General features: G+C 45.3%; 2 protein-coding genes across 2 annotated transcripts; one reads left to right on the plus strand and one right to left on the minus strand.

Annotated features, from left to right (window-relative positions):
• The first annotated feature begins 41,753 nt into the window (after positions 1 to 41,753).
• On the plus strand, positions 41,754 to 43,364 carry Comtd1 (catechol-O-methyltransferase domain containing 1). Its single transcript, XM_027387504.1, has 7 exons — positions 41,754 to 41,847; positions 41,945 to 42,072; positions 42,294 to 42,399; positions 42,489 to 42,607; positions 42,682 to 42,736; positions 42,872 to 43,005; positions 43,155 to 43,364. The coding sequence occupies exons 1-7, from the start codon at positions 41,754 to 41,756 to the stop codon at positions 43,305 to 43,307; spliced, it is 789 nt and encodes a 262-aa protein (XP_027243305.1). The 3' UTR covers positions 43,308 to 43,364.
• Positions 43,365 to 45,278: 1,914 nt separating this feature from the next.
• Positions 45,279 to 58,431, minus strand: Vdac2 (voltage dependent anion channel 2). The gene is made up of 10 exons (XM_027387503.2): positions 58,278 to 58,431; positions 58,035 to 58,093; positions 56,985 to 57,053; positions 55,943 to 55,992; positions 52,417 to 52,569; positions 52,267 to 52,319; positions 51,648 to 51,875; positions 49,648 to 49,798; positions 47,157 to 47,214; positions 45,279 to 45,823 (listed from the first exon to the last, which is right to left on the minus strand). Exons 2-10 carry the CDS (start codon positions 58,066 to 58,068, stop codon positions 45,732 to 45,734), a joined length of 888 nt encoding a protein of 295 aa, XP_027243304.1. The 5' UTR covers positions 58,069 to 58,093; positions 58,278 to 58,431; the 3' UTR covers positions 45,279 to 45,731.
• Between the last annotated feature and the right edge of the window lie 2,517 nt (positions 58,432 to 60,948).

Below are 60,948 nucleotides of genomic sequence, written 5' to 3' on the forward strand. Positions count from 1 at the left end.
TCTCAGTAGTCAAGGGCTCAGGGTGAAATGTGTCCCCAACTTGGACAACTAGAGTCCCTTTCCTGGGAACTTTTAACCAGGCTCAAGGATAGATCTGAGTGATAGATGGATGTGAAGACAAGATTTGGCATCTGAACCCTTTGTAATTGAGGAGACTAGGCAAATTGAAGTTGACACAGACCAGCCCAAGGAGGGTTATGAGTTGTGTAGGAGGCCTCTCATCCTCTCTCTGCCAAGTTGTTCAATCTTCTCTCAGAGGTCCAAAAAGTACCACCAAGTCTGAATCCTGGTAAGTTGGAGGAGGAGAGTGGGCAATAACAGTGGGGGACTGAAAAGGCAAGTGGAATTAAGACCAAGGAAGAAGGGGGTGATTTGGAGGAAAGGGAAAAAAAACAGAAAGAGTCCCAAGAGAGAAGAAAGGATAATGCAGCAAAAATGATAGATGAATCTGTCCTCCAAGATTGGCAGAGCCTACACTCAGTAGGCCTCAGTAGGCCTTGAACTCACAGAGATCTCTGTGAGTTCAAGGACAGCCTGGTCTACAAAGCAAGTTCCAGGACAGGCTCCAAAGCTACACAGAGAAACAGTGTCTCGAAAAGCCAAACCAAAAATAAGAAAAAAAGAAAAGAAAAACAGCACTTCTAACCACATACAGGTGGGGAGATGGAGGTAGGGAGTCCCATGGGCCTGTTCTGCATCCTTCTAGCAATCTGCTTAAAGAACCCAGGGTCTTCAGCAGGAACCTCCGTATTAGGGGACATAAGATGCCATCATTAACACCTTGCCATGAGGTTAAGGAACATGAGAAGGATTGCAATAGCTGCTGGGGGCATCACAAGTTAGAAAGCACTGCTACCCTGAACTGTCAAGCTGTGGGGCCTCAGAAGTGTCTCCTTACAAAAATGTCAGGTGGACCTGCCTGTACCCTGGCCCCCTGTGCAGGACTCTGGCAGATGGAGAGAGGCTGTGAGACACCACTACAGACAATACAGAAAGGGAATGACAGCGATCTTGGCCAAGGATTGATTGGGCATTCCCTATGAGACAACCAGTGTCCAGCGTCTGATGAGACTTGAGACAACATGAAGGAAACAGTCTAATCCATCTTGGTCACCATTGTTACCATACCTAGAATGGCATGTCACGGGCATGTAGAGCCAAGTACTGTTTCCAGGTTGACTACTGAGTGTAGGCTCTGATATTACCTAAACATTGGGATTTCTTCCCAGGCGTTGGTGGCACACAACTTTAATCCCAGCACTTGGGAGACAGAGGCAGGCAGATCTGTGTGAGTTCGAGGCCAGCCTGGTCTCCAGAGCGAGTGCCAGGATAGGCCCCAAAGCTACACAAAGAAACCCTGTCTCGAAAAATCAAAAAAAAAAAAAAATTGGGATTTCTAACTGTATTCTGTTTTTAAAAACAGCCATATGTCACCCTGGATAATAATGATTATAATTTTTAAGTTCATATGAGTAGAAAAACAGACCTGCCCCTTGGTTACCATGACCATGGAAACTCCTGGTGTAGCCTATAACCCAGACATTATATCTGCTTGGTAGCAAACAACCAAACTGAAGGCAAAGGACTCAAACAAAAGTCCTTTTCAGTATCAGCTTTACATACCCTATCCTTTGAAAGAACAGACATGGCCAAGCCCAGCCCCAAGTCCTCATTCACCCCTGCCATCCCCACCCAGCAGGCCAGGAACCACAGAGGAATGTTCTGGAGCTGGGTAGAGGTTCTGTTCCACTCTTTCTGTCCCCTCCTCACTGTCACTTTACATAGCCCCCTTCCCCACTCCCTGCACAGTCCTCTTCCTTCCCATGCCCGGCTCTACAAACACAGTGATTCCTGCAGCATGAGAAATAGCTCTACAGAATAAAGATGTCTGCCCTCTGATGAGCACATTGGCAGAGGGATGTCAGAGATCCCTGGGCTAGGGTTGGACAGTCTTTCAAAAAAGTTGTTTCTCTCCCCACTCCTGTCCTCCTTCCCTTCTCCCTGTCCCCCCAGCTCCCTGGCCCCCCTCTTTGCTTACTTATTGGAGGAGTAATAAATATCAGGCCGACAGGCCCTTCTCACAGTTACAAAGCTACCTGTAAGGGAGCTCAATAATTAGCAGTCTTGAAGATGATATATGACTTCCATTACCCTTTGGGACTGGAGACTAAACGAGGACAGAGCTAATTGCCGTGCAAAGCAGTTTGGCATGAATGAGGAAAATGCAGACCCTGTCTCCTGCCAAAAAAAAAAAAAAAAAAAAAAAAAAGCCCTATTGCTGTTCTGATCTCCAGTCTGGTTTCTGCCGCAGGAGTTCACTCAGTGTCCATAAATCATGGGCTGCTTACAGCTGAAGCTGCCCGGAGTCGTCAGAGACTGTTCGCTGAGTGACAGATCCCAGCCGACCGAATTAGAGCTTCAACTCGCCCCTTTCTTCTCCTGCTCCTCCTCCTTGTCACACTGACCAGAAAATTAAACCCAGACTCCTCCAAACCCAGGATAGGTTGGGGGCTGTGAACTAGTGTTGTTTTCCTATTTTCCATGTCCCGCTGCCTACTCCCCACACACAGCTCTCCTCTCAAACATGTTCTGGTCCCCAAAGCCAGAGGACTAAGGGGCCTGCTGGCCCTGCTCCGGAATGCTCCAGGCTGGGCGTTTGTCCTTGGCTTGTCATGGAGACAAATGTGGTCTCCCCTCTGGCCTACATCTCTCCTTCTCCCCCACCATCCTAGCAGGAACCTCTTTGCTTCTCTTAAAGGGAAAGAACATGTGTTTCTGCAGTTGACAGATGCAGGAGTCACCTGGGCAGGCCCCTAGGATAGAAGATACCTCAGGGAAGGCTTTCTTGTCCCTGAGGCACTCCTCAAGGAGCCCTGATTCTGAGGGTCCAGGGTAGGATCCAAAATGCACATGCAAAGCACCAGCCTGTCCCTATCTGTCATGTAGTGTGGAGTACCAGTGAAGGTCCCTCCCAGCAGGTGACATCACCTTCACACTCAGAGCTAGCTAGTGGCTTTTCTAATAATTAATTCTTAGTATTGCCAAATTATACTTGACACTTCATTTAAATCTCAAGCTTTCACAATGCCAACTGCCTTCTGGCAGGGAGGGTACCAGGAGCATCAAAAATCCTGCAACCTGACAGCTAGACCTAGAGGAGTATGTGGTGGGTTGTCAACTTAACAGGATCTCGAATCACCTAGGAGACATGCCTGTGGGTGTGCCTGTGAGGAATTGTCTAGATTAAATCCATGGAGGGTTATGTAGGTGGCATTATTCTGTCAGGCCCTCCTGAAAGGCATGAAAAGGAGATATCTGAGCACACCCATCCCAGATGTGGGTACAATGTGACCAGCTGCCTCAAGCACCTGCTGCTGTGGCTTTCCCACCAAGATGGCCTATACAGGCAAAGCCAAGATAAACCCTTCCTCCAGTATATGCTCCTTTGTTTGTTTGCTTGGTTGGTTGGTTGGTTTGCTTTGGTTTTTCAAGACAGGTTCTCTCTGTGTAACAGCCCTGGCTGTTCCTGGAACTTGCTTTGTAGACCAGGCTGGCCTCAAACTCACTGAGATCCACCTGCCTCTGCCTCCCGAGTGCTGGGATTAAAGGCGTGCACCACGAATGCCCAGCCTCCTTGCATGCTTCTTGTTGGGTATTTGCTTACAACAAGAAAAGGAACTAATACAGGAATGACAGTTCCATGGGACTCCCCCAGAGAGGAATGGGAGCGGACTCTTATTACCAGCTACTTTCCATGCAACAGTGCATTTATCCCACTGCCTTCCCTCAGCCCCATGAGTAGCAGTCACCACTGCCTCCATTTGGGCAATCAAGGAAACAGAGGCCTTTAAGTCGCCCAAAGTCATGATGTCAGGGACAAAAGCCAAGTTGGATGTCTGCTCTAATAAGCTCCTAAATTCTTTACACATGCCCCTGAGAATAAAATGCAACTCTGCACCTTGACCTACAAGTAGGTGACCTGTTATCCCAACATTATTATTAATGCCCTTCCACTCTCAAGTGTTGCTAGTCTAAGTGACAAACACAAGTATTTGGCACCACATGTCCCTAGCCTCCGCCCCTCTAGCTGGGGTGAGCAGGTCCTGGAAGGGACCAAGTTCTTGTCCACTCACCTTAATTCTTACCCTCAGAATTAAGTTACCTCAACTGGAAACACACAGTCCTGTTTCTTCCCTCACCTAATTGTCATTCAGCTCTCAGGACTTACTGAAATGCTGTGTTTTCCTTCACCTACCCTCCACGAACCTTCATTCTATCACACCAACCCTGTGATTTATTTTTCCAGAATCACCACTTATGATAACATGCTTATCTGCCTAATATCTGTTTCCCCCATTAGACTATGAAGGCACCATGAAGGCCGCAGCCACTGTATCTGCAGGCCTGCCTTGGAGCTGTGACCAAAGTATGTGATAAATGAATGAATGAATCGATAACATTTCTCACAAATGCATGGATCAATGCACATGTAATCTGGGATTCCAAAGGCCCCACCATCATCACTAAGGAGAGAGAATTCCATTCTGGAACAAGCTGAGCTTCCCCACAGCATCACAGACCACTGAATTTTCCATCAGAGGGTCCCAGAAGTCAGGTCAGGAAAGGGCATGTTGGGATGAGGGACATGACACAGTAAAGCCTTCTTTAGCCTGATTCTCATCATCACAGATGGGAGATAGCTGTTCAAGAGAGTGGATCCTCATCAACAGACACAAGCCTGCCGGCATCCTGACCTTGGACTGAGAGAGATAAAATTTCTATTATTGGTCTATTGGTATTTTGTTACAACAACCTGAGTGGACTAAGACACAGCCTGCCCAGGCATTGTGAGATGCTTCGCTCCTGTTACAGAGGCATCCCTGTGTACCACTGTCCACCCTTGGATAGGCAATGGCTTCAGACTAGGCTAGGCACTCTGGAGAGGGTCTGAACAATGTCTGCATTTGCCCTCTCCCTTGCATGAGTGAAGGGTGCCATAGTGAGGAAATAGGTACAGGCAGACTCTCCTGGCTGTGGTGCCCCCACCCCCCCCAAGACCTTGGGAACACCCACTTTTAGAACACTAGGCAGCCAGGCATGGTAGCACATACCTTTAATCCCAGGCAGAGGCAGACCAATCTCTGAGTTCAAGACCAGCCTAGTCTACAAAGTGAGTTCCAGGACAGCCAGGGTTGTTATATAGAAAAATCCTGTCTCAAAAAAACCAAAAATTGACTGATCTAAACCCCAGGAACATGGGTTTCAGTGAGGAGAACTCGGAAATCTATGGGAATGAGACCTCCTGTAGTAGATCAGTGCTTATCCCTAGCATAGGTGTGGACTTTGGGAGCCCATTCCACATACAGGGATACTCCTTGGGCCAAGACACATGGGGGTGGGCCTAGGCCCTATCCCAAAGGATATGATAGACTTTAATGACCCCCTATGGAAGGCCTCGCCCTCCCTGAGGAGCAGAAAGGGTATGTGATAGGTAGGGTTTTAGTTGGGGAGGGGGTGGTACGGGAAGAGGGAAGGGAGAAGGAACTGGGGATTGACATGTAAAACAATCTTGTTTCTAATTCAAATAAAAATTCTGCAAAAAAACAAAAATTAATTAATTAAATTTAAGAAAAACACTAGGCTATATTCCTCTGAAACCTGGTTTATGTCTATCATCCTCTCATGCTAAGGGAGACAACATGGAAGCAGGGGCCAGAGAAGGGTCCTGGAGCTTATGTCTTAGAGTGATTGATTTCCAAGGAAGACGAAGAGGAGCCCAGGCTCCAGATCAGTTCAACAAAGTCAACAATAAGATTCTCTGTCCCTACTCTGTCTTCCCAAAGAACCATAGGAGGCAAACGTCCACTTGGCTCCTCCTCAGCCTGCAGGCTAGGCATGATAGACTTGGGTGTGGGCATAGACTCTGAAAGCAGCTTGTAACTTCATCTGAACAGCAGTAGATGGCAGCTATAGACAGCTCTCCAGACTCCAGAGGAATACATCCAGACAGATGGACAGATGGACTGGTAGATAGATACATAGACGTACAGAAAGATACACAGAGAGAGAAACACTAGAAGGTGACAAATGCACAAGATACACATTTTCTCATATCAGATGCTTCATCCAGCCAGTCCCATTCATGAAAGACCGCCGTCTTCTCCAGGTCTGCTAACTGAAAAGCCAGGTCACACCTCAGCAGTAGTGACTTGCCTAATTGCTAACCTCTCCTTGCAACATTGCTATGGCTGAAAGCAAAAAGCAAAGGAGACAGCCTTCTCCTTACACAAGGTAGAACTGGATTTGCTGCCCACCTGAAACAGCAAAGAATGCAAGTGACATCCATGAGATGACTGTCAAGATGCCGAACCTCAGCCTGGCGGTAGTGGTGCACGCCTTTAATCCCAGCATTCGGGAGGCAGAGGCAGGCAGATCTCTGTGAGTTCAAAGCCAGCCTGGTCTCCAGAGCGAGTGCCAGGATAGGCTCCAAAGCCACACAGAGAAACCCTGTCTCGAAAAAAAAAAAAAGAAAAGAAAAGAAAAGAAAAAGAAAAAGAAAAGGAAGGGCTAAAAACAAATGATTGTCTCCATAGAAAAAGAAAACATACTTGGAGAAATCCAATGCCTCGTCCCTGATGAAAGCCCTTAACAAACTATAAATAAGGAGAAATGTCTTGCTACAGGGCCTGAAACATCACACTCAATAGTGAAAGGCTGAGAGTTTTTCCTTAAGAAGAGGAATGAGATGAGGACATCCTCTCTTGTCACCTTTATTTATATTTATACTGGAGGCGCTAGCTAATCCAGTAAGATGAGACAAGGATGTCTCTTCCTTTTTTATTTATTTGTTTGTTTTCAAGATAGGGTTTCTCTGTATATCCTGGCTGTCCTGGAACTTGCTCTGTAAAGCAGGCTGGCCTCAAACTCAGAGATCAACCTGCCTCTGCCTCCCAAGTGCTAGGGACTAAAGGAGTATGCCGCCACCACCTGACAAGACAAGGAATTTTAAGGTATCTAGTTTGGAAAGGAAAAAGCAAATTGTCTTAGTTTGCACAGACCACAATCATCTATGATAAATTTTTAAATATATGAACAGAACAAGGGAGAATCCTGGGACACCATCTGCCTTAATCAGTGTTCTATTGTTGTGAAGAGACACCATGGCCATGGCAACTCCTATAAAAGAAAGCATTTAGTTGGGGCTTGCTGACAGTTCGAGAGGTTTAGTCCATTATCATCATGGCAGGGAGCATGGCAGCATGCTGGCAGACATGGTAGCTAGGAGTCCCACATCTAGATCCACAGGCAGCAGGAAGAGAGTAGAGACACTGGGCCTGGCTTGGGGCTTTTAAAACCCCATATATCTTCCCCAGTGATACACTTCCTCTGACAAGACCACACCCCTAATCCCTCTCAAATTGTGCCACTCCCTGATGACCAAGCATTCGAATGTATGAGCCTATGGGAGCCATTCTTATTCAAACCACTATAGCATCAAAATACCTAACCTTCATGTTATGGATACAGAAGGAGAAAAATAGTTTAGCAAAGGCATAGAGAATATTTGCAATAAAATCATAGCAGGAAAATTTCCCAAACCTAGAAAAGGGATGTCTGTCCAGCTACAAGAGGCCTACACAACAAACAGACAGGACTAGAAAAGAACCCCCCCAAAAAAACATAATTTAGTTATAACATTTAAAACACAGACTAGGTATGGAGAGAGGACTCAGCGGTTAAGAGCACTGATTGCTCTTTCAGCGGACCTGGTTTCAATTCCAAGCACCCACATGGTGGCTCACAACCATCTGCAACTGTCTGTAACTCCAGCTCCAGAGAATCCAACACTCTCTTCTGACCTCCTCAGGCAAAACAACCAAATATATAAAATAAATTACAAATAAACTTAAGGAAAATGAAACAAAAACACAGAATAAAAGAAGGTTATCAAAAGCTGCAAAAGGGAAAGGTCCAGTCATAAGAGCAGGCCCATCAGAATAACTTCTAATTCCCTAGGGGCCTAGAAAGATATATAATCTAAATTCTGAAGAACAAAAGTATCAAACTAGACTGTAACACCCAGAAAAATCTATCTAGAATTGAAGGCAAAATAAACACTACCCATGAGATAAAGTTAAAATAACAAAGACAAAACTAATCAAACAACAACAAAAACAGGTTGGACCCAGGTACGACCACCAACCCAGCTCTCCAGAGGACACTGGAAGGTATACATCAGCCTGAAGAGGATAAATATATCCAAGAGGTCACAGGAAACCAACAAATCCAGAACAGTTCATCAAAGCAGACAAAAAAAATATCCCACAAGGGGCTGAAGTACTTTTTGCTTTTGCAGGGGACCCAGGTTCAGCTCCCAGTACCCACATGGTGAGCTTGTATCTACAGAACATTGAAACCCAAACACTAAAAAATACACATTCTTTTTTTTAAACTAGTTGATTTAAATTTATTTTATGTGCATTCGTGTGAAGGTGTTAGATCTCCTGGAACTGGAGTTACAGACAGTTGTGAGCTGCCATGTGGGTGCTGGGAATTGAACCTGGGTCCTCTTAACCGCTGAGCTATCTCTTCAGCTCCCAAGAATATACATTCTTAGCAGCAGCCCATGGAACATTCTTAAAAACTGACCACATATTAGAACATACAGCAAATCTCAATAAACATAGGGAAATAGAAATAACATCCTGCATCCTACTTGACTACAAGGAAATAAAGCTAAGAATACCAACAGCAATCGAAACTACATAAGGTAGACAAACTCATGGAGTTGGTTTCACGTGAAGAGACATAGAACGCTGGCAGTATGACGGGGAAGTGAGAATTATGGAATAAGGAAGAATTCACTGGGGTGAGAGATGGAGGAAGTGTGGGGAAGGATAATCAACACTAAAGACCTTTGGAAAGCTATATTGAAGTCTATTATTGAAGAGTGTCCTAAAATATATACATATATGTGATGGATATTCTTGGTTGTCAGTTTAATTATCTGGAATTAACTAAAATGCAAAAGTGTAGGGGCACACCTAAGGGATTTTTTCCTTAATTTGAAATGGGAAGATGTACTTCTTTTATGAATCTTAAGAGTGGAAAACACACCTTTAACCCAGATCTTTTGGGCTGGGAAACCCTCCTCCAATCTGGGCCATGCCTTCTACTGGAAGCCTATATAAGGATATAGAATAAGGAAGCTTTTGCTCTTTGCCTGTCTGCTCTCGCCTCACTAGCAAATCCATTCCTTCACTGGCATTAGAGCCTACTTCTTCAGGATTCTCATGTACACTGAAGAGGAGCTGAGACATCCAGCCTCATAAACTAAGCAACTATTGGATTCTTGGACCTTCTGTTTATAGGCAGCCATTATTGGGTTAGCTGGACCACAGCCTGTAAGTCACTCTAATAAATACCCTTTTACATATACAGAGAAGATTCATTCTATAAGTTCTGTTACTCTAGAGAATCCTGACTAATATAATATACATATATAAAAAGAGTTTAAGTGGAATTACCTTCTAATGGGGAAACAATGCCTCTCTCAGTCACCATAAACTATCAAATAAAAATCCCAGAGTCAGCTGGGTGGTGATGGTGCACACCTTTATTCCCAGCACTCAGGAGGCAGAGGCAGGCAGATCTCAGTGAGTTCAAGGTCAGCCTGGTCTGCAAAGTGAGTTCCAGGACAGCCCAGAGTTGCTACACAGAGAAACCCTGTTTCAAAAAAACAAAACAAACAAACAAAAAAAAAATCCCAGCGCCAGATACAGGAATTGTGGGCCAATGGGATCTCACACCCTCCCCTACCACCACAAAACAAAACAAAAATTACAGGCTGTTGTCATTGCTCTTGGTTACCCCGCCCCCCGCAGAACTTGATGATAACCTGTCACTGAAGACACCACACAGCTGGATCATCATACATGGGGAAATCAAACAGGTAGCTGACCTGGAAGATTTGTCCCTATTGACTAGCTTTCATAGTGCTGGAAGGTTTTACACATGCTACTGGGGAGAAAAGCAATCAAGAGTCTCACCTGGCTGTGAACCCTGAAAGCTACAGTAACAACTGGCCTGATAGGATATGTCCATTGATGCAATAGCGGCATGAATGCTCTGGGGGTAACCTACTTTCTGACTGGATGTAAAGCCTGCCCCCCAAGACAGAACCCATACCTCATACTGTTAACTAAGCTAAAGACCCATGAATGACTGGGTATTAGGCTCTAGGGAAGAACATGATACTATTATTCTGCTAAATGGACTGTTATAAACTGCCTCCAGGATCTCAACTTTATATCTACAAATGCAGTGCGTCTATCAACTCTCATCAGAGAAGCTTTTTTTTTTTTTTTTTGCAGTAGATGGCAATTAATACATAGACCCTCAACTGGTCAACCTGCAGAAAATAAGAGATAGTAGAAAGCTCATATCGAAATTGGGACATGTATATCACATACCGTTCTTCCCAAAACTTAGGTATAAACACAGAAGACAGTGCAGACTTCAACAGTGAAACAGTATTTGTTGAACATGACAGTGTCACTGTACACATAAACTCGTAGCAGCTGTGACTGCATACACAAGACCCTGCAAGACTAAGCCAGTCTAATCCCAGCATGGATGGAGGGGCTCACAAAGTCCCATTCCTGGCTGAGGAGCTATGGCAATTGATTGCTACTTTAGGAGGGAGAATCCATTTTCTTCAGGGTTACAGACCCTAAAAGGTTATCCGTGTTCTAGGAGATGGCACTGCTCACAAGTATATATGGGCAGTACTCAGTAACTCACTGGTTTTTGTTTTTTAAGCACTTGAAGTTGGAGGGGAAAGTGCTGTGGGATAGGGGAGGAATTAGAAAGGAATTAGGGGATAGGTTTGACGGACACATTATTTGGTTCTTTTATATAAATTTTATTTAAATTAAGAACAATCTTATTTTACATACCAATCCCAGTTCCCTCTCCCTCCACAGTGTTTAGCTGTGGATCTCTGTTTCTGCTTCCATCAGCTACTGGGTGAAGGCTCTAGGATGGCATTTAAGGTAGTCATAAATCTCATTATCAGGGAAGGGCATTTAGGGTAGTCATCAATCTCATTATCAGAGAAGGGCATTTAAGGTAGCCTCTCCATTATTGCTTAGATTCTTAGTTGGGGTCATCCTTGTGGATCACTGAACATTTCCCTAGTGCCAGATTTCTCTTTAAACCTATAATGGCTCCCTCTATTATGGTATCTCTTTTCTTGCTCTCCTCTATTCTTCCCCGACTCAATCTTCCTGTGTTAACGCCACATGTGCACTTTATGCCAGCCGCCTGCCTGAGTTAGGGCCCAAATTAATACACAGAAACTTGTATTAGGTTCAAATGCTGCTTGGCCAATGATTAGGATTCTCATCTGTTAACTCAGTCTTAATTATCATAAATCTATATATTTTATAAGACTTATCTTATCGGACACCTTCCATTGGTGACCCTCCTTACCGGTGGATTACATTGTGCCGCTGGAGGAAGAGCAGAGGGGAAAAGGGACACTTCCTGTTTCTCCTTGCTTAAATATGAGTATCCTTGCTATGTCACTTCCTGCCTGGATCACCACTTCTCTACTACATTTCCCAGAATCCTCTTTGACTCCTAGTCCTGTCTAACTTGCTGCCTCATTGGCCAAACAGAACTTTATTCAACAATCAATAAGATAACATACAAAGAAGTACATTCCCCATCATTCCTGCTCTTCATGTCCTCCTCTCCCCTTCTCTTCTCCCCTTCTCTTTCTCCTAATTCCCTCTCCCCTCCCCCCATGCTCCTAAATAGCTCAGGAGATCTTTTCCCTATCCGCTTCTCTGGGGGACCATGTATGTCTCTCTTAGGGTCCTCCTTGTTTCCTAGCTTCTCTGGCAGTGTGGATTGTAGGCTGATAATCCTTTGCTCTATGTCTAAAATCCATATATGAGTGAGTACATACCATGTTTTTCTTTCTGTGACTGGGTTACCTCACTCAGGATGGTTTCTTCTAGTTCCATCAATTTGCCTGCGAATTTCAAGATTCCATTATTTTTTCCTCCTGAGTAGTACTCCATTGTATAACTGTATCACATTTTCTTTATCCATTTTTTCAGTTGAGGGGCATCTAGGTTGTTTCCAGATTCTGGCTATTACAAATAATGCTGCTATGAACATAGTTGAACAGATGTCTTTGTTGTATGAATGTGCATCCTTTGGGTATATGCCTAGGAGTGGAATTGCTGAATCTTGAAGTAGACTGATTCCCATTTTCCTGAGAAACTGCCATACTGATTTCCAAAGTGTCTGTACAAGTTTGCACTCCCACCAGCAATGGAGGAGTGTTCCCCTTTCTCCACATCCTCTCCAGCATAAACTGTGTTCAACACATGTTATAGACAAAGCCTGATAGTATGAGTTTTTAATGCCAGCCCTCAGGAGTCAGAAGCAGGTGGATCTCTATGAATTTGAAGCCAACCTGTTCTACATAGTGAGTTCTAGTCAAAATTACATAATGAGACCTTGTCTCAAAACCCAACAACAATAAAACTCTATTATAGCCATATATGAAATTTTCAATCAATGAAAAGAGAGGAGAGATATCTACATAAATGGAGAGTTGCTGTTTGTTCATAGGCCAGGCTGCTAGGGTATCAGTGCTAATGGGTAGATAACATCAAAAATTCTAGGCTTTTTTTCTTTTCCTGGAAAGGGGTTTGAACCCAGGACTTCACAAATATAAGCACATTAAACGGGCTTTTTTATTAAAGTAGACTAAAATTTCTAAAACTAACACTAAAGATTTCAATCAGACAAAACACCTAAAAGGAAAAAATTTGAGTTCTAACACTACCTTCCAAAACTTTACACTTACATAAAACAATGAAACAAAAAAGGGGGTGGGGTCTCATTGGGTAGAGGTGCTTGTCACCAAGCCTGATGACCTAAACCAAAAAACCCAGACCCACATTGTAGAAGGAGAGAACTGACTCGTGCAAAATGTCTTCTGACCTCCACACATGTGCTGTAGCACACTGCACCACACACACACACACTCACCCTCAACACACATATATATACATACATGCCTACAAACAAATAGAACAAATATGGTGAAGGGGACTTTAGACTGTTATCAAAAGCTATCCAGATTGTTTGGCATTGCCATTAAGATAAACAGAGCCATGAAGCAGAAATAATTTTTAACAAATATGCAAAGGCAGTTCAGTATAGAAAGGAAGCTTATCAACAAAAGATGTTACTAGACCAGACCAAAAGCACAGAGAGATGTGTAGGCTGACGGTCTGCTGACCAAAAGAGCCATCTTGGAAAGGGCCATAAGTTCTACAGTTTAAGTAAAAAAAGAAAACAGTTTTATTTAAACTTAAAACAATTATGGCTGGGTAGTGGAGGTACATGTCTTTAATCCCAGCACTTGGGAAGCAGACGCAAGGGTTTTTGAGCCTGTCCTGGAACTCATCCTGTAGACCAGGCTGTCCTCAAACTCACAGAGATCTACCTGTCTCTGCCTCCTGAGTGCTGGGATTAAAGACATGTGCCACCACCACCCAGCCACATCAACACCTTAGTGAGAAGCCGTATGCACTGCTTCTGTTTACTTCAGTAGAAAAAAAGGTTGATTTTTCCTCTCTCGATTTTTTTTCTTGTGATAAAATACATAGAACATAACATTTACTGTCATAATTACTTTTTAAAATCTTTATATGTGCATGTGTGATTTGATAGAAACAATCAAATAAATCTTGGTATTATACAAAGGCACAAAGAAAGAAAAAGTAGCTTGGCAAGGCAATTCTTATGGGAAAAAAAAAAGGGGGGGTGTACTAGAGCTCACGCCAGGCTAGCAAACACAGATGTCTTTTATCCCTGACATAGGGGATGCTGCATCTGAGTCCATTGGTAGGAGTTCAACTTCACAACCTGATGCAATTGGCTAAAGGGTAAGGAATATGAGTCCTTGTCCAGTTAACCTTTGATAGAAGAAACTGCTTCTCAGAGTATGAGGGGTGTGTGTGTGTGTGTGTGTGTGTACATGGGCACTACACACATATTCCCAAATCTGTGGTCTGTCATACACATATATGCATAATTTATCTATTTCTTTTTTTCTTTTTTGAGACATGGTTTCTCTGTGTAGCCCTGGCTGTCCTAGAACTTATTCTGGGATTAAAGGTGTGTGATATCACTAGCCAGCTAAGAACTTATTTTTTTTTGACAGAAAAAACAACTTTATTCCATAATAGGTTATTAAGTACAGTATACTAATCCTCTTTTATCTGTAGTTTTACTTTTCACAGTTTCATTTACCCACAGTCAAATATGAATTCAAAATAGTAAAAAAAAAAAATTATAAGTTGGTGGCCCATGCCTTTAATCCCAGCACTCGGGAGGCAGAGGCAGGTGGATTTCTGTGAGTTAGAGGCTAGTCTGGTCTACAGAGAGAGTTCCAGGACAACCTCCAAAGCTACAGAGAAACCGTGTCTCAAAAATCAAAAAAAAAAAAAAAAGTAAACAATAGAGTTTAAGTTTTGCACTGTCCTGCTGTGTTGTGCCCAAGGCTGTCATAGCTAGCAGTAGTTGTCAACTTTACAGATCTATGTAGAGGAAGCCTCAGTTGAGGAATTGCCACCATGACTGGCCTATGGACAGGTCTCTGGGGCATGTGTTAGCTGCTAACTGATGTAGGAGGCTGCAGCCCACAATGGGTGGTGCCATCCCTAGCAGGTGGGCCTGGCTGTATAAGAAAGGTAGTTTAGCAAACCAGAGGGAACAAGTCAGTAGGTAGCATTCCTCCACGGTTTCTGCTTCAAGCTCCTGTCTTAGCTGCTATTGATGGTCAACTGTAGCTGCAATCCAGATAAACTCTTTCCTCCCTAAGCTGGTTTTGGTCAATGTTTTATCATAGTAACAGCAAGCTAGAACAAGGACAAGCATTCTGGCCAGTGTATTCACATTGCATGCTACAGTAACCATTAATTGTTTATTAGCTGTCTCAGTTATAAGATTGACTGTCAGGGTATCACAGGCCTGTGTTCAATTAGCCCTTAGTTAATATAGTAATTACTGTTCTGTTATTACTAGTGTTACTTTCTTTCTTAAGATTTATTTATTATGTATAGTGTTCTGTCTGTGTGGATGCCTGCAGGCCAGAAGAGGACACCGGATCTCATTATGGATGGTTATGAGCCATCATGTGGTTGGTGGGAATTGAACCCAGGATCTCTGGAAGATCAGCTAGTGTTCTTAACCACTGAACCATCTCTCTAGCCTGTTTGTTTGTTTTTAAGGCAAAATTGTAGACCAGGCTATCTTTGAATTATAAATTCCCATGCCTCAATGCTACGATCTTAACTGTATGCCACAATGCCTAAAAAACTAGGATTTAATTTTTTTGTGTATGTGTTTGGTTGGTTGGTTGGTTGGTAGGTTGGTTGGTTGGTTGGTTCGTTGGTTCGTTGGTTGGTTGGTTGGTTGTAGATAGGGTCTTGCTATGTAGCACTGGCTAGCTTCAAACTCATGATCCTCCTGCCTCAGCTTCTAAAGTGCTGGGGTAACAGAAATGTGCCACTATATCCAAGGTACCATTGTGTCTTTGTCTGACACAAACACATACTCCATTGTCTTCATGTCACAGATCTGACACTAAGGAGCTGGCATCTTGGTTCTTTCTTGTGAGAGACTCTGCATCTTTGGTGCCTTCTTCAAGGCATGAACCATCTCCTCACTGGATCCCTGCACAGTAGAATAATGGATGACCATCTTCCCACCTGGGAGATCCATTGCTCTGCTTGAGTTACCCACATGTAACATCTGGAGAAGTGGTGTGATGGAGTAAGAATATTCCAGGGCTGGGAGGATGGGTGATGATTGTAGTGGTTTGAATAAAATTGGTCCCTATAGGATGATAGATTTGAATGTCAGGCAGTGGCACTACTTGAGAGAAATTAGGAGGTATGGTCTTGTTGGAGGAAATGTAATCCTGGGAGAGGGATTTGGGGTTTCAAAAATCCAAGCCAGGCCCAGTGTCTCTTCTCTCTTCATGCTGCCTGTGAATTTAGATGTGGAACTCTCAGCTACCGAGTCTGCCAGCGTGCTGCCATGCTCCCTGCCATGAAGGTAATGGACCAAACCTCTGAAACTTTAAGCCAGCCCCAGTCAAATGTTTTCCTTTGTAAGAGTCGCCTGGTCATGGTGTCTCCTCAAGGCAATAGAACACCAACAAAAGCAATGATCTTTCAAACCAGACCGAGCATGAGCAAAGGCCCTAGACCTGAAGCTGTAAGTGTGAGAACCAACGGAGCCCTTGGCCAAGTGACTTGACTTCTCTGAGCCTCAGTGTCCAAAGCAGTAAAACCAGAGTTAATAAATGGAAATAAATTAGAGGCATAATGGCCTTCAAAATTATTCTCCTTACTGGACTCTGGCCAATCTTGATTGTTCCAACTTTGTTCCTACCTTTACCTTGGAGTCTTTGCATTTACTACCCCATGTTTCTGAAAACTCCCCTAAACATCTAAAGCTCAGATGGTACCCTCACAGAGAGGTTTCCCTTTACCAGCCACCTCCCCAGCCCTCCCTGCCTTTTACCCCACTTTTATTTTTTCCAAACCCTAAAACTGCCTACCACAGTAGAGGGCAATAAGTTTGTTGACTGCCTGTCATTGAACTGATAGAAATGACATTTTGGGGGACTGGAGAGATGGCTCAGCAGTTAAGATCACTAGTTCCTCTTCCAGAAGACCCAGGTTCAATTCCCAGCACCCATGTGTCAGCTCACAACTGTCTGTACTACAAAATCTGACATGTTCACATAGACATACATGCAGGCAAAACATCAATGCACATAAAATAAATAAATGAATTTTTAAAAAATAGAAACATGACATTTTGGTGGGTCAGAGACCACACCTGTTATTGTGTCCCTGGTCCTAGGACAGCACCTGGCATGTAGCATTCTGCAAGCATTTGACTGGAGAAGCAGCGGCTGGTGGTATGATCTAGCCTTCCCTGGAGCTCAGCAAGATCAGGTGTTGATATTTCTGCCTTGAAGGAGGCAAGAGGCCCAGGAAGGGATGGGGTTAGTGTCCTAGAAAATGTAGGGCTTCAATGGTTGGCACTTAGAGGGTGTCCATGGCCTGTTCTAAAACACAACAGCCCAGGCTGTGACAGAGACCAAAAGCAGACATGGGCACCTTAGAGGACTCCCTGCCTGAGGATCCTGTGGACCTGGATCAGGATAGGTAGATGCAGCAACCACACCCAGAGGGACCCCTCCCCGACAGGGTTTGATAAGAGACTGACTGTCCCCAAGGGATGAGAGCCCAGAACAGGGTTCCCTCACCTGCAGACCAGGTAGGCAATGAAGCAAGATCCTAGCCAGAGACTACAGGGGACACAGTCACAGGTGTATACCCTAAGCCATCGCACCAGGGGTCTGGCTAACTCCAATCAACTCTAGGTATATGACCTCAGAAAGTCATTTAACAGTTCTGTGCCTCAATTTCCCCATTTGTTGGGGGAAAAGGCTGGTGTGCACTTCCTGAGCTGGTAGGTTGTGTCTTGCCACCTCCCAGCTCTCTGCTGGAATCATGTTGGGGGTAAGTGTGAGGGTGTTACCTCATTTGGTCCCCCATATCTTTCCATCATGACAAGTTTCTATTCCGACTTTGGAGAGGAGGAAAGCAAGGGTCAGAGAGGGTAGTGGTGAGCCCAAAGCCACAAAGCTAAGAAGGATCCAGACAAAAACAGACCCACATCTGCCCATTGTAAAACCCAGTTTTTACCCCTGATGTAGAGAACACAACTCTAAGCCAGACTGGAAAAGATTCCCAAGTAATGAGACTTTTTTTTTTCCTCTTCCCCTAAACTTCAGATCTCAGGGCATGTGATGAATACAGTAAATGGAAGGGCCCAAGGTACCAGATAGAGACTGCAACAGTATACCCCCAAGCTCTCAGCCAAGCACACCAGCAGTGTGGGCCCCCACACCTCCTCTCCAGCCCAGGCAAACTGGGGTCACCCCACAGCAAAAGTTCAGCCAGGTTAGGTCCAGTTCCCACAGCCTCAGTGTGACCCTCTGTCACCTCCCCACTCACGTCTGGGTAGAGAGACCCCTGATGCCCCTGCCCACCCAGGGTCTGCCAGGCTAAGCTGCCACTGGCATGAAACACTCAAAATAAGACAGCCCTCACTCACATGTGACCCACACCTATAAATCAGGGAGGGTGAGGGTGGAGACATTCATAAATCCATATCAAACAGCCCCCAAATTATGACAGATGACACAGCAGTCATAAAATTGCCCAAGCAAAACTCACCAAGCCATTAATTTCATGGCCATAGAAAATAAACAGACACATTTTTCCTCGGCCCTAATAAATTTTTAAAAACTCAAAAGAATGGTCCATCTGCTTCGAATAATTTTTAATTTCCTATTCTGTCTCATTCCCATTAGCTATTCCACAGAGTATTTGCTAAATTCTTTCATTTACCTCCGCCCATCTGTATTCAATTACCTGACTCCCAAATAGACAGAGTTTTTGTTTCTCCTCTGCACGGGACAAAATGCCCTCACCTGTCCCCTAAAGCAAATGTTATGTGTGTTTTATTATCTGCTAGACTGTATGAGTCATTCTAAACTCGATTGCCCGCTACAGAAAGGCCTGGAGAGCATGTGATTTTGATGTTTTCTGGCTTGGGTGGTGAACACCTGCCCGGCTCTCAGAGAGAATCTATTAACGTGGTAGAATGCTGTAACAGATGTTTGTGAGTGAGCGAGGGGCCGTGCAGGCCTGTGACCGGGCCTGGTGTCAGGCATGCTGTGGAAATGCTCAGAGATCAGAGGCCAGCAGCACCTCAAGGGGCCAGGCTGTCAGAAATGCTGTTTTCTGGCCAGGCTTCTCCTCCTTGCTGCAGGAGGTTCCCACTACCTCCCTAGGCTCTCAGCAGCCAGGAGAGTTGTAAGGACCTTTCAAGGTCACTTTGGACTAGCAGAAAAGAAACCAGAGAGGACATGTGTTTTGGTCAAAGTCACACAGCACCCTGGAAAAGAAGAACATCCCGAAAGGCTGCAGGTGAATTAGGAACCAGAGCTGACCTGTGTGCACAGCCCTCAGCTTGCCCCCCCCCATCAAGGAAAACCACATCATACTGTGTTTTCAGTCTCCAACCATTCTTCCCTGCAGGTGCTGGGCCATGACTCAGAACAGAGGTGAGGGCTCCAGCCTTGCCTTGGGGTGACCTGCCTTCAGTGCAGTCACCCTGGCCCTTGCAGTGCTCCTTTTACAAGGCTTCCAGAGTGGTAGAGTCCACCCACCTGCAGGTTAGATGCCCCCTTCCCCTCAACACATCCAACTGCCACCGAGTTACTAACTTCTCACTCTGTGCGCCTGCTCAGACACTTCCTCCTGGAGACAACCAGGATAGACTCTCAGGATAGACCAGGAGTGTAGGGCCTTGAGACATTTTTGGTTGGAAGGTTGTGACTGGCATCCTGCAGAGCCCAGGTCAGCACCCCAAAAATCAAGAGATGAATTTCAGCAGTGGGAAGGATGAGAAGTCCTGTCATACCCTCTTCCAGAAGTCTCCAAAGGGTGAAGTGCTAGCCGCTTGTAACCTCCCCTGCTCACCACACACATCTCCACTGCTTCGCTCTCCCTGACTCAAGACCCATTGCCCTTGCCAGCATTACTCCGGCATTGCCCCCAATAAATCCTGCTTTCACTAAAATCCTGGTGTCACATCTGCTTCCTGGGTCCCCAGCCTAAGATCACCTATTACTAGGGTCACATAAGAACTTTAGAAGGGTCTTGCAGGTATGTCCACCATTTCAATGTGCCAATACGATGTCCTCTACAGAGTTCAAGTTTGAGAATCATGCAACTGAGTTCAAAACAGAAAAGAAACTCCCATAATAAGTTTTATCTAAGCTTACGACTTTATCTAAGCTCGAACCACCTATGTAGCTATCCTGGGCTTTATGCATTCTCATACAACCCACGGGAGACCCGGTGAGCATGTCCAAAACCCTTGGGGGTTTATTTCAGCATCTAGACTCTTACCATACATTCAGTCTCAGTGACAACTACACCGATGAACTCATGCAGTCACACCAGATCAGAATGAGCAGTCACCGTGGACCAGCTGGCTGAAGGTGTACTCACGCCTCAAAGGCTGGAGAGCTGATCCAGTGTGGCTCCATCAGAACATGGATTCTTTGTAGCAGTTGGCAAACTGGTTGTAAAATTCACAGGCATATGCTGAGGGCCCAGTTCAGCCAAACTTATCTTTTTTTTTTCTTTTTTATTTAAATTAGAATCAAGCTTGTTTTACATGTCAATCCCAGTACCCTCTCCCTTCCCTCCTCCCCTGCCCCCCACTGACCCCCTATCCCTGTCTGCTCCCAAGGGAGGGTGAGGCCTTCCATGGGGGAATCTTAAAAGTCTGTCATGTCATTTGGAGCAGGACTTAAGCCCTCCCCCATGTGTCTAGGCTGAGAGAGTATCCCTCCACAGGGAATGGGCTGTCAAAGTCCATTCATACACTAGGGATAAATACTGATCCACTACCAGAGGCCCCATAGATTGTCCATGCCTCTTAACAGACACCCACATTCAGGGGGTCTAGATCAGTCCTATGCTGGTTTCCCAGCTATCAGTCTGGGGTTCATGAGCTCCCCCTTGTTCTGTGGGTTTCTCCAGCCTGGTCTTGACCCTTTTGCTCATCACTCCTCCCTCTCTGCAACTAGATTCCAGGAGTTCAGCTCTGTGTTTTGCTGTGGTTGTCTGCTTCTGCTTCCATCAGCTACTGGATGAAGACTCCAGGATGGTATTTAAGGTATCAGGGAAGGGCATTTATATCAGGGAAGGGCATTTAAGGTAGCCTCTCGACTATTGCTTAGATTGTTGTTTGGGGTCAATCTTGTAGATTGCTGGACATTTCCCTAGTGCCTCTATTATGGTATCTCTTTTCTTGCTCTCCTCTATTCTTCCCCCAACTCAATCTTCCTGTTCCTTCATGTCCTCCTCTCCCCTTCTCTTCTCCCCTTCTCTTTCTCCTAGCTCCTTCTTCCCTCCCCCCATTCTCCCAATTAGCTCAGGAGATCTTTTCCCTTCCCCCTTCTCTGGGGGACCATGTATGTCTCTCTTAGGGTCCTTCTTGTCTCCTAGCTTCTCTGGAGGTGTGGATTGTTGGCTGGTAATCCTTTGCTCTATGTCTAAAATCCATATATGAGTAAGTATGTACCATGTTTGTCTTTTTGTGACTGGGTTACCTCACTCAGGATGGTTTCTTCTAGTTCCATCAATTTGCCTGCGAATCTCAAGATTCTTTTTTCTGCTGAGTAGTACTCCATTGTGTAGATGTACCACATTTTCTTTATCCATTCTTCAGTTGAGGGGCATCTAGGTTGCTTCCAGGTTCTGGCTATTACAAATAATGCTGCTATAAACATAGTTGAACAGATGTCCTTGTATGAATGAGCATCTTTTGGGTATATGCCTAAGAGTGGAAATGCTGGATCTTGTGGTAGACTGATTCCCATTTTCCTGAAGAACTGCCATATTGATTGCCAAAGTGGCTGTACAAGTTTGCACTCCCACCAGCAATGGAGGAGTGTTCCCCTGTTCCACATCCTCTCCAGCATAAACTAGTCATTGGTGTTTTTTATTTTAGCCATTCTGACAGGAGTAAGATGGTATCTCAGAGTTGTTTTGATTTGCATTTCCCTGGTGGCTAATATTGAAGAGCTAGGCAGAGAGTAGACAGCCTTGTCTTGTTCCTTATTTTAGAAGAATCACATTGAGTTTCTCTCCATTTAGTTTGATGTTGGCTGTTGGTTTACTGTATATTGCTTTTATTATGTTTAGGTATGTTCCTGTTAATCCGATCTTTCCAAGACCTTTATCATGAAGGGATGTTGGATTTTGTCAAAGGCTTTTTTTCAGCATCTAGTGATATGATCATGTGGGTTTTTTTCCTCAGTCTGTTTATGTGGTGGATTATACTGATGGATTTTCGTATGTTGAACCATCTTTGCATCCCTGGGATGAAGCCTACTTGATCATGGTGGATGATTTCTCTGATGTGTTCTTGGATTCAATTTTCCAGTATTTTATTGAGTATTTTTGCATCAATGTTCATGAGGGATATTGGTCTGTAGTTCTCTTCTTAGTTGTGTCTTTGCGTGGCTTGGGTACAAAGGTAATTGTAGCCTCGTAAAAAGAGTTTGGCAATGACCCTTATGATTCTATTGTGTGGAACACTTTGAAGAAAGTGGTATTAGTTATTCTTTCAATTTCTGGTAGAATTCTGCTGTGAAACCCATCTGGCCCTGGACTTTTTTTGGTTGGGAGATTTTTGATGACTGCTTCAATTTCATTTGGGGTTATAGGTCTATTTAAATTTTTATCTGTTCTTTGATTTAATTTTGGTAAGTGATGTCTATCCAGAAAATTCTCCATTTCCTTTAAATTTTTGAATTTTGTGGAGTACAGGTTTTCAAAGTATGACCTGATAATTCTCTGGATTTCCTCAGTGTCCGTTGTTATGTCCCCCTTTTCATTTATGATTTTGTAAATTTGCATGTTTTCTCTCTGCCTTTTGATTAGTTTGGATAAAGGTTTGTCTATCTTGTTGATTTTCTTGAAGAACCAACTCATTGTCACATTGATTTTTTCTATTGTTTTCCTAGTTTCTACTTTATTGCCTTCAGCCATCAATTTGATTATTTCCTGGCATTTATTCCTTTGCTTCTTTTTGTTCTTAGAGCTTTCAGTTGTGCTGTTAATTCTCTAATGTGACTATTCTCCAGTTTCTTCATGTGGGCACTTAGTGCTATGAACTTTCCTCTTAGCACTGCTTTCAAAGTGTCCCATAAGTTTGGGTATGCTGTGTCTTCATTCTCATTGAATTCTAGGAAGTCTTTAATTTCTTTTTTTATTTCTTCCTTGACCCGGGAGTGGTACAATTGTGCATTGTTCAATTTCCATGAGTTTGTAGAGTTTCTGCAATTTGTGCTGTTGATGAATTCTAACTTTAAATCGTGGTGGTTATCACAATTTTTTTTTTCCTATTGAGGTCTGCTATGTTGCTGAGTATGTGGTCGATTTTACAGAAGGTTCCATGTGGCCCTGAAAAGAAGGTATATTCCTTTGTGTTTGGATTGAATGTTCTATAGATATCTATTAAACCCAATTGGGTCATAACTTCTGTTAGTTCCTTTGTTAAGTTTCTGTCTGGTGTTCCTGTCTAGTGGTGAGAGTGAGGTGTTGAAGTCTCCCACTATAAGGTTGTGAGGTTTTATGTGTGATTTGAGCTTTAGTAACGTTTCTTTTACAATTGTGGATGCCTTAGTATTTGGGGCATAGACGTTCAGAATTGAGACATCATCTTGATGGATTTCTCCTGTGATGAGTATGAAATTACCTTCTTCATCTCTTTTGATTGATTTTAGTTTAAAGTCCAACTTGTTAGATATTATGATTGCTACACTTGCTTCTTTCTTGGGTCTATTTGATTGAAAAATTTTTTCCCAACCCTTAACTCGGAAGTACCATCTGTCTTTGAAGTTGATGTTTCTTGTATGCAGCAGAAGGATGGATTCTGTCTTCCTATCCATTCTATTGGCCTGTATCTTTTTATAGGCAAGCTAAGAACACTAATATTGATGGATATTAATGACCATTGATTGTTAATTCTTGTTTTAGATTTGGTGGTGGTGGTGGTATTTTGTGTGGATTTCTCCCCCTTTTTTCTTTTGGCTGGTGGTAAAGTGGGATTATCTATTGTCTATATTTTTGTGGGTGTAATTAACTTCCTTAAGTTGGAGTTTTCCTAGCAGAACTTTCTGTAGGGCTGGATTAGGGGATATGTATTGTTTAAATCTGGCTTTGTCATGGAATATCTTGTTTTCTCCATCTATAGTGATTGAAAGCTTTGCTGGGTATAGTAGTCTGGGCAGGCAACCGTGGTCTCTTAGGGTTTGTAGAATATCTATCCAGGACCTTCTGGCTTTCAGAATTTCCATGGAGAAGTCAGATGTAATTCTGATGGGTTTGCCTTTAAATGTTGCTTGGCCTTTTTCCTTTGCTGCTCTTAATATTCCTTCTTTATTCTGTATGTTTGGGGTTTTGATTATTATATAGCAAGGGGACTTTTGTGGTCCATTCTATTTGTTGTTCTGTAAGCTTCTTGTACTTTCATTGGCATGTATTTCTTTAGGTTGGGAAAGTTTTCTTCTATGATTTTATTGACTATGTTTTCTGCACCTCTGAGGTGGGTTTCTTCACTCTCTTCTATACCTATTATTCTTGGGTTTGGTCTTTTCAGTGTCCCATATTTCCTGGATATTTTGTATTAGGGTTTTGTTGAGCTTAAGATTTTCTTTGGTCGATGAATCTTTCTCCTAGTGTATCTTCAACACCTGAGATTCTGTCTTCCATCTCTTGTATTCTGTTGGTTATGCTTGCATGTGTAGTTCCTGATCATTTACCTAGCTTTTCTATTTCCAGCTTTCCCTCAGACTGTGTTTTTTTTGTTGTTTTTGTTTTTTCTCAGTGTGGTGGTTTGAGTAAGAATGCCCCCCATTGCCAAGCAGTGGCAGCGCATGCCTTTAGTCCCTGCACTTGGGAGGCAGAGACAGGCAGAAGCAGGCAGTTCTATGCGAGTTCAAGGCCAGCCCAGTCTACACAGACAGTGCCAGGACAGGCTCCAAGGCTACACAGAGAAACCTTATCTTGAAAAATGGGGGGGGAAATGGCATCCCCCATAGGCCCATATATTTCAATGTTTAGTCATCAGGAAATGGCAATATTTGAGAAGAATTAGGAAGTGTGGCCTTGTTGGAAAAAGTGTGTCACTGGGGGTGGGCTTTCAGGTTTCAAAAGCCCACACCGTTTCAAGTCCCAGCCAGTGGACTATGATATAGCTTTCAGCTGCTGCCCCAGTGCCATGTGTGCCACCATGTCCCCAGCCATAATGATAATCGACCAAACCTCTGAAACTGTAAGCCACCCCAATTAAATGCTTTCTCTTATAAGAGTTGCCTTGGAGCTGGGCGGTGGTGGCACACACCTTTAATTCCAGCACTCGGGAGGCAGAGGCAGGAGGATCTCTGTGAGTTCGAGACCAGCCTGGTCTATAAGAGCTAGTTCCAGGACATCCTCCAAAGCCACAGAGAAACCCTGTCTCGGAAAAAAAAAAAGAGTTGCCTTGGTCATGGTGTCTCTTCACAGCCATAGAAGAGCAACTACTAAGATATACAGTGACAAGAAAACCTACCATATCTGATGAGGAAAGTTACATATTTTGAGACTACAGCACAAGGAGTCAGTGAGTGAATTATTTTATCCTGCAGCTAGCAAAACCCTAGAGCTGGAGCTGCCCCTGCCTGAGGAAGCTCACATCACCCCACTGTGTGCTCTGGTTGCCAGGCTTGGAACACAGGCTGCTAATGTTTGCTCTGCTGAGTCTGTGTCTTTCTGTACCCTCGTTCCCTTCTACGCCCCAATCTGTCCCATTCAGAATGGGAATGTCTAGTCCACCATCACACATTGGAAGTCTCTAGGTCTGTTTTGGTTGCTGCTGTTTGTTTTTCAGCGCTCACAGCTAAGAGCATGCTTTGAGTCTTGCAGGAGACTTTGAACTTGGGCTTTTGAACAGTATATCAAAAATATTAGGGTTGCAGCAATTCTTGGAGATGGGATGAATGCATTTTTGCATTTTGAGATGAGCATGGGCCTTGTGAGGACTTTAAAGAGATGTGTCTGGGTGTCAACATGATGAGGGGCAGATTTGTTAATCTTGTCCACTTGATTGTATTGAGAAACACCTAAAAGATGGATACACTTTTGGGTGTATCCATGACGATGTTTCCAGGGAGGAACGAGATTGGAATACCCACACTGAATGCTGATGGTTCCATCTCATTGAAAAAGAGGGGAAAAGAGAGAGCGATTTATGCAAGCATTCTCTCAGGTATTTGTCACAACAACAAAAACAATAATAATAACCCAGGACTGGAGAGATGACTCAGTAATGAAGAGCACTTGATGCTCCTCCAGAATCAATTCCCAGCACCCGCATCAGGCAGCTCACAACTGCCTGGAACCCTAGCTAAGGGAATCCAGTACCTCTGGCCTCCACAGCACCTGCACTCACAGGCACAGACTCACATGCAGATGCTCATGCCTGTACATAATTCCAATAATAATAACTCTAAAAACATATGGGAGTCTATATCATTTGAAGTTGCATTATTAGGTAGATAGGACTTCACCTCTAATTTTCTCTTCTCAAATTTAAATTTCATTATTTTCACACTCTGTCTCTAATGACACATCTTTGCCTTAAAATCTATTTTGCCTGATATCAACATAAGAAGAGTAGTTTTCTTTCAATTAGTACACCCCTGATTCTTTTTCACTGTTGGACTTCCTTCTCATCTGTCTTCCACTTGAGATGAGTCTCATGAATAGTAGGCTAATCTTTTTTATTTTTCTTTTAAAGAAATGCATACTTTTTAGATTTTTTAAAATTTATTTATTATATATACAGCATTCTGCTTCCATGCATATCTGCACACCAGAAAGGGGCACCAGATCTCATAACAGATGGTTGTGAGCCACCATGTGGTTGCTGGGAATTGAACTCAGGACCTCTGGAAGAGCAGTCAGTGCTCTTAATCTCTGAGCCATCTCTCCAGCCATAGGCTAATCTTTTTTAAAGATTATTTTGTATGTATATATAGATATGAGTGCGGGTACATGCAGGGGCCAGAAGAGGGAGCTAGATCCCCTGGAGCTGGAGGTGCAAGTGGCTGTGAGCCACCCAGTGTGGGTGCTAGGAACTGAACTTGGGTCCTCTGTAATGGCAGTACTCACTCTTAACTGAGTGAGTTAAATCCAGTCTGGTAGTTTATGCTTTTTTCATTAATTTTTTAGTGAACAAACTAATGGATTCCCTTGTGTCATTTGCAGACATAATCACTGTTATCACACCTCCTGACCCCTCCACCAACCTCTCCTGTCTGCACTGGTTCCCCCTTCCTCCCCACAAATAGCCCCATTATGCTTTCATAAGTATATATTAAAACCTAGGTATTCTGTTTTTATTTCTGTGAAGCCAATTTTATTTCTAGAGATCACAAATCCATTTGTCTTTATTCCTAAGATTTGATCTTGGATGTTTGGGGAGTTGCATTATTGGGGGGGAAGGGATTGCTCTATTTTTTAAGGATTTTTGTTCTTGTATCCTTTTGAATTGATTGAAATTGGGGTTTGAGCTTGGTATTGGCACAAAAATAGACAGGTAGACCAATGGAATAGAGTTGAAAACTCTGATATTAACCCACATACCTACAAACACCTGATTTTTGACAAACAATCCAAATATATACACTGGAACAAAGAGAACATCTTCAACAAATAGTGCTGGCATAACTGGATGCAAACATGTAGAAGATTACAGATAGACCCACGCCTTTCGCCCTGCACAAAACTTAAGTCAAAATGTATCAAAGACCTCAACATAAACCCAGCACACTGAACCTATTAGAAGATAAAGTGGGAAATACCCTTGAATTAATCAGTACAGGAGACTGCTTCCTGAACATAACACCAGTAGCACAGACACTGAGATCAACAATTAATAAATGGGACCTTCTGAAACTGAGAAGCTTCTGTAAGGCAAAGGTCACAGTCAGCAAGACAAAATGACAGCCCACAGACTGGGAAAAGATATTCACCAACCCCACATCTGACAGAGGGCTGATCTCCAAAATATACAAAGAACTCAAGAAGCTATTCTCCAAAACACCAAACAATCCAATTAAAAAATGGGGTACAGAACTAAATAGACAATTCTCAATAGAGGAATCTAAAATGGCTGAAAGACACATAAGAAAGTGTTCAACATCCTTAGCCATCAGGGAAATGCAAATCAAAACAACTCTGAGATACCATCTTACTCCTGTCAGAATGGCTAAAATCAAAAACACCAATGACAGTTTATGTTGGAGAGGATGTGGAGAAAGGGGAACACTTCTCCACTGCTGGTGGGAATGCCAACTTGTACAACCACTTTGGAAATCAGTATGGCGACTCCTCAAGAAAATGGGAATGAGTCTACCACAAGATCCAGCAATTCCACTCCTAGGCATATACCCAAAAGAAGCACATTCATACAACAAGGACATCTGTTCAACCATGTTCATAGCAGCATTATTTGTAATAGCCAGAAACTGGAAGCAGCCTAGATGCCCCTCAACCAAAGAATGGATAGAGAAAATGTGGTACATTTACACAATGGAGTACTACTCAGCAGAAAAAAACAATGGAATCTTGAAATTTGCAGGAAAATGGATGGAACTCGAAGAAACCATTCTGAGCAAGGTAACCCAATCACAAAAAGACAAACATGATATGTACTCACTCATTTGTGGATTTTAGACATAGAGTAAGGGATTACCATCCTACAATCCACACTGCCAGAGAAACTAGTAAGCAAGAAGACCCTAAAAGACACAAACTTTGTCCCCTGGAGAAGGGGAAAGGGTCACTATCCCCTGAGCAAATTGAGAACATGGAAAGAGGGGGGAGGAAGCTACAAAAGTGAGAAGGGAAGAAAAGGAAGGATACAGAGGTCATGAGGAAGCAGAAATTTTGAGTCAGGTGTAGATTAGAAGAAAGGACATATGATAGGTAGGATTTTAGTTGGGGGGATGGTAGAGGAGGAAGGTAGGGAGAAGGGAACTGGGATCGTCATGTAATTCAATCTTGTTTGTAATTCAAATATATAAAAAAAATAAAAAACAAAACAAAAAGAACATCCACACTGTTCCCATAATGTCTTTACTAATTGACACTCACCAACAGTGTGGGAGAGTCTCTCGTTCTCAGCATCCTGCCAGCATCTCTCATTTCTCATCTTTTTTATGAGTCACTATGATCAAGGTGATCTCTTGTGGATTTAATTGTCATCCCCTTTGTGATAGGTGATGGGGAGCACCTTTATTATTTGTTCATGATTTGTGTATCTTCTGAGGAATGTGTCTCAGATCATTTGTCCCATTCCCCTCTTCTTTATTTCTTTTTCATTTACCTGTTTAGCTGTGCCAGAGGCTAAACCAATGGCCTCTTGCATGCTAAGAGTGAACCATGCCACAGTGGAAAGTCCCCCGCCCTCATTTAGCCATTGTTGAAACAAGATTTTTTTTTTGTCTTAATCAACATTTTTAGTTTCCATAAATGACTGGGAATGTTTGTCTTTCTGTTCCTGCCTTATTTCATTTAACATAGTGTCTTGCTCCATTCATGGTGCCACACATGACAGAATTTCACATTTTTGTGAATAGATAATATATTTTCAATACATTTTTTTTGTCTGTTGAATTCACTTTATTTTTATTCTGTAGTTTTTATTTTGAGACAAGGTCTCACTGTGTAGCAGTCTGTCCTGGAACTTGATATATAGACTAGACTTGTCTCAACTCAAAGAAATCCTTCTACCTCTACCTCCCAAGAGCTGGGATTAAAGGCATGTGCCACTATGCCTGGCTTAACTTCACTTTTTTTAAAAAGCATGTTTCAGAGTTAATAATATTCTGACGTTGGATAGATGGCTGGATGGTTAAGAACACTTGCTGTTCTAACAGAAGACCTGGGTTTGGTTTCCAGAGACTACACAGCAGTTCACAACCGTTTGTAACTCTGTTCCAGAAAATCCAACACCCTCCTCTGATCTCTGGAGGCATGTACACATAGGATGCATCTCCATGCAGACAAACACTCTACACATAGAATAGACATAAATTTGTTTGTTTCAAAGTTAGTATTTTCCTTTAATTATTCTTGTAAGTTCCAGGGAGCTGAATTGGATCCAAACAAACAGGTCAGATTCACTCCAGTTATTCAATCTTTCCCTGGTCCCAGGACTCCCTTCCCTCATGTTGAGACTCCTAGGGAACCCCTCCCTCATCTTATAATCTTCCCCTCAAGTGATAGGATCTAAGAAAATTTTTTTTCTAAACTTAACCTTGTCCTCTGCTCTGCCAACATCTTGCCAGGTCTAAGAGGCACCAGGGAGTTCCATACTGGAACTTTGATGAAACAACCAGCTACCCCAGGACGTGGCAGCACCCCAACCTTCTCAGGTCCCCCAAAGATGGTCAACGCCCCCATGTCAGCAGGAAGCAGTCTTGAGAATTTGATGCCCTTATTCCTTATTCTGCCGTGTCCAACACCCCCCCTTTTTTAATAATAAGTAAAGGTGGGATTGAAAGGTTCAGGCATTATGCTGGCCTGCCCCTGTTACCTGGTGGAAGAGGCAGTACCCTGGTCAGCCCAGGGTTCCATGGGAACTAAGTCTGCACGCTGGTGCAGAGAACCCCTTTAAAAGTCAGATCCCTGCCCATTTACGCACTCTCTACTCTTCTCCTCTTTTCTGTCTGCTTCTGCTTCTCTCTCTCTCTCTACGGCGACCGACCATGGCGGTCAGCCATTTACCCTGTTTCTCTTCTCAGTCTCCCTACTCTGCCAGGCCTATAATAAACTGCTTAATATGTCGAATATGTCTCTTAGTCTTATGTCTCATCCACCTCTTTTCTTCTTTATTTCTAATTTAAGCAAAAATTTAACAGATACTATTGTTACTAATTAGCCATTAGTCTAATCTCTTCTAACAATAAAAGTGGTAAATGATTTTTTTCTCATTTTCTCAAGAGCTTCTCTTTCCTGGTATTCTTCTATGTGACTATGATGTGTCTATATATGAATTTATTTTCATCCAGCTTGCTTGAAATCACTAGGATTCCTGCAGATGAGGACCTTTTTTGAGTCAGGGTCTTAATAGTTTAGATTCACTATTATGTATTTGGGTAAAATACATCACTGTAACAGGCTTGAACTCCCAATCCTTCTGCCACTACTTCCCAAGTGTTGGGATTACAGGCATGTACCATCACACAAAGTTAAGACGTACAGGGGTTGTCTTGTTTTGTGTTTTACTGTGTGTATTATGATATGTGTGTACATGAATGTTCATATGAGTGGGTGCAGTTTACATGGCATGGTGTGTGTGTGTGTGTGTGTGTGTGTGTGTGTGTGTGTGTGTATACGTGTGCACGCGTGTGTAGAAATCAGAAAACAAATTCAATAAACTTCGGTGTCAGCCTTCACTTTTCACCTTGCTTGAAACTGAGTCTTTCCTCATTCAGCTCTGCATATGAAGCCCTCAAATTTCAGTGAATTCTCCTATCTCCAGCTCCCATTTCCCATAGGGATGCTGGGATTGCATATATGTAAGCTACCACATCTGGCTTTCACATACCTCTAGGGACCCACTGGGGATCAGGCTAGTGTGGTAAGCACTTTACCCAATAAGGCATCTCCCTCCAGACCTAACTCACATTTTTTTTCAATAATCTTGGAAAATCATGAGCTACTGTCGTTTTAAATATTGCCTCTTTCCCATTATTTCTATAATTCCCTTCAAATAATTTGATTAATACATAGTAAAGATTTAAATTCCAACTTTAATATCTCTTAACTCCTTGTACACTTTCATTTGTCTATGTTCATTATAATTTTCCAAACCTTTTACTTTACAAATTCCAACTCCAGCTCTGTATGTTTACCATTTCAAGTTTTTCACATGTAATTAATTTAAATCTGTTTTTTTAATTATTTATTTTATTGGTGTTTTGCCTACACGTATGTGTCTGTGTGAGAGTGTCAGGTCCCTTGGAACTGGAGATACAGACAGACAGTGGTGTGCTGCTGTGTAGGGGTTGGGAGCAGAGGAACAGCCAGTGCTCTTAACCACTGAGCCATCTCTCCAGCCCTAATTTAAATCTGTTTATCAGATCTTCCTGGTGACCTTTGTAATCTCTGCCTCTTTCTTACGCACAGAGATTCAATCTGTGGAAGTCTGAGGCTGCCCAGAGAGTCACTTATTCCCTGGTAACAGTGACTTTAATTTTTTCCTGACCTCTGTAATCCTTTATCTTACAGACTCTCCCATCAACTAAAGGGGATTTCAACATTTTCCCCAACATTGTTTCATGTTCTGATGCTAACAGAGCTCTACATTCTCAGTCATTATGTAGATATTTAAAATGCCTTCGTTCTTTTTCCAGTGTGTATTCTTTGAGTTAAGAGCTATAAGGTACCTACTGAGTGCCAAGAACCGTGGTAAGGATTTGATGGAAAATAAGATGAGTGTGTTCCTGCCCAAGATAGTGCAGTCTCTCCAAGGAAGCCAGATTCTCAAGCGGGACACTGCACTTCAAAGTCACTTTTGCCCTGTTGGAGTAAGCAATGCCACAGAGACACAAGGAGCCAGAACTAACATTCTGACTGTCTCTGAGATGTCAGCAGTTATTTGAAGGAAAGGAATGTCCCATGAAGGAAAACCTGAGTTGACCTCCTACCTGGAGAGGCTTTACAGAAGCAGCCTGTTATTATTCAAGTTCGTTTTGTTACTCTGGGAGAGAGTCTAGACCCCATCCCAATCCCAAGTTAATCAGTAAATCAGTAATTCCAACCACACGCAGCAACTTTCTGAAGGGATGCTCTGGAAGACATTTTCCATCTCATAACATTTTCACTGGTGTTTCAGTTGCAACCCCAGCCATCCCATAATTCTTATTCTCTAAGCAACCATTGCTACATAGCAAGTGGCTCCAAAAGGTAGATTGTAGGTTAAACTGTGTCCCACGATGAGATAGCTTGAAGTCCTAATACCCAATACTTCAAAATGTGGCCTTATGACAAATAGGGTTATTGTAAATGTCATTAGTTTAAAGGAGGCAAGCTGGAGCCAGGCAATGGTGGTGCATGCCTTTAATCACAGCACTTGGAAGGCAAAGGCAGGTGGATCTCAGTGAGTTTGAGGCCAACCTGGTCTACTGTCTCAAAGGGGAAAAAAAATGGGCTGGAGACATGGCTTAGTGGTTAAGAACACTGGATGGTCTTCCAGAGGACCCAGGTTCAATGCTCTGCACCACATAGCAGCTCATAGCTGTCTATAATTATAGTTCCAAGGGATCGAACATCCTCACACAGACAGGGGAGATACCAATGCACATAAAAATAAAATCTTAAAAAATAAATAAAAAGAGGCAAGCTGGAAGAAGACACCCCCTCACCCTCACAATCCAAGATGATTAGTGCTCAGATGAGGGGAGAGAAATCTGGACACAGTGTAAACCAGTACAAAGGGCGATGCACGAAAAGAAGACACTTATCCACAAGCTGTGTGGGGTGCCAAGCATTGCTCAAAACATCCAAGCTGAGGGAGAGGCTAGGAGCAAACAATTCCCCCAGGACACCCTGATGAGACTATGAATTTGGCACTGGTCCCAGCAACTCTGAGTCACCCAGCACGAGTAACATATGCAACCCATGGACCCAAATACGCCATGTTTTTTTGCTCAATCTGGAGGATGCTGGAGCATCTGGCACTTTTCCCTCTGGTTCCACCAGGCACTGCAGGCATCTGATGGAGAGTGGGGGTACTGTAGAGACTCCCAATGTACATGTCTAACATCTGGCTCAAGAGACTCAAGCCGCTGGGGCTGTGTGAGCATCTCTTCATCTATGTGTCTGTGCCCAAAGAGGCTCTGGGGAAGACGGAACTCTTAGAGAACAAGCTTTCAGAAGAATCTGAGAGAAGCTCTGGCCCTTTCTAGCACAGCCAGGAGCCTCACAGCATCACTGCCCTGTGTTCTGTTCACAAAGGCTGCCCTAGATCATTGACCACAGACAAGGCTGGGGATACAGAATATTCCATGTTTCCAGACCACTACAATAGCTAGATTGGGACCTCTGGCATGGGAGCTAGAAAATCTAAGACAGCACAGCCTGCCTGGAACCTGGGACACAGAGAGGGGAAAACCAAGTGAGCAGGACTAGCAGACTCCTGGAAGCAATGTGGCTCCCCTTGCCCAGCCTGAGTCTCTGGGCTACTACTAGGAAAGCCACCACTCTGTCCTACCACCAGCAGACAGTCCTGATGAGTTCCAGCTCCAAGAAGAAGCTGAGGGCACTGGCACTGTCCTGGACCTGGGCACAGATAACCCCCAAGCTGACGTCAGCCCTGGCCTACCTGTGCCTCTGCCCAAAGGTGGCAAAGGGGCAGTGCCAGGGTTCTGTACTGGACAAAGCCATTCCTTTCATCCTGAGTCAAAGGCCTTACACAGAGTCCCAAGTCTCAGAGAAGGGTCCCCACACAAGTGCAGCAATATCCTCCAGGGCCTGGGAGCTCAGGTTCACATGTAACACAACTACTGTCTCCTTCAAACCCCAGCTCTGGCTCCCGGGTTCTCTGCCTTATGGAATCTTCTCCCTCCCTAGTCTACCACTCTGCTGACAAGGAGGAAGCAGTGGAAGCCCTGTGGGACTCCAGATGACCAGGGAAAGACTTACCTAGGAAGAGTTCTGTGAGTGTGTGGGGCAGGGCTAGGCAGGGTCAGTGAGAGAGCCTCTGCTCTTCAGGACACATCCCAGGGCTTTGGAGCCTGAAGGGACCCCAAGATCCTCCTTCTGCCACCACACAGATAGGAAACTGAGGCCTGTACCAACAGGACTTCCTGACACATAGCAGAGTCAGGGCAAAAGTATCGTGGGCTCTGAGCTCCTCTTCATGGTTGGATGGCGTCCCGGACAGACAGGGTTCAAGCCAGGAAACGTGTCTGCACAATCTGTCCCCACATACAGCGGCCCCAGGCAAGAGGCAGAGAGGAAAGGAAGAAGGTTAAAGCCGAAGGGAGGGTGGGCCAGAGGGAGGACTCACAGCTGAAGAGCCTCTAAGCTTCCACACAGCCATTCCACACAGCCATTCCACCCCTCCTCGGTCACACCCCGCCCAGATAGAGAGAAGAGACTCGTGCCTTCCTGCCTGCCAGGTGGAAGTGGTTGTCTCCAAGGAGGGACACGTGCAAGCCATGGGCAGCAAACTTCCACAGGTAGGGACAGGTGAGCAACAAGTTAGCGGTAAAGGAAGCAGGTCTCCTCCCCAGGGGCTCAGAGCCACCCTGAAATTCTCAGCACAGAACAGTGTCAGGACTACGAAACCTCGACCTTGGTTGCCTCATAAAGAACCAGGGCGCACTGGAAGGGGCTGGGTGTTCCCACCCATCTCTGCTCTTCTATCTGGTTCTATTCCCCCATTAAAGCTCCCGCCAGGCCTCCTCTGCCCCCATCACTTCCTTCAGCAGTAGGAGAACCAGTGAGGCCCAAGTGGGCTTTCTACTCCATCAAGCTGAGTTTCCCTAGAGAGGGCTGGGCCAGCAGCTTCTTGATGTTAAGACAAGCCTGCCTGCCCGCCTGCCTACCTAGTGGGCCTGGGGAGTCAGTATTTCAAGATTGTAAGTACCGAGACCACACTGGCTTGTCAGTAAATTCATTAAGCCATTACATAGGCTTGAATTATTCAGTGCTCAGGAGGCCGCCTCAGGAATGCAGCGAGCACAGCTGATGTGGGCATTAGGGGGATGGATGGAGTCGGTGCCAGGCATGGCTGGTGCCACCATGATGGGTCTGGGCCTGAGAGGTTGCTGGGCCTAGAAGGCACTGGAGACCCTGGGTGCTCCTAGAGGCTGGCATGACTACAGAGAGATGCTCCCCTCCGAGGGCCCTACCTGTACCACCACTTCCTAGCGTGTGACCTACAGACGATGGCTGACCTCTCTGAGTCTTCAGTTTCTTCATATATGAAATGTGGCAGGTGGCGAATGCCTTTAATCACAGCACTCAGGAGGCAGAGGCAGGCAGATCTCTGTGAGTTCGAGGCCTATCTACAGAGCAAGTTCCAGGACAGCCAGTGCTGTTACACGGACAAACTCTGTCTCAAAAAACAAAACAAAACAAAAAAGTGGCAATATGCTAAATGTTCCCAGTAACCACCATCCTTCATTTCAACTTTAAAGTCACAACTGCTTTTTTCGTAATTACAAAAATAAAAGTTATCTCTTGGCGCAAGTGTAACCATGTGGCTGCTGTCCAAAGAATAAAAGTGGAAGTCTGTGGGGACCCTCGGGATATTGTTCCACTTCATGAAAAGGAAGTGGGTCCTGTTTCGTCCCTTCCTCTTTCTCGATTATCTGAGTATGGCTGGAGCTCAAGCAGCTATCTTACCCAAAGAGAAGCCACACGATGAGGAAGGCTTTTCCTGCAGGATAGTGTGGTCCTCAAAAACTGTAAGTCCTGAAAGCAGAGCACCTGGGTCAAATCTCTACTCAACCACTTATAAGCTGTGCAATATGGGGTAAGTTGCTTTACCTCTCTGTGCTTCAGCTTTCACATTGATGAGATGGCGGCACCTGGCACCCTATTGGTGTGTGGTTTAAAAGGGCCAATAGGAAATCCTAAGGAGTGGCCAGGACACAGTAAGACTGGTCTAAGTATTAACTGATATTATCCCGTTTACACACCTGGCAGGATTCCCTGTACAGCTCTGGAATTCCACTCCAGGTGACTGTGCTCTTGGCAGCAAAGCCAGGGACGTTGCAAGCTCCAGCTAGGGCAAAAGCAACTTTCTTTGCAAGGGAAAAAGAAAAAGAAAGGGTCCAGCCGGACGTAGCACAGGAGCATGCTTCAGCCAATCAGATGTACTGTCCGAGCAAACCTGTTGAACCAGCAGAAAGGCAATGTGACTACCACTCCCTTTGCGGTGGTTGTGGTGTAGTCTCACCAAGACATGAGGGCTGTGGTAAGCGCTGGACTTTCGTTAGAGCAGTCTTAAGATGGGACAGGTGAAACGACATCCCCGCTGAGCCGCTGGGCCTCTCCGGGCAGTTTAGAAAGACTCAGTTGTTTGTTGTAAAGTCAAACCTGCTATTTGCCACAAGGTGGCGCTGTGGCTTGTCATCCAGAAACCCTGCCGCGCACACTGTACTGTCCAAATCCGCTTATCGGAGGGTGGAGGCAGGAGAGCGTCCGCCTCCTTATAACCATTCAGGAAGGTTTGGGGTTTGTGGCAGGCCAAATTTTGGTTCCAAGACCTCTGCCACAGACGTTGCTTTTGGTACAACCTTACCTCTTACTTGGCAAAGGAGACCTTGCAGATGAAACCTTAGTTCCTAGCCAGCTCACCCGAAAACAGGGCGATCAGGAAGTCTCCACATGAGCTCCCCCACATCCCCGGAAGCCAAGAAGGAAGGCAGAGAGATCAGAAGTACCAGAAGATCCCAGGTGCCATGACTGGCCTTTGAGATGCAGTACTCTCAAAGGAGGTGAACTGTGCTCCTGAACTTGAAAGAGGCTGTCACCCCGACCACTGCTAGCCTCTGGAGACCACAAGTCCTGACCTCGCAGGGCGTCCTTACCTCGCAGGACTGTGCACTGGTATTTTTAAGCTATTAGTTTTGCGGACATTTAAGATACAGCAATAGAAAACTAAGACAGAAAAAAAAAAAAAACATCCACACGGCAGTCAGTGACAAAACACGTGAAAAAATCCAAAAAGGAAGAAGAAGAAGAAGAAGAAGAAGAAGAAGAAGAAGAAGAAGAAGAAGAAGAAGAAGAAGAAGAAGAAGAAGCCGCCAGCAGCTAGGCAGTGGTGGCTCACGCCTTTGATCCCAACACTCAGGAGGCAGAGGCAGGCAGATCTTTGTGAGTTCAAGGTCAACCTGATCTACAGAGCTAGTTCCAGGACAGCCAGGACTACACAAAAAGAAACCCTGTCTTGAGAAAACCAAAAAAAGAGCTAGAGAAAAATCAGCAAGGTACTGGCCCCTGTAATTCTGGTACTTGAGAGACTAAAGTGGGAAGAACAGAAGATCAAGGCTAACCTGGGTTATATAGGGAGATGCCATCTTGAAAGAAGGTTAGGAAGACTGTTGATTTGGCTCATAATTTCAGTTTTTGGTTCACAGTTGTCCAACCAGTCACTGTGTGTATATGGTGGCCCGAGTTGCCATAAGGCTGTTTATTTCATGAAGAATGGGAAGTAGTTACAGAGGAAAGGTGGGGTCCCGATACTCCACAGTCACACCCCACAATGACCCTGCTTCCTCTAACTAGGCTGCTCCACTCCCAATATCCCCACACACAGGCCACCAAACCTCTAAGATCCAAAGCATAATGATCATGTTTTATCCAACTGAGGAGGTTCTAAGCTCACCCAGGGTGAGGACAGTGATGGGTCCCACGTTTGAACCCCAGTCTGTCTAACCCTGGGGGCCCATGTTGTTGCTTCCGTATTTGGCCTCTCAAATAAGGAAACTGAGGCATTTTGGCTGTTGTCAGCACCAGCTACCAGCATCTAAGCATAGAAGCTGCCCAGTCTGTGAGTTCCTCCCCAGCCAGTTTGAGGACCTAGAAACCCCTGCTTTGTGGTCTATCGCCTCAGACCACTTACTTGAATTGCCCTTGGGGTCCTCAGAGTCTCAGTCTAGCCTCCCAAAACCTCAAGAGGTGCTGCCTTCCCTTCAGAGTCTAGCAGACCTGACCAGATGTGATAGAGCCAGGCTGCAAGCTTCTCTCTATGAGACCGGGGCAGGGAAGCCCTGGGACTCCATCCAAAGATGTCTTGACAGCCCAGCTGAAAGAGAAGCTAACCAAATATAGAAAGGGCCCAGGAGGGCCCAAAGGGAAGAAGAGGGTTCCTGGGGGCCACTCAGGGATGGCCAGATGGTTGCTGAGGCCCTCGCAGGCCTGAGGGATCCTACTTCATGTCCTGACATCTCTATTCTATACCAGGAATGAGTAGGAGCCCTTGTGAGCCCAATCACACACAGTTCAGTGCTGTGTACAGCCTATTTAAAGCACCAAACCCAGGGGTTTGTAAGAATCAAACCAACACCCAGAAGCCCTGGACACACTGGGCCAACTTTCTATCTCACAGCAAGTACGAAGCAGCTAGCGTCCTCTGGTGGAACGTGAGCACTGTAATGACGCAGTCCCTGTGGAACCCTATCACCCCCAACCCCCTCCCAACCCCAACCCCCCACCCCGCCCCATGATTTGCCTCAACTGCCTGGCTCCTGGAGACAAGTTCCTTGGTTCAATTTAATCCTGTCTTCACTTTGTGCTCTGGCCTGCCTAATCCCAGGGGTGGGGGTGGGACTCTGAAGAGAGGACAAGTCTATGTGATGTTAGCAGGGCTGGAAGAAAGAAAAGTGGGAAGACATTAGGCAAAAACTCAAGGGTCTGTCCTATCCCTGTGTCTATGAACAGCTGTGACCCAATTTGGCCAAGAATGTCCATTTATCTACATGCACACAGCTCCATGCCCACTGTCAAGTTCACTGCCAAAGAGAAGGAGCAAAACCCTTGCCTTGACTTCAGCTCCTGCCTTCTAAGACAAGGCCCTGCAACAGATCGGGAGGCTTGACATTCTGCTCTCTTCATTGTGCACTGCAGTGGAAGAGACAAGAGGTGAGGAGCAAAAGGGGAGGGAGGTGGAAAAATTAAATTTGCGTGATCAGCAAGGTTTCAAACAATCGCTCGCCAACTGAAGTGGGTGCCACGTGTATAAGTCATTCTGTTTTATAGACCATTAGGGTCTCCAGAGAGAATCTGCATAGAGACCAGTGCTTTCTGTTGAAATTAAAATGTCAGAGAAAAAGAAATAGAACAAAACAGGGAATCTGCAATTAATTACCAGGCCATAAAAATTCAATAATCAGGAGGCAGAGCGGCCGCAGGCCCAGAGGTATCAGAGCTAACGTAACAGGAATGGAAGGCATTAATCTTTTCAAATTAGTTTTTTAATCTGACGGGGATATATGGTGACATGGCTCCCCACTCGCCTGCTCCCCCCACCCCCATCTCTCCTGCCTGAAGCTAGGCTGTGGGAGGAAGGCTGTGGTGTGCACTGGGGACTTGCAGGCCACCAGGATCCCAAGATGTGGGAGAAAGGGCTCCAGTTAAAGCCAGGCTTCCTGTGCCTCACACTGCGGCTGAGGTCCTGAGGTGACAGGACCGCCTATTCCCACTGTGTGCATCCCAGAGAAGGTGAAGATGGTGGGATTAAGGAGAGAAGGCAGCTGGACAGTGAGTTTGGGGAGGTGACCAGTTCAGGGCTTCCCTTTCCTTCCCTGGAAAATGGGAACAATACCGTGCTTCAAGAGCGGCTGGGTATACAGCATCTGGCACCAAATACATGTTCAGCATAGGCTTCCGTTGTCCCTGTTTTGACCACTGGCCAGCACATTGTTCAGAAAGCATGCATTTAATGCCGGGTGTGTGCTCAACCCTAAGGAATTTCCTCTCCCTCGGTCCTTACCTGGAGATCATGGCTCAGAACCCAGCTGAATGCAAACAAAGAGCTTGTCTAGGGGCAGGTTCCAGGAGCAGCTGGGAGAGCTCACCACACACCTAGAGAAAGCAGGTTTCTCTTCTGTCCGGCTACACCCTGGGGCAGACTCTGATAGGTCAAGAAGCCAATTTACCCTGATTGTGGATGGAGGCGATGCTCTCTGGCCCCTGAGCCCTGCCCTTACCTCCTGTGGCCCAGGATTCCAGCTGCTCAGCTATATTTGGCCTTGCTAGGCAGGGCCCCTCACTCATCCTGCACCAGTTTGCTTGCCTTCAGAGGGTCTTAGGACCCGGCCAGTGTTGTTAGAAACAGGCTTTCAGCCGAGTGGTGGTGGTGCACGTCTTTAATCCCAGAGTCCAGAGGCAGGTGGATCTTTGTGAGTTCGAGGCCAGCCCAATCTTCAGAGTGAGTTTCAGGACTACCAGGGTTGTTACACAAAGAAACCTGTCTTGAGAAACAGACAGACAGACAGACAGACAGACAGACAGACAGACAGACAAAAGAAACAGGCTTTCAGGGCAACCACCTCAGGGGCCCTGTGGATTGCAATGCTTTTAAAGATAGCACAGATAGACTACAAAGCCTGTCTGTAAGGCCTGTGCCTGTGGTGTTTTTACTCGCAACTCTGTCAGGTGCTGTGTGCAGTGAGGACTAGTAATGACTTCACTGTATAGAAAAGGGGATAGTAACAAGCCACAAACCACTACTGCCTTCCCCTTCCACCAGAGTTCAGCATACAGTAGGTATTCAATAAATGCCTAGGGCGTACTGGTCTATAGAATAGCCCTGCATGGGGAACTCAACTGCCACGTGTCAAGATGCCCTCTATAGCCAATGACCATAACAGCAGCTACTGCTATTGAGCGCCTACGGTGTGCAAGGAAGCTGGTGCCTTTTGTGGTAAGACTGTAACCCCTGCTTTACAAAAGGAAAGTCAGAAAGACGACAGGCACAAAATGCTACACCCAGCATCTTAGCCACTGAGGATAGTTTTCTTGGAACCCACCAACCAAGCCCACCCCAGAGCTCCTGAAGCCCAGTCTCTCCAAACCAGGTCCTTGGATACTTCAACTTGGGCACCTCTCCAGGCAAAGTTCCTCGAGTCTCTCCGAATTCCTCCATTGACTACACAGTCACTTGTCACCTTAATCACCCACTCCCTATGCTCACATATGCTCAGCAACAATGGCAACCAGGAAGAGCGATTACACTGCCGACACACCAAGAGCACCAGGTGCAGGGCTTGCTCCACGGCCCGACGCAGTTCCACGTGCGGCCACCGAGTGGCGCGTGGTTCTCTCAACCTAACCTTGCAATGCGGCGATGTGTCACCAGATGGTGCCCGAGGCCGCGGCTGTACGGGCAGGGCCTGGACAAGGTGGAGCCCAGTCGGCCCACTAGTCCCAGTCTCATTCTCGCTACTCCAGCACACGTGACCACGGCCGCCGCCTGCTACCCGCACCATGGCCCAGCCATTGCTCCGAATATCTGTTCCCGCTGCGCTGGCCCTGGGCTCGGCCGCGCTGGGCGCCGCCTTCGCCACTGGTCTCTTGCTGGGTGAGCTGCTACAGTCCCGGGAACGGGAGGGCGCGGAGCAGAACCAGAGAACCCGATCAGAACCCCAGGCCCTGATCCAGCACCCTTTTCCCGGCAGGGAGATGGTGGCCTGCGTGGGGGTCCAGGCGACAGCAGCGCCTGCTGCCCCCTGAGGACAATCCCCTGTGGCAGTATCTGCTGAGCCGCTCCATGCGGGAGCACCCGGCGCTGCGGAGCCTGCGACTGGTCAGTAGGACTAGAGGACCAGAACAGGCTCCTCACGTCCCAGCGTGGTGGATCTCACGTGGCTGTGTGACCTTGGGCTGGGCAGAGGCCCACTCTGGGCTTCCGGGTTCTCTGATCCCTGTCCCCTTTTGGCCACATCTGCCACCGCGCCCCTGCAAGATTCAAACCTGTGCGGGGTCGGGTGATTGGCAGGAACGGTACCACCTTCTCCCCACATACAGCTGACCCTGAAGCATCCGCAAGGGGATTCCATGATGACCTGTGAGCAGGCCCAGCTTCTGGCCAACCTGGCGCGGCTCATCAAGGCGGAGAAAGCTCTGGACCTGGGTAGGCGCGCGCAGTCAGGGTCGCTGGGAACCCGGGTCACCGGGCCGTCTTACACCCTGGATTGAGCCTGTGGGCGTCCCGGTCCACAGGTACTTTCACAGGCTACTCCGCCCTGGCGCTAGCACTGGCGCTTCCCGAAGCTGGCCGCGTGGTAACCTGCGAGGTGGACACGGAGCCCCCGGAGCTGGGACGGCCCCTGTGGAAGCAGGTGAGAATCCTATGCCTACGGCCGCGCGGGCTCGGGCTCGGGGGCGTGCCGGTCTGACCGGCCTCCTTCCACAGGCCGAAGTGGAACAGAAGATCGACCTTCGACTGCAGCCCGCCCTGCAGACTTTGGGTGAGCACCGGCACGGGAGGGGCCCTGCCTGCACTTTCCAACCTAGGGAACAAAGCTGGCGACCCTGAACCTTGGGCAGGGGCTTCCTGCCACCGGGACCGCAGCTCAGCTGCACCTGCCCTCTGTCCCCGCAAGATGAGCTCCTAGCGGCGGGCGAGGCCGGAACCTTCGATGTAGCGGTGGTGGACGCCGACAAGGAGAACTGTACCGCCTACTACGAGCGCTGTCTACAGCTGCTACGCCCCGGAGGCATGCTCGCCGTGCTCAGAGTAAGGACTAGCGAAAGCTAGACTGCTCCCCAGCCGGGGTCTGTCCCTTCTTGTCTTGGCCCCTCCCATCCCCAAGCCCCGCCCAGAGCACCATAGGCCCCATCTCTCCCTCCCCCATTCCCGATGGCCCCGCCCCTCCCTCCCTCCAGGTGCTGTGGCGCGGAGAGGTGCTACAGCCTAAACCCAAGGACAAGGCTGCGGAGTGCGTGCGGAACCTGAATGAGCGCATCCTGCGGGACGCCAGGGTGTACATCAGCCTCCTGCCCTTGGGTGATGGGCTCTCCTTGGCCTTCAAGATCTAAGAACCGCAGCCAGTGACTTTAAGTTTTAAACGACAATAAAAGGACTAAGCCACACGACCTTCTGAGCATCCATATCTGGCGTTCATTAGGTGGTGCTCCCTACAGGAATGCAGGCAGCTTTTCCAGTAAGGCAATCTCCCTGGCACCCAGGCTTGTGGTCCTGACAGGATAGTTTTAATAAACTGTCCCAGCTGTACACATTGAATAGAGTCCCAACCACAGGCTGAAGCTCCTGGAGAGATCACACCTAGGGTCTGACAAGATAGGAGCCCTGCAAGAGAGCAACCTAATCATGGGTACTTTTGTGGCAAAGACAGGTCTGCTGGCAGTCTACCCATATTTTCACAGAGCTGTTGCCTCCCCAATCTCAATTGGAAGCCTCATCATTGGCCATCAACTGAGAACCAAGCCTCTTGGCCTAGACCCAAGGACCTAAGATTGGTTCCAGTTTCTACCTGCTGCCCCCACCCAAGTCCTGAGGGAGGGAACTAATATCCAAGGTATAAAGCAGATGCCAATAGACAGCAGGCCTCATTCAAGAACTTGAGGCTTTTCCAGCATTGTCCTTTGGGGGGGGGGGCAGTGGGAGGGGCCAGCCTGTACTCCTCACCATTCTCCGGCTGCTCTGGAATGAAGGTGAAGTTCTTTGCACACACACACACACAAACTGCCTCAATAACTTGGGCAGAAAGGGCACTTCCTGGGACATCACAGGTTTGCCACCTATGGATTAAGGCCCTGGTGAGGCACACCTAGAGGATGCTCCAAGTGCAGCTGCATGAGCCCACAGCACCTGCTGTGGACCATGAGGTCTCCACAACCCTTGGGGAACTAGCTGTGCCCTACCCCTTCCTCTCTAAGTCACAAGTACATATCCAGGTGCACACAGGAGACCTGGTCCAATCTACTTTGAGAAGTGTCTTCTATACACTGGTAACCCACATGTGTACACACACTAGCCCACAGCGCTAGCAGGTGAACTCCCCTGCACTCATTAGCTGAGGGGTGCCTGGTCAACCAGGGGACTGCACGACAGTGACCTGTTGGCAAGCACTGCGTTCATGTTAACTTGGATACCTTTCATAGTTCCTTCTTACCAAGCAACAGATCCAGACTCTAATTTCAACCTGTTACCTTCCACATTGATAGGTGCTTGGGAATAGAACCTTTCAGAGAATCGGATCAGTCTTCTGATTCACACAATCCCCGCCCCTTGCCAATTCCTTAGAGCAAATAGTGGAGGCAGAAGAAGTAAGTGCCCCTCAGCCCCCATATGGTAAAGTTGTGTCATCTAATTCCTAACCAAGACTACGTTCTTCACATGAACCGTTTCTACAAGGAAGTCCCAAGTACTCCATTCTCCTAGCTGTCCTCCAAAGCTTCCAACTGAACCGCAGTCTCTTACTCCACAAGTGTGACACTCTTGCCTCCCCTTCTCTCATCTGGGATTCTCCCTTTCACCTTACATATACCTCCTCGCCGTGGAAAGCTTGTGCTGTCCTACTTTTCCAACCACAATCACTGAAGAATGCAGACCGCCCAGGTGATGGCTACGGGGGTTGCCCCATGTCGAAGACCTCAGCTCAGCTTTCCAGTGTGTCTGGAAAGAGCAATGACTTCCTGCTGGTGCCCACTTACTCCTCTCTCTGCCCCTCTTGTTACTCCACTTTCTGTAGCTGTGGCTCAGAAGGGTGTGGCATGCTTGTTTAACCATTCAGCACCACTGCTGCATCATCCATGGGATTAACAGTGATTCACTGTAATTTTGCACAAACTTAGAAACTGAAGAGTGTTAAAGTATGTATCCTCTGATTTTATTGTAGTCTCAAAGACCTTGTGGAATTACGCTAAGGACACAGGAATTTGGTTGCACAGATTTAGGTAAAGAGCAAATGCTCACCAGAAGAAAGTATTTACCAAGGTTAGAACCTGGCTGGCCAATCTGTAACTGCACATACGTGGAGCCATTAGTTATGTACACTTGTTTTATTCATAATTTGTCATGTTTGGGATTACCAAAGTAATTCTAATGACGGCTGAATATAACAAAAAAAAATTTTTTTTACCTCATCTTAAAACATCCACTGATCCATCTCATTCAGTACAATAGTCAATGTTAAAAGAACATAAAACAAACATGCACACCATGGCACGGTTTTCATAAACGTCTATTTCATCATTGGTGGGTAGCACATTTAACAGTTAAATACATTTAAATAATGTATAGGTGGCTGCACCATAGCAGCACTGATAACTAGAAACCAGCCAACAGGAAACTGTCTAAATATTTAAAATACAGCTCTTGTTTAATCACCCTTTGATTTAATCACCTTCTGGGGGGAAGGGGGGAGCCTGCTGGTCACATGGAAATATATTAAGGCCAAATCTTCTGATATCCGTTCCCAGAGGTTTCTTTCAACTGGATTAAGCCTCCAGTTCCAAGGCAAGCCCAAGTTTGTGGCCTCCAGCATTAAAACTCTTCCCATCTACCAGAGCAGACAGTGTAAGCTTCACACCTGTAAACAAAGCAAACCATCATGATGAGCCTGACAACCACTCAACCTGCCCATCACTTCCTCAGCCCACTACCATAGTAATCCCAGCCAGCAAAAGGCACTGGATGAACTGTAATACTAGGAATTATGGGAATGTTCATTTTAGGCATAAAAAGGTTAGTAATAAATTCAAAGCATTCTAAGCCATAATCATGGTCACTATACTACCCAGACTAGACACCACTGAAAAGGCCAGATTGTAACTGAAGCCTGTTAGGTCTCAGGGGACCAGTGAGAAGTACACATTAGGTAGGTAAATAATGCTAATTAGGAAGGGTGTTCAGAACCAGGCGTTGGTGGTGCACACCCTTAATCCCAGCACTCGGGAGGCAGAGGCAGGTGGATCTCTGTGAGTTTGAGGCAGCCTGGTCTACAGAGTGAGTTCCAGGACAGGCTCCAAAGCCACAGAGAAACCCTGTCTCAAAAACCAAAAAAGGAAGGGTGTTCAGTTTGTTAGCAGTAACAGGCTCTCTAGTATTCACTTTCACTTTTAAATTTTAGGAAAGTTGGGCTACCATTGCTTGAGGACCTTGTTTGTCAACTGCCCTAAGCACTCCAGAACCCATTAGGAACACAGAGCTCTCCACCTCAGACCTACAGGGTGACAATCTGCATATGACCCAGAAGCTGCTCTGGAATCTCTTACCTGAACTCTGGTCCAAGACAGCATTTAGCCAGCAGTGGGGAGCTACAGTGTGTTAGACGGTAAGGAGTGGGGCTCTTTAGAGTGAGGGCGGCTGTGCTTATTCAGAGCAGCCTCCTCACTACAGGGTGAGGAGGGGCTCCTGATAAGCTATAACTTCCCAGGAAATGAGGACCAACAACACCACTACAGTCTCGAAAGGTTTACAAAATAATAAACTAAAGAAATTATCAATCTGAAAATACTGAAAAAATGGAGCTGGAGCTGGGCGGTGGTGGTGCATGCCTTTAATCCCAGCACTCAGGAGGCAGAGGCAGGCAGATCTCTGTGAGTTCAAGGCCAGCCTGGTCTGCAGAGCCATTTCCAGACAGGCTCCAAAGCTACAGAAAAAGCCTGTCTCGGAAAAAAAAAAAAGGGAGGGGGGCCTGGAGAGATGGCTCTGCAGTTAAGAGCACTGGGTGCTCTTCTAGAGGTCCTGGGTATAATTCCTACCACCCACATGGTGGCTATAGTCCCATGAAATCCAATGCCCTCTTCCAGTGTGCAGATACAGATATACAAGCAGACAAAACACCCATACACTTAAATGAATCTCTTTTAAAAGGGGATGGGAGGATATAAAAACAATTCCACTTTATCAACAATACTTACCAGGCCTCAGAGTCTGAGTATAGCCCACTCCAATTAAACTAGAGTTGTTGACCTTTGCCTAGAAAAAGAGAAAAACATTTCTGAAGGGAGACAAAACTCTTGGGTGTTACCCATCATGGAACTATAGCTATAGAGCCCAGGGCTTTATTTAACTCAATGGGATACTAAAACTTAATATCGTTATTAAGCAAACATCAAGTGTCACTTAAAAATTAGATGTTAACTCAAAATCAAATTGTATGTAGTGCCCTTTGTACACCCCTTTGGATACGTACAAAAAAAAAAAAAAAAAAAAAAAAAAAACCCTATTATTCAACAAAGTCACCTTTGTTGAGTCTAATCTAAGCACAAAGGCTAATATGTGGCTGATGACAACCAGCAGACCCACTAGAGGAACAGCCATCTTTGAAATGTGAGGAACTTATAAGCTCATGGCTTAGACCATATATCACTACTTCCAGGGTTCATCCTCAATTCTCCACAGCTTAACTCCTTCCTCACTCTTACCTTTAAGCTGCCGGATTTTGGTTGTAACTAGTCAGGGCCTGATAAAGCTCCATTGTTGCATGGTTTATCAATCTTAAGTGCCCTGACACTTTACATAACAGACCTTCAAAGGCTGACAGGAATGCCTGGGAGCAAGTATGTTAAGGAGCAGCTCCTTCTAGTGCCAGTCTCTACTACCCCAGCTAACATCTTCGCTAGGTCACCTAGATTAGCAGATTTCCAAGCCTTTTACATTGTATCCTAATGTTGTTACCCATGCAAATGTTGCATGATTTATAGCTATACAGGAAAACTTGCAGCCTGCAAGCTACAGAACAGATATGCCTGCAACTTACCCTCAACTCCAGAGCCTAGACAGGCAACTGGCTCTGCAGTACCCTAAGGGCTACAGTATAAAGCTAACATCTTGGGGTGAACACAACAGATCTGGAAACATTGACTCTATTCTTATAATGTGTAAGCATCAAAATACAACCAAGATAAAGCTGACACTTCTGGGCACTACTGCTCCACTTGGATGGGACATGCTGTCATGTTTCCACAATGACTGGCAGCAGTCACTCACTGACACCTAGGTCCCAAGTCACCTTCCCATGGAGACTAGTAGCTGAAAGGTGTTTCCACCACTGACATCCAATCTGTTATGGTGCCACAAGCATCATCTGAAGAGAACAGTGTGCTGCACGGAGTACTTTACTAGTGGTTAGACACAGCAGGGAGTCATTACTGTGTCACTGACTTGTCAAAGGAAGAAGCAATCTGAGTATTTTTCACTTGACACTATGTCTGATTATAAATGTTCTATCACAACGCAAAGATGAGAATAAACATACCTATTTAAGGTATCAAAACACTGTCCTTGAGGATCAAGAGTACTCTATGTAACAGAAGTAACTCTCCTGGACTGTTTAACTTCCTGTCACCCCCAGTACATATGGTACTGACAGTCCCTGACACACAGTAACAGCTGTTGATCTGCAGGAATGGAAGCTAATCCCCTGTCCCTCAAAGCACACTCTCTTCTACCTCAAGCCACCATGACTAAAGACATAAACAGGGGAAAGAGCCAAGAATCAGACAATAGTGGCTGCCCTTAGAAAAGTGGAGTAGGTCATAGGAGAAGTAAGATGTTTTGCTCACCTAGACAGGATTAAAAATCAAGACACTGGGCCCAATGCTGGCTTTACTCCCCATCCTGCCCCCCAAAAAACAGAATATTAAGTCATTTCTCTTGCCAAACTCCAGTCTCTTCACCTGTAAAAATGGTTAGACCAGTGACCTCTCAGGCCAAATCTGAAGATATTTCATAAACCATAATCATAAAAATCAAAGAAAGTACTATTATTCCCCAACACAAGTACAAACTGCCCAGGACTCCAAACACAGATTACCTGGACCTTAGGCAGTCTTGGGGAACCAGGGATATTAGCAATCCTGATTCAGCAGCTCTCAAAGTGAAGTGAATCTGTGATTGTCTTAGTCACTTTTCTACTGCTGGGAAGAGACACCATGAACAAAGTGACTTATAAAAGAGAGCATTTAATCTGGGGCTCCTAGTTTCAGAGGGTGAGTCCACGAAGCATGGCAATAGGCTGGTGGGCATGGTGCTGAGCTTACATCTGAACCACAAGGATAAGGCAGAGAGAGCTACCTGGGAATGACTGGGCTTCTGAACCTCAAAACCTGTCAAGTAATGCACCTCCTCCAACAAGGCCATACTTCCTAATTGTCCCACCAAGTGGAGACCAAACATTAAAATATATTAGCATACGGGGGCCATTCTCAAACCACCAGTGATCTAATTTGAAAGTCAGACGTCTATCACAATTTCCATATAAAAAGCAGCATTCCAATTCTAATCCCAGTACATGTATAAACATGGACTGTGTGAATCACAGCAAGCTTTCCACACCATCCAATATACCAAAGAATAAGTTAATTCCCCACAACTAGAAACTCCATTCTAAGCTGAAGAAATACTCACAGAAATGGAAGCTGTAGGATCCAACTGGTATTTAGCTGCAATGCCAAAACGAGTGCAGTTGGTACCTGATGTCCAAGCAAGGTTTACTGAAGTGTCAAAATCTTCACATACTTTCTGATAAATTGATCCTCCAAATTCTGTCCCATTATTGCTATAAGATATTTTGAATTAGAATCTAGAATAGACAATGTAACCACTTCTAAGGCACAGGGTAATACTGTAGCATTACATGTTAATTAATATAAGCCACTACCAGAACTGAGCAGGTAGAATAGTGGAAGAATGCTTACCTGGTATACAAGAGCAAAGTTCTACTGAAAACTTGCAATGGCTTGGCTGAGACTCAAATTCATGGCAATCCTTCTGCCTCAGCCTCATGTTTTTAATGATTTACTTTTATTTTATGTACATTGGTGTTCTGCCTGCATATATGCCTGTGTAAGGGTATCAGATCCCTTTGTCTGGAGTTACAGACAATTGTGAGTTGCCATGTGGGTTCTGGGAATCAAACCCAGGTCCTCTCAGCCAGTGCTCTTAACTGCTGAGCCATCTCTCCAGCCCAGCCTCATGTCGTTAAAGACAGAGTCTATGTATTCCTGGCTATCCTGAAACTCACTATGTAGACTAGACCAGGCTGGCTTCAAACTCAGAGATCCTTCTGTTTGTGTCCTGAACGCTGGGATTAAGGTGTGTCACACACACACACACACACACACACACACACACACACACACACACACACACACACACACACTGAGCAGAGGGTTAGGATCAATGAGAACGCTGCCTGTCCTGGATGAATCCCTGGATTCAACTCCCTTCAGCACCACACATACACATGCACACACAGAAAGTGTACACCAAAACAAAGACTGTACACCAAGGTCGTGAGTTTTAAGCAAGGCAGGGCTGTTGTGAGATTACACTGTGTAAAGATATGTCACTGTAATTGGTTTAATAAAAAGTTAAATAGCCAACAGCTAGGCAGGAGGCATAGGTGGGACTTCCAGACAGAGAGAGCTCTGAGAAAAAGTGGAAAGTCACCAGCCAGAGGCAGAGGAAGGAAGGAGGACATGCAAGAGAGATATATGCCAGGAAACACATAGCAGCAAGTAGATTAATAGAAATGGGTTAATTTAAGTTATAAGAGCTAGTTAGAAACAAGCCTAAGCTGAGGTCAAGCTTTCATAATTAATAAGGAGTCTCTGTACATTATTTAAGAGCTGGCTATGGGACAGACAAACTTGTTACATGGGGCTAAAGGAGACTTAAACTCTCTCTCTCTCTCTCTCTCTCTCTCTCTCTCTCTCTCTCTCTCTCTCTCTCTCTCTCTTTCTCTCTGAATCTAGGACCAGAGAGAGATGGCTTATTGGGTCTTAAGGCCCTTGCTACCAAGCCCAAGGACCTAAGTTCAATCCCTGTGACATTCAGTTTTCCACAGTTAAATCCACATGTGCCATAACATTATCAAACAGATAATCAATATATGTGTCTAGCTAGTAGGACTATGGGAAATTCTCTTTTGTATTTGTTATTTACCAAATACTGTTTTGTCATGGAAATATAGGTAAGCCCTTTTCTATATAACCTAATTTGAGTTGGGTAAAAAATGCCTTTCACTATCTAGTTCTGGCCAGCCTAGAACTCACTATGGAGACTAAGATGGCCTCAATCTCAGAAAGATACAGCCGCCTCTGCCTCCCAATGCTAGGATTAAAGGTAAAATGCACCACCTGACTGGACATGCTAAGATAATCCTATTAAACCAGGACCCCACACATGCCTGGTTATCAAGTCACACACAGAAAGCACTGGTCTAACCCCTCTCTCTCTTCTAAAGCACCTCAACCCCTGTTGATGTGAGCATGCTCTCGAGTGTCTACACTATATGCTACTGAGGAGCACTTAGAACTACCACATGTCAGATACCCTTTAAATTAAAAATAGATCTAAGAAATGACATCAGATACCACCCTGAAAGCCTATAGAGAAATACTTACACATTAGTATGTAGTTGGAAGTCCCCAGTCCTGTAGCCCACTGCAAAGTTACTCCTAGTCAGCTTTGACTTGGCACTGTCAAAGGTCATCTGGTACCCAGCAAGCCAGCCCTCGTAACCAAAGACAGCTGAGCCATGGATGGCAGGTCCAGCAAAATCAAAGTCAACATCACAGCCAAGGTTTATACACTCCCTCTTGTAAGCAGACTTGATTTTACCACTTTTCTTTCTGAAAAAAGGAGAGACTGGTTTGAAACTGATACCAGTGACAAAGTTTATATACCTAGCTCTACCTGGTGAGCATGAGACGGATTTAAACAAGCCACAGTATGACAATTTTAGCGTTAAAAACAACCAAAAAGTTAAAGAAAACAAACCCACATGGGGTGACAGGACTGTCCCATCATAGGAAAAGTGCTTTGTAAAACTAACAGTCGCAAAAGATAGGACACAATTAGCACTAGAAGAGGCCAATTTCTGAAGAAAGTCAATGGTGGCAAGCAGTGTTCAAAAGCAGATAGTGGCCTCCGCAGTGAACTACTGAAAGGGAGGAAGCTGCTTCTCTTCTGAGCAGACAAGACTGCTTCAGGTTCAGTGCCTGTAAAAACATAAGTGCTTACCCTGTGTTTGGTGAAAAGGTAGTATCAAACGTCAGCTTCAAACCTTGGCATATCTATTTTGGGAGAAAAAGAGCATATAAGATTTATGTTCCATTTTATTTCCTTTTTGAAATGCAAAAAGGACACAAAAGCAAGTCTATGAAACACTACCTGATCTTCAATTGCAATCTCTGTCCCCAGAGTGTTATCGGTGTTCCATTTTTCTGTGAAAGTCAGACCATACTCACACCATTTATATTTGGTCTCCAAGGTCCCACTGACTTTACCAGTGTCCGTATTAGATGAACCAGATGTTGAAAATTCCTAAGAAGACAATAAACAACTTCATGAATGTCTGCTAAGCCTGGAACAATCCACTGCCTAACTTATTTGACACTTCTAACTTCACACTGTGCTACTTCCTAAGCAAACTCAACAGTGACAAATTAGCCTGACGGACTGACTGACCTCACTAGAATGCCATCTTACATTTCTAACTAATCAATAAAGATTAAGCGCACGGGGCTGGTGAGATGGCTCACTGGGTTTAACCAAGCCTGACAACCTAACTTCCGTCTCTAAAGCCCACATGGTAGGAAGAGGAGTTGAGTCTTCCAAGCTGTCCTCTCACCTCCACATCTACACCATGACACACACAAGATGTGAAAAATTTTAAGTAAAATCTGGGCTCAACTATCCCAATATTCCTTCTTTTTTCCTTTTTAAAGAATTTTTCATTTGCATATGTATGTGAATGAATATTCAGTGCAGATGTCCTAAAGACCAGAGTCGTCTGACTTCCCTGCCGCTGAAGTTACAGGTGGCTGTGAGCCGTCATGTGGGTGGTTAGGAAGGGCCTCTACAAGAGGGGCACCCACGCTTATGCTGAACCATCTATCTCTCCAGTCCTCCCTCTACTTTTCTGAAATGAGTCTTCACTAGGTTCCATGCCCTTCCAAACAACTTACCTATCTTCTTTTTGCTGTTTGTTGTTGTCTGTCTCAATTATGTGGCCCTGGCTGTCCTTTATAGACCAGGCCGGCCTGATCTGCCTTCCTCTGCCTCCCTAGTGCTGGGATTAAAGGTGTGTGTTGCCACACCTCACCCAACTCACAGTATTTTCGTGGGACAGGAGAGATGGCTCTCAGTAGTTAAGAGGAGCTGTTCCTCTTGCAGAGGACTCAGGTTTGATTGCTAGCACCCACAAGGCAACTAACAGTCTGTAACTCCAATTCAGAGTATCCACCACCCTCTTCTGGCCTCTGTGGGTACTGCACACACATGGTACAGATACGCATGCAGGCAAAAAAACAACCATACACATAAAATAAAAATAAGTTTTTTAGCCTGGCAGTGGTGGTGCATGCCTTTAATTCCAGCACTCAGGAGGCAGAGACAGGCGGATCTCTGTGAGTTCAAGGCCAGCCTGGTCTACTGAGCAAGTTCCCGGACAGCCTCCAAAGCTACAGAGAAACCCTGTCTCAAAAAAAGAGGAAAAAAAAGTGGAGTAGGGGAGCTTCTTGGGTTTTATCATAAATAATATAAACTATGTGTCAGCAGGAAAAAAAAAAAAAAAAAAAAAAAACAGAATTAATTCGGAAGTACTATAGAAAGCTTAGCCTTGAACCGGAAAAGCAGCCAGTGAGTAAACACACTTGCTGCTCTTACAGAGGACCCAAATTTGGTTCCCAGCATCCACATGGCAAGTTATAACCATCTATAACTCCAGTTCTAGGAAAACTGACACCACAGGCACCAGGCAAACAGACATACAGGCAAACACTCATACATGTGAAATAAAAACATCTTTAATTAAAAATAAATCTTTAAGAAAAGTTTTAATCATGGATTTGTATAGAATATATCTGCCAATCCCTTGTGGTAAAAAGGGAGCACAGAGGATCTGTCTTTATGAAGCACTCACTGCATGTGAGGGACGTGTCCCAAGATAAAATGTAACCTTCCAGAAGCCTGTCAAGAGTTCTGACCTAGGGTTTCTGTATCAGTGTCTCCATACCTAGTCACTGGAAAGCCATGTCTAAAATTGATGTAAATTTTGTTTTAAGTTTATCAGAAGTTATGATACCTGCAGAGTTAAAATCAGAAACTGCCAAGCTCCAGCTACTACCACCCATCAGTCCCTGAGATCAAGGGCTAGTCTAATGAATGCCAACAAATACCCAAGAAACAAGGTCAGTATTAGTCTGTAGGTCAAACTGGAACAGATGAAACCAACAATAAAGCAATTCACTCCATCACTATGAACTTCTTCTACATTTTGGGGTAGCCTGAACATCTCTGCAATTCAAGAAAGAAAAGGGCCACTGGGTGGTGGTGGTGGTGGTGGTGGTGGTGGTGGTGGTGGTGGTAGTGGTGCACACTGTTAATCCCAGCACTAGGGAGGCAGGAGGAAAAAAAGGATGTTTTGCTTATAAATCTATAAATCTAGTGCTCAATACAGTTCTCCAATTGTTCTCAGCTTAAAGTTTGTCTTTGTAACTAGAAGGGGGTGTTTTGTTTGTTTTCCGCACTGGACCTCATACACAACTGGGTAAGCCTTTTACCACTAAGTTATACTCCCAGTCTAAAAGTAAGCTTTTTAAAAACAAGGATGGGGTACTTATTTTAATGTAACACACCTGCACAAACATATTTAAAACCTGGTAGGATGAAAATAGAGATTAGTAGTAGAACTACAAGGCTCTAGTTTCAATCTCCAGCAATCAGCTAACTAATATTCTGTAAACTCTTAACCCAGCCAAGTCAACCATCACCAAATATTTAGCTTCTTTGCAAACCAAGGAAACCACAGGACAGAACAATATAAAACCCCATAAATGCAACAGGTCTGACCATTAAGAATCCCTACCAGGAACAACTTTAATACTAGTTATATTCAGAACATGCATTTATCACAGTGCCCAATAATCATAGTTTAGCATGTACACAATACAACCATCTCTGAATCTCAAAACAAAAATTATTAGAGAAAGAAAAAAAAGCATACAATATTTTACTTTATCCCTTGTTTCAACAACTGGGGAGGATAAACGCATAAGCAATATTCAGGTCAGGACAGAGGTATGTAGACATCTCCATGGATGACTGTTAGAATATAGCCATTATATTAAATGACCAGTATGGTCAAATAAACAAGTTACTATTAAGCCCAGAATACCTTGGCAGGTATTAGGAGAAAGTTACAAGGGCGTGGATTATAAGCTTCTGGCCTTCAAGCTTGTAATCTACCTGAGTAAATAGTCCCAAATAACCAATGTCTTTCCCCACTTCTTTGTACAATCATAGTAACACACACACACACACACACACACACACACACACACAAATATAACAAAACTACATGAAAAGCAGAAATATCCAAAGCTAATAAATCAGATTACATGCAAATCACTCAAAACAAATTAACTTCTGCCTCCTTAAGGCAAAACAACTATAGACATTTATAGGCTAAGAAATTAGGGGCTGGAGAGATGGCTCAGAGGTTAAGAGCATTGACTACTCTTCCAGAGGACCCTGGTTCAAACCCCCAGCAAATACATGGTGGCTCACAACCATAATGAGACCCAATGCCCTCTTCTGGCTTGTAGGCATACATGAAGACAGAACATTCTATACATTAAATAAATAAATCTTAAAATAAAATTAAAAGAGTTACAAGAACTTATTAGACACTTACCACACCGCTGCATGACTTTGTTTTCACATCCAGCTTTACCAACCCAAAGCCTTCAAAGAATAGAGAGCAAAGACATGACTATTCTGCAGATATATACCCATTATTCATGTTACATTTAAAATAATTCAAATGTCCAGAGGAACAAAAATGTACCGATGCCTAGCACCTGCAAGGCACTTAAAAGCAGTCAGCTGCCCAGCATGCTGGCAGGAAATTGGCTCCACTTCCTGACACACCCTTTCCAAGACACTTTTTAAATGTTAGAGACTAGAAAAATCGACAATGTCTTTAATCCCAGCACAGGGGAGGTAGAGACAGGTGGATCTCTGTGAATTTGAGGCCAGCCTGGTCTACAGAGCCAAGTTCCAGGACAGGGTCCAAAAAGTCCTGTCTGGGAAGGAAAAAAAAAAATCACTTCCGCAGAATAGCCTATTGTTGATGACTACACCTTAAGGACATTTATCCCAAAGGAGTGGGAGAAGGGGTATGTGCAACACAACCTTCAAGAAAACTCAAACTCACTCAAAAAGCCCACAACCCCTTAAGGTTTCAGTTCCACCAGGAGCCACAGACACAAAACTAAAAGAGTAATTCAGGGCAGCTCTACTCAACCAAGGCCTGCTCAGTCACCAAAGAGAATAAAAGTACAAGCTTCTTGCAGGATAGTGCACACCTTTAATCCCAGCACTTGGGAGGCAGATCTCAGTGAGTTCGAGGCCAGCCTGGTCTATAAATTGAGGTCCAGGACAGTCAGGACTGTTACATAGAGAAACCCTATCTGGAAAAAACAAACAAACAAAAAAAAAAAGCAAAAACAAAAAACCCAGAACCCAAAAGTACAAGCTTTTCCCTTAAAAGGTTAGAATTCATAAACTTGGGCCTGAACAAAAGCTGGGGTACAGTGGAGCAGTCTAACATAAAATGCATCTGGCAGAAACATTAAACCAGCAGGATATTCAGTCTGGAAAAGCAAGTCAATGTCCTAAAGGGATGCAAGCATACATTTTCTCTTTTAAGCTAAAATTAAAAGAAAAGTCCTTACCAAATCCTTTGTTGAAAATATCTCTGGCAGCTTTGCCAAGGTCAGCATAGCATGGAGGGATACACATTGCTAGTAAAAAGAAACATTCTATAGTTAACATGACTGGACTATGACCTACTGCTAATATTTACATTCAAGCAGACCAATGAGAACTATACCACTTTACTCTTAACAGCCATCTGTAACAACAGTTTACTTTCTAAATAGCTATGTGGTAATATAAACCTGCGACAGTTCCCCAGTTTGGTTTTATAGGGTAGGGCAAGCCTATCTAATTCCTAAACTTAAAAGTCTACAGCCTTGCTCGAAACACTAGTACAAGTGTACACACACTTGCCAGAATTCAAGTGGACTGACTGATTTAACTAAGACAAAAACCAAAATTTAATGTTAGGCATTTTCCCTAGCAAAGCACCTGGTATATCTTCCAAGAACAAAACCAACACTTAACACTCTGGGAACTGACATCTTGAGACATAGGGGAGAGAAATACAACCATCTATGTTTCAGTCAAGTGTCTACAGCAACTAAATATCAAATGGCACTTTAAACACACTAATACGACTCCCAAGTACTCCGCCAATGCAGTGAGGCTTAAGGGCAAGGAATCTGAGCTCCGGCCGCAGCTCATTCATTCTAAAGAGCACATCCACGCCCTTAGGAACACGTGTAATGACCTTGTAGTGCACTCCATCTCTACGGGCAGAGGGAGAACTACTTCCTCTTGCAAAGTGGCCCATCTAATCCTCCAGGGTGAAATTCAACAACTAGTAGTTTTTGTTTTGCTTTCGGGTTGGTAAAACGACACATCCAAAAGCAGAGGGTGGGTACCGCCAAGGACCAACGCCCCAGGCGCGAGCCCCCGATCTGCAACCCAACAGCCCAGCACCCACGTCGGTCAGCAGAGGCGGCGGTACGCTTTAGTGGCCGCACAAAGTGGAGAGAACTTTCCAAGTCCTTGCAAGCATGTGAATCGAGGCGGGACCAGCTATGGTTTTCCAAAGAAGGGCACAGCAGCCCCGCCGAAGACACTTCTAATGATCTACTTACGCCGTGGGCATATCGGTACACAACAGTCCGCCATAGCGAAGCCTCGGGGAAAAGGAGATCTGTAGAAGGGACAAGAAGTGCGATCAGGGGACGGTCAAAGGGCCCAAGGGGGATCTCGGACAGAAGGGAAAGGGGGCCGGGGCCGCTGCGGCCATCTTAGGGGAGCAGAGCCGCCCCGAGTCCGCTGTGGCTGCCGGCCCGGCCTAGGCCCCTGGGATCGGCATGAGGCCAGCGACGTAGTACCTGCGGGTGTCCTGAGGGGCGTTGCCGCCGCCGCCGCCGCTCCGCTCCCAGCCGAGGCCGCTCCGCTACCCAGAGACTGCGCTGCAGCCACCGCGGCTGGAGGGCGAAGTGAAGGAGACACCGTTGCGCCCCGCCGCAAGCCTGGCCTCCCCCAGCCAGGACCCCGCCGCGGCCGCCCGGGCTGTCCGCTGCGCCTGTCCTTGCCGCGCCGCCCGCCACCCACTCGCACCTACTCCGGAGTGGCCACGCGGGTCGAGGGCACGGTGATCCCCCGGGGTGAGCTGTCTCGGACCGTCCAGTGGGGACGGGGCGAGAAGGAGCTGGAGGGCCACGGGTCAGGCAGTGTACGGGGCAGCCCCAGAAGCGAGGGCCGGGGAACGGCGGAGGCGGTGCAACGGCACCCGCGCGGCCAGGAAGGGAGAGGCCACGCGCGTCACGACGGGCGGGGCGATGCGGCCCGCGGGGTCACGTGCACCCCTCCGCCTGCGTGCTGAGTGACCCAGCAAGGGAACGTGCGGGCAGTCACTGCCTCCACAGCGGCTTAAGAGCCCGGGAGGTGCAAGTAGAAGTGAGGTTCGCTGCGCCATCTGCAGCCTCCATCCCCTTCTTACATCGGTTCACCGCCCGCTGCGATGTCATCCTGAGGTGGGGCTGGGCTCCCAGAGGAACAAACTTGAGCCACCTTCAGTGGGCTCTACTCTGAGAGCCTCGGGCTTGTGCTCCTAAAGCCTCCTTCCCACTCATGTGGATGGCTTCACACTCGTGCAGAAGCCATGCTCCAGTAGGGAGATAAGCTTTCCCTGGTTGAGAGGCCCAGAAAGATACGGGAAGAACTGTAGGGTTCGTGTTGACCAGTCATTAGAATGCTGTTCTCAAATTCTGTGTAAGAAGAATGAGGAAGCTGCCAGCCCTGGTTCATGGGAAGCACAGGAGATTGCCTCCAGTTTGAGGCTAAGCTACAGCACGAGGCAAATAGGGGGAAAAAAAGAAGAAATGCTCAAGCTAATAGAGATAGAAACAGGGCCTTCGGAGAGGGCTCAGTGGGTAAGAACTCTTGCTGGGCAAGCAGGAGGACCTGAGTTCCAATACCCAGTCCCCACATTAAAAGCCAATAGTAGCCCCAGAAAGAGCAACAAGAGGGTCGCTGGGGTTCTTTGCCCACCTGGCCAGCAAACAGTATGCTCTAAGTTCAGTAACAGATTCTGGCTCAAGGGAGTAAGGTGAAGAGCAATAGAGACTATCCAAAATCCTCTGGTCTCAGGCATAAGAGTGAATACCTGTACACAAACATACACCACCTATAAAGAAGATTAGAAATGGACACCACTGAGGCTTCAATTCAATAAAACTCAGGTAATTTAGGCCGTGAACCTCAGTTTCCTCATCTCTAAGGTAATGTTTAACAGTGTTGGTTTTTTTTAAATACCTTATTTAACTTTATGTGCATTGGTATAAGGATACCAGATCCCCTGGAACTGGAGTTAGAGACAGGTGTGAGCTGCCATGTGGGTGCTGGGAATAGAACCTGGGTCCTCTTGAAGAGCAGCCACGGCTCTTAACCACTGAGCCATCTCTAACAGTGTTTAATAGGCATTCAGTTGGACTGACAACAAAGACTCCATACACGTACATGCTCACAACCCAATTATCTCTGAACTCTTCCTCTACTCAAGTTTTCATTCTCCTCCTAACTGGGAAAAGATGGCTAGATGGCCTTTGCCAATCCAGAACCAAGTTTACTAGCAATCTTGCCTGGTCATGGCTGAGGCTGTGTTGTAAAGAGTTAAATGTGAAGAGTCTTTGTGTCTAAGAGATCAGGCTCTAACACCTGATTCATCCCTTCATTCAAGCTCAGGCAGGCTGGTCTGCAATGGACCTGGCCAATAGGAGATATCCTGCCCTCGCTGTTTGATACCTTTGCATACCAAAAGCAGGACTTACTCATATTATGAATTAACATGTAGCCATTTTTGATCTCCAAAGACATCATTTTCTCTGACACAAGTCTGAGGCTTTACTCTGTAAATGTACAGTGTGTGGGCAGTGCTTAATGGTCACTGGAGATAGACATGTGCCTGAGCAAAAAATTGCAGGGGTGGAAAAGAAGTTGATTCCTTCCCAATATTAAAGACACAGCTGACACTCCTATATAAAAGGCAGGTTAGCAAGAAAAATATATAACTCATTTATCATGGATTTATATGATACACAATCCACCAAACTTAAGAACTCAAACACCCAAGATATATTATTGATTTTTTTTTTAGATTATTGATTTTTACGCTAAGGTTGAATGAAGCATGGATAGGCATATAAAAATATACATGAACAAGCCAGGCGGTGGTGTCGCACACCTTTAGTCCCAGCACTCGGGAGGCAGAGGCGTGCGGATCTCTGTCAGTTCGAGACTAGCCTGGTCCACAAGAGGTAGTTCCAGGACAGCCTCCAAAGCCACAGAAAAACCCTGTCTCAGGAAAAAAAAAAAAAAAAGAAAAAAGAAAGAAAGAAAAAAAGAAATATACATGATCAAATAGAGTATAATCTAACAGAATGAGTAGGTATCCCAAAATGCCTGTCCGGGTGCCCCCTCCCCTAACTATGGAGACAGAACCTTTCTAAGAAGGAAGGGCTTGGTTTTGTCAGTATATTGCTGGGAATTGAACTAATGTTT

The sequence above is a fragment of the Cricetulus griseus genome, assembly GCF_003668045.3.
Source record: "Cricetulus griseus strain 17A/GY chromosome 1 unlocalized genomic scaffold, alternate assembly CriGri-PICRH-1.0 chr1_1, whole genome shotgun sequence".
Lineage (NCBI taxonomy): Eukaryota > Metazoa > Chordata > Mammalia > Rodentia > Cricetidae > Cricetulus > Cricetulus griseus.

What these genes read in the sequence shown, in the direction of transcription:
- Comtd1 (XM_027387504.1), top strand. Translation starts at nt 41,754, where the DNA reads ATGGCCCAGCCATTGCTCCGAATATCTGTTCCCGCTGCGCTGGCCCTG. An exon ending in CGCCACTGGTCTCTTGCTGG is followed by an intron (nt 41,848 to 41,944) that starts GTGAGCTGCTAC and finishes TTTTCCCGGCAG; the next exon opens with GGAGATGGTGGCCTGCGTGG. An exon ending in GACGGCCCCTGTGGAAGCAG is followed by an intron (nt 42,608 to 42,681) that starts GTGAGAATCCTA and finishes CTCCTTCCACAG; the next exon opens with GCCGAAGTGGAACAGAAGAT.
- Vdac2 (XM_027387503.2), bottom strand. Translation starts at nt 58,068, where the DNA reads ATGGCGGACTGTTGTGTACCGATATGCCCACGGC. An exon ending in TATTTTCAACAAAGGATTTG is followed by an intron (nt 55,993 to 56,984) that starts GTAAGGACTTTT and finishes TATTCTTTGAAG; the next exon opens with GCTTTGGGTTGGTAAAGCTG. An exon ending in ACCTTTTCACCAAACACAGG is followed by an intron (nt 51,876 to 52,266) that starts GTAAGCACTTAT and finishes TCCTTTTTTCAG; the next exon opens with AAAGAAAAGTGGTAAAATCA.